The following is a 72,089-nucleotide window of genomic DNA, read 5'->3' on the forward strand; positions in this document are numbered from 1 at the left end:
TTTAGAATTTAGGAATTTAGAAATTTAGGAATTTGGGAACTTGGGAATTTGGGAATTTAAGAATTTGGGAATTTGGGAATTTGGGAATATGGAAATTTGGGAATTTGTGAATTTGGGATTTTGGGAATTCTGGGAATTTAAGAATTTGGAAATTTGGGAAGTTGGGAATTTGAGAATTTGAGAATTTGAGAATTTAAGAATTTGAGATTTGGGAATTTGGGAATTTGGAAATTTAGGAATCTGGGAATTTAGGAATTTAGGAATTTGGGAATTTGGGAATATGAGAATTTGGGAGTTTGGAAATTAAGAAATTTGAGAATTTGGAATTTAGGAATTAAGGAATTTAAGAATTTAGGAATTTGGGAATTTGGAAATTTAAGAATTTGTGAATAAAGGAATTTGGGAATTTAAGAATTTGTGAATTTGGGAATTTGGAAATTTGTGAATTTGTGAATTTGGGATTTTGGGAATTTGGGAAATTGAGAATTTGGGAATTTAGGAATTTAGGAATTTAGGAATTTAGGAATTAAGGAATTTGGGAATTTAGGAATTTGAGAATTTGGGAATTTAGGAATTTGGGAATTTGTGAATTTGGAAATTTGTGAATTTGGGATTTTGGGAATTTAAGAAATTGAAAATTTGGGAATTCGGGAATTTGGGAATTTGGGAATTAAGGAATTTAAGAATTTAGGAATTTAAGAATTTAGGAATTTGGGAATTAAAAAATTTGGGAATTTGAGAATTTAAAAATTTGGGAATTTAAGAATTTGGGAATTTAGGAATTTAAGAATTTAGGAATTTAAGAATTTAGGAATTTGGGAATTTGGGAATTAAAAAATTTGGGAATTTGAGAATTTAAAAATTTGGGAATTTAAGAATTTGGGAATTTGTGAATTTGGGATTTCGGGAATTTTAGAATTTGGGAAGTTCGGAATTTGAGAATTTGGAAATTTGGGAAATTAGGAATTTAGGAATTTAGAAATTTGAGAATTTAGGAATTTAGAAATTTATGAATTTGGGAATTTGGGAATTTAAGAATTTGGGAATTTGTGAATTTGGGAATATGGGATTTTGGGAAATTGGGAATTTGGGATTTTGGGAATTTTACAATTTGGGAATTTGGGAATTGGGGAAGTTGGGAATTTGAGAATTTGGGAATTTGGGAATTGAAGAATTTGGGGATTTGGGAATTTGGGAATTTGGAAATTTAAGAATTTAGGAATTTGGGAATTTGAGAATTTGGGAATTTGGGAATTTAGAAATTTAGAAATTTGGATTTTAGGAATTTAGGAATTTAGGAATTTTAAAATTTAGGAATTTGGGAATTTGGAAATTTAAGAATTTGTGAATTTGGGAAATAAGGAATTTGGGAATTTGGAAATTTGTGAATTTGGGAATTTGGGAAATTGAGAATTTGGGAATTTGGGAATTTGGAAATTTGGGAATTTTGGAATTTATGAATTTATGAATTTATGAATTTATGAATTTATGAATTCATAAAATGAATTTATGAATTTATGAATTTATGAATTTATGAATTTATGAATTTATGAATTTATGAATTTATGAATTTATGAATTTAGGAATTAAGGAATTAAGGAACTAAGGAATTTAGGAATTTAAAGAATTTATGAATTTAGGAATTTGGGAATTTAAGAATTTGGGAAGTTTGGAATTTAAGAATTTGGGAAGTTTGGAATTTGAGAATTTGGGAAATTAGGAATTTAAGAATTTAGGAATTTATGAATTTGAGAAATTAGGAATTTAGAAATTTAGGAATTTGGGAATTTGGGAATGTGGGAATTTTTGAATTTGTGAATTTGGGATTTTGGGAATTTTAGAATTTGGGAATTTGGGAAGTTGGGAATTTAAGAATTTGTGAATTTGGGAATTTGTGAATTTGGGAATTTAAGAATTTAGGAATTTGGGAATTTGGGAATTTAAGAATTTGGGAATTTGTTAATTTGGGAATTTAAGAATTTAGGAATTTGGGAATTAGTGAATTTGTTAATTTGGGAATTTGGGAATTTAAGAATTTGGGATTTTGGGAATTTAGGGAATTTGAGAATTACGAAATTTGTGAATTTGGGAATATGGGAATGTGGTAATTTAAGAATTTGGGAATTTGGGATTTTGGGAATTTGGGAATTTAAGAATTTGGGAATTTAGAAATATGGGAATTTAGGAATTTAGGAAATTGGGAATTTGGGAATTTGGGAATTTGGATTTTTAATGTTAGAATTTTAGAATTTTAGACTTTTAGAATTTTAGAATTTTAGAATTTTAGACTTTTAGAATTTTAGAATTTTAGAATTTTAGAATTTTAGAATTTTAGAATTTAAGAATTTAAGAATTTTAGAATTTTAGAATTTTAGAATTTTAGAATTTTTGAATTTTTGAATTTTAGAATTTGAGAATTTTAGAATTTTAGAGGGAAGGCAGCACTGGTTGCCTGACTCGGTCGGTCTTTTTGGTCGCGAATTAGAATTACCTTTCTGTAGTGTAAAACGGTAATTTTGTGCGTGAAAAGTGTTTCTATCGCCTCGTCAGTGCAGTGTTTTTACGAAAGAGATGGAGTTCATTCAATTTTCCACCGGAAAAGTGTGTTTTATTAAAAAATTAAAACGTTGTTTATAGGCGGCTTCATGACGTAAGCAGGCTCGAGCTACGCCCTCCGCCGGGTTTCTAAGCATGTGGTAGTGAGCTTTTCAGCTGCTTTAGTGTTAGTGTACTGGAGGAAAAAGTGTGTGTCGTTGCCACCTGAAATCATTGTTTTGGTTTGCCGATGACAAGCCGATTGAAAGAGTTGTTCCCACCGGCTACTCAGCGGCCGGCGGAAGTTATCCGAGGCAAGCGGCCACTTGTATTTTCGTGCTACTTCAAAGAGTTTTTCAACTCGGGTGAGTTTATTCCTTGTAGCAGGCCATGTTGCAGAGAGCCCAAGTTTCGATTGACGTAAGAGAGGTGAGTTCCTTTGACAGAAGACCCACTCAGTGAGTGTCTGGGTTAATGTATGCAGGCCTCTACTGTAAGATTTGTAGATGCAGGGCTGCCATAGTTTTGGATTACTTATCTTTGTTAAAATTTATTATTTCTTGGTTTTGTATTTGTTTGTATCGTAACTTGTTTGCATGCTTATTTAGGGGTCTATTGGTTTGTGTTGATAAAAAACAAAGGTGGTGGGTAATTTATTGAATGATCATTATTTCACTGTTATATTTCTGCAAGCAGGCTCGTGTGGCGATTCTAGTGCAAGCAGCAGTGGAGGAAAGTTGAATTTTATTTGTGTTCTTTTGTGCCCTATTCTTGTTCCAATCATGCATGTCCATCTGGACCATTACCTTTTGAATTATTTATATTTTTCTCCTGGAATCATCTTTTAATTAACTGCTTATATGTATTAATCTATGCACTTTATGATTTATTTATATTGTTATATTATTCCTTGTCCTGTTCCTAATCCTTTATCATACCATTTCCCCATATAATATATATTGAAATTGCATAAACTAACGATACTTAAAAAAAAAACAGCATCTGGAGCATTTGTTTTAAAATTATTGCTATTTTTTACAGCTTCCAGGAATTATTTTCAAATTTACTGTCGATATGTATATTTATGAATTCACCATATGATTTATTTAAATGTTCAAATTATTCCTTATCTTATTCCATTTTCTTTATCTTTTAATTTCCTCAAACCGTAAACGATTAGCATAAATTAACGACACTTACCAAAAAAGCATGGTTCCCTTTTGTATTTTAAATAATTGCTAATTTTTACAGCTTCCTGGAATCATCATGATTAAATAAATTATCATTAAATTTTTTATGCTTTTACAGCTTCCTGGAATCATTTTGATTATAGTTATTTTACTTATTATATTTATTATATTTATTATATTTATTATTTATTATTATTACAAAACTATATGCTTATTAAATAATACACTACAGACTCACATTTACACTTACAAACTCCCAATACATTTAATACACTACGAATTCAACCATTTTCATCGGCCCGATGAAATTCCCCTAACCCCCATTCCAATCCTCCCAAAAAATATTCCGTTCACTTTTAAAAGTCGCATGGGTTCCCTGCACTTTTGCCACTAGTGAACAACAAAAACATCCCCTCCCAAATCCCCACGGGACTGTATGGGCGTAGCCTTGGAGCACAGTGTGGAAATTTACGTTCTTAGATATTTTTGGTTGTACCGGGCAGCAATCAAATTGTCTAAGAATATTGAATTGACCATTGTGGCACCCCCTACAGCGTGGTGCAGACCCGTTATGCTATGCTATGCTATGCTTGAGAATTTTAGAATTTTAGAATTTTAGAATTTTGGAATTTTAGAATTTTAGAATTTTAGAATTTTAGAATTTTAGAATTTTAGAATTTTAGAATTTTAGAATTTGAGAATTTTAGAATTTTGGAATGTGGAATTTTTGAATTCAATAAATTTGAAATTTCAGAATTTTAGAATATAATAAGTTTAGAATTTAATTTTTTTTAAATTTCAAAATTTAAACATCTAAGAATTTTGAATTTTAGAATTGTAGAATTTTTGAATTTAATAAACTTAAAATTTTAGAATTTAATAATTTTGAAATTTAAGAATTTAAGAATCTTAGAATTTTGATTTTTTAAATTGCAGAATTTGGAATTTTAGAAATAAATAAATTTGAAATTTCAAAATTTTTGAATTTCAGAACCTTAAAATTTTAAAATTTTTGAATCCAGGAATTTTGAACTGTAGAATTATAAAATTTGGAATTTTAGAATTTAAGAAATTTGAAATTTTAGAATCTTAGAATATAAGAATTTTAGAATTTAATTATCTTCAAATTTTAGAATTGAAGATCTTTAGAATTTGGAATTTTAGAATTTCAAAATTTATTAAGAAATTTATAATTTTTGAATTTCAACTTTAACTTAAGAATCCTAGAATTTTAGAATTGAAGGTCTTGAGTGTTTTGAAAATTTAGTAATTTAGATTTTTAGAATTTTTTAAATTAGAATTGTAGAGTTAAAGAATGTTAGATTACAGTTTTGTGGTGGTAGAGTGTAATGTAGTGTGTGAGTGTGGGTATTCAGCGCCTTCTGCACGACCGAAGCTTGACCGCGATCGGCTCCAGGATGCCGACGGAGCTCGAGTTCGGTTGATGCGCCTTGTCCCGGGCTGCTTTTCTTGTCGTCGTGTTTAGATTTTAGGTGGCTGCAGATCTGGAAAAGGACGGCGTCGCAGCCTGTGAAGGGAGGAAGGTCGATTAGATCGATCGATTACGAGTTTTGGTGAAAATTGTTCATTAAAATCTTACCAAGTTTCTGAGCGTTTCAACGTTGATGATTTGCTCCCGCTGGACAATATCTTTCTCTCGGTGGCCCTGGAGGTGGAGGAGGAGGAGGAGGAGGAGGAGGAGGAGGAGGAGGAGGAGGAGGAGGAGGAGGAGGAGGAGGAGGAGGAGGAGGAGGAGGAGGAGGAGGAGGAGGAGGAGGAGGAGGAGGAGGAGGAGGAGGAGGAGGAGGATGAGGAGGAGGAGGAGGAGGAGGAGGAGGAGGAGGAGGAGGAGGAGGAGGAGGAGGAGGAGGAGGAGGAGGAGGAGGAGGAGGAGGAGGAGGAGGAGGAGGAGGAGGAGGAGGAGGAGGAGGAGGAGGAGGAGGAGGAGGAGGAGGAGGAGGAGGAGGAGGAGGAGGAGGAGGAGGAGGAGGAGGAGGAGGAGGAGGAGGAGGAGGAGGAGGAGGAGGAGGAGGAGGAGGAGGAGGAGGAGGAGGAGGAGGAGGAGGAGGGAGGAGGAGGAGGAGGAGGAGGAGGAGGAGGAGGAGGAGGAGGAGGAGGAGGAGGAGGAGGAGGAGGAGGAGGAGGAGGAGGAGGAGGAGGAGGAGGAGGAGGAGGAGGAGGAGGAGGAGGAGGAGGAGGAGGAGGAGGAGGAAGAGGAGGAGGAGGAGGAGGAGGAGGAGGAGGAGGAGGAGGAGGCCAACACCGCCAACAAAGTCGTTCCGGGTCCAGCTACAAAGTGCTTTCGGCAGTGGAGAAATCACCTGTCCGGGAGAAGTCAAAGGTCGATCCGCATCACCAGCGGCAGCTGATTATTTCTTCCCACTTGACAACATCTTCTTCCTCGCTGGCCGTGGAGCAGGTTCCGGCGATGCAATCATTCCGCTGTCCGCCTTCTCGAGTGTGGCCATTGCCAACGGTTCCGTCCAAAACTGAACCTTTACCGCTCCTTTCGATCACTGTTGTCAGAATCGACGCTGGCGGTGCGGGTCGACCTTTCACTTCTCCGGGACAGGTGATTTCTCCACTCCCGAAAGCACTTTTCAGCTCGACCCGGTTGGCCGGAACAACTTTGTTGGCGTTGTTGGCAGCTGGACACTCCTCCTCCTCCTCCTTTGTTAGCGGTGTTAGCAGCTGGACACTGGGCAGCAATTGTTGCTGCTTTTATTTAGCACAGTACTTCACATTTTAAAAACACCGTCGAAACGGAACCAGTTCAAATCTGGCCACCGGGAACTTCTCCGGCTCTCCAGTTACTTCACCCGAAAACTAAAAAAAAAAACATTGTATAAACAAACTGTCATGAGAGCTTGATTGACGTTTTGAATTAGGCTGCGTTTTGACAGTAGTTACGCTTCGCAAAAGTGAGACGGAAAAAGTTGCGTTTTCGAACACAAAAGTTTTCGAAATCGATGAAAATGTTTTCATTTTTGAAAACATTGTAAACGAAATCGAAAACAATCGATGTTATCGATTTTAAAACAATTTGTTGACGGTTTTTCGGACAGGATTTCTATCCGTGTACAGTAACAAGGCGTTTTGCCCCAGATTGCGGTACGATACACTCAACCCCCGGTGGATGGTCACTTTTTCGTTTGACACTTTTTTAAAAAGTGACGAACTGTCACTTTTTACACGGCGCTCACGCACACTATTAAAAGAAATGTTTGGTAGTGCGTGTGAACTCCGAGTAAAAGTACAGATTGTCAAGGCAAACAGATTGGCCAATGTTTCTGGACACCAAACGTGCTGGACACCAACCGCCCTTTACGCCCAGCAAAACTGACAGTGTTGCAAGCGCAAAACATACGTTGCCAGTGCCGATTTATTTTGCATCGGCCAATCTGTCTCCCTCGACAATCTGTAAGTAAAAGGGGTGTCAAACTTAATAGTGACCCCGTTCGTTTGACAACAGTTGGTGTAGGGGAGAGTCGGGAGACTTGATCCCCGGGGACACTTGATCCCAAGCCTGTATCTCGTCAGCATGTGGGTAAAACAATTAGCTTTGTTCTAGATAGTTGTGCGAAATTTACTAAAACTCATTGTAGAAAACATAGAAAAAAATTAAAAAATGTTTATATTGAGTAACACACATTTTTCTAAAACGAGCTGCAAAAAACTTCCAAGAGATCTTTTTTTCTTTGTTTTGATATGTATAGAAAACACTCAAAAATTATTCAAAAACATATTTTTTATACATGAATTGCTTGATAAACTTATCAACTCCAAAACCCTTACGCATTTGATGTTAAATTTATCGTCATACTATTTTTACAATCAATTGTTGAAAAAAGTGCGTTTAGGGAGACTTGATCCCTGCATTTTTACAGTCACTGGAATCAGCCTCAAGATTAATTAATTGGGCTGGGTTTTCATACATAGTTTCCTTTAGTATAGTTGTACATAACTTACTGCAGTTTGAACTTTTTTTCAAAAGTTTTGTAAACAAAAATTTCCAGCTTTTGTAAACATGCTTAATTTTGTTCTAAAAAATAATATTTTAAGTTTTCAAATATTTTACATACTAAACTTGTTATATTTTGAACACAAACGTACAGGTTTTATGTGAAATTGCTGTAGCTTATAGAAAATTAAAAGTTTGGATGAAAAAGAAACATTTTGCTTAAGATTTCTTCAAAATGTTGAAAGGGGGATCAAGTTACCCCTAACATTTTTAAAATGCCGGTTTAAAATATTTTTTAAAAACGCTTGGCATGATTCGAAGAGTTCATCTGATGAAATACCCTTATTAACCAAACATAGATGAATGTTTAAGCTTTCAATTCATGCAAAAAGTTTGTAGTTTTGTGAGAAATTGACCGAGTTATGTGCGATACAAAAAAAGGTGATCAAGTCTCCCCACTCTCCCCTACATTATTGTGAGATTTTGGTTGTTCAGAAAAGCAAAACAATCATCACATTAACTGTCAATTTAAAAAATCTGCTTGCATTATAATAATTTTGTTGTTGACATGTGTCAAGCTTGTTGACCTCCTAGCGAAACCAACAGCTTCTCTGGACCCGAAGGCATACACTTTCTTGATCATAAATAATTTCAACAACAGTTGACAATCCTATAATGAGAGTCGCACCCACTTTTTCGCAACACAATCGCCAACGAGACAGCGTAGCTGCACGAACAAGATCTGAACAAGCTTTCAGAGCTGTCTGGTCAAAAGTCACTTTCGCCATGTACTGGTTTACTAACTAGGCGATTTATTGATTAGAGGCGCTAGATTCAATTTCTACTCCTGCCCACTGCTGCTGTTGTTTCTGGTGGGACCAGTTTGCGCCGGGGGATCAGGAAGTCAAGCATTTTTGCGCCAAGGATTTCCAGTCGGGAAACTACAATGGGCGAAATGGGCTTGGTGTGTGGATTGCATATAAATTTATTGACCACTTACAACAAAAAGTTGTCTTTAGTACAGTGGACTCTCTGGCTGTCGATCTTCTCGATATCAATATTGCTCCAGCTGTCAATAAATTTTTCAGTCCCTTCAAATAGATTGCTTTGATTTTGCGTTCTATAATTTGATAACCCCCGCTCTCGACGGTCCCTTCAATATCGACAACGAGAGAGTCCACTGTAGTTGTTATAATATTTTCGTACGATTGTTATATATTTAACAGGTTTTGTCGTATCTAGAAAACTCAAATCATAACTGCCTGCCATTTGTACCAATCGAAATTTCATATGTTTTGTGTAACGAAGCAAAATATGTTTCTGTTTTCATTTCCATTAAAAAAAACACAACGTTAACCGAGTGTTTCGTCAGCAATTATCCTCAAGCTTAAGCAGACGAGCAAATCTCGTGAAATTCTTGAAAGGGTTACATCATCCAATGCAACAAAAAAGTGCTACGTAATTATTAAATAATAGAGCACACTTTTCGTCTCTAGAAAAGCGTATTTAATTTTAAGTTTTAAATTTTAATTAGGCGATTTAAAATAACTCGACAAAAATTACATGCAAAGATTAATATTCAATGAAAAATAATAATATTGTTTAGCTTTCGATATGTAAACAATTGTAAACAATTCTTAAGTATATTCCAACAACAACACTCAACCCCGATAATACGCGTAAACATTACGCTAACCGATTAACAGGTTTTCACAACATGAACAAATAGCATTTTTTTCTGTTTTAGAGATATCAGTTAAATGCAAAGCGTATAATCGAGTTTGGTTAAAAAAAATGCAATAAGGGTATTTTTATACTATTTATAGTACAATTTTATTTAATGTTTTTGTCCCCCAGATCTGGTCGAGTTCGAGGGGAGAGGACAAAAACAAATTTTAAACATAATATATGTCAATTTTTAAACAAAGGTTACCAAAAAAGCCTTATTAATTTTGACAGTTACGCTACTGTCACAAATTTGCAAAATATCATTGAATTTATGTTTTTTAAAGTCTTTTTTCCGAACTGTGGTCCCAATCCGAAATTTGTTTAACCAAAAATCATAAATGTTTTACAATGTATTGTGAATAATATACAATCCATCATTTGATAGGGTATTTTAACCATTAGTGGACCCCCTAGTAGAGCCGAAGCACATTTTTCACAAATTTTCAATATTTTAAACACTTTTTCATAACCCTTTGTACAAAACAATGAAAACTGAAGTCTTTCGAACAATTTTGACTATTTGTTTCATCAGTTATTTGTTTTTGAGCAGAAAAATAGCCAATTGAAAAAAAAGTTTTTTTTGCCTGTTGTGGACCCCCTTTTCCTATAGTGGACCCGGGTCCATAATCCGATTGTGGACCCGGGTCCACTATAGGCAAACTGTTATTTTTATACCAAATTTAACCGATATTTGATGTTTTGATGCATGGTGTAGGTCTAATGATAGATATAATGAATAAAAGATGGATTTTGCTCACTTTTCATCATAAACAAATATTTTTTGTTAACAAATTTGGCTTTAACCCTTTCGAGCCTGAATTTTCAAAAAAATATTTTTTAATCTACTGATGGGAAAATGATTCTTAAGACCATACGAAAATTATAGGCTGGTTTTGAAATTTTTTATTTTTGGGTCATATATGACCCATCAGGCTTGAAAGGATTAAACAACAAAAAACCAAACAGACATTTAAACACATTTATTTCCGAAAAAGATCAGAGAAAACGTCTCAAAAACCACTGTAAACATAAAAATAATTTAAAAAAAGTAATCTTGATGCAAATTTTTCCATATTAATTACATAAATGGTTGACCGATACTAAACAATAGAATTGTTTACAGTTGCTGATAAAACCACGCATGTTTATTGGAAAAAAAAAGTTTTGTTATTGATTTATTATTATAAAATATCATTTCAAACTGCAATTATGGTGCTTCAGTTAAGTACAATTAACTATAGTTTTGATTAATTATAAATTCTTACGGCTTCAGCATTATTGGTACTTTTAACATGAAAACAGCTATATTTATACTCATAATTGAAAAAATATGCGTTTAGGTTGATAACAACAAGCATTTATTGTATGTTTTAGAGAAACTTTTGCTTGAATACACAGTTTTCATCATTTTTGAAGGTTTAATTAACAGGGGTCCACTTTTGGAAAAGTTTGGATTTTCGTTGTCCTATATTGGACCCCCATAATTTTTGCTAGAAAATTGCATTTCTTCGCTTTATTTTAGTTAATATCCTTAAACTTACATTACTTCGACTTGCTGAAGTTAAATAATCAGTCAAAAAATGATTGGATGGTTTATTCAATCATAAAATATAAATGCAGTTTTGTTGTGAAAATGCTAGTGGCCATGGCTGATTTCAGATGTCGAACTCAAAACACTTATTTTGGTGAAAAGGACGATTCAATGTCAGTCAACATTGTTCTAAATGATGCTGAACATGCCAAATAAAAGATTTGTAGACAACAACACGCTTGAAATTGCGATTTTATTGAATTTTCCATTAAAAACCCTTCAGAGGGTCCACTATAGGAAAGGGGTCCACTAATGGATAACGTACCCTATGTTTTTTTTTGCAATGAAAATTAAATTAATTTATTTTTTTAGGTGAGAATTCCACCGCAAAAAACTGTTTTTTCGCAAAAAATAAAATTTTCGTCAATACTTAGATATTTTGGAAACTAATGATTGCAAATTAACTGGACAGGTGTATTATTAAAACACTTTTTGCATTCAAACGTTGAAACCATGGCTCGTAAATTCAATTTTTAAACTTTTTTATTTTTATTTAACAATTTCAAATACGTATTCCCGCATTGTTGTTAAAAAGTTGTCCTAGGGGTAACTTTTGTCCCTGATCACGAATCCGAGGTCCGTTTTTTGATATTTCGTGACGGCAATTTTTGAACATGCGAAAAAAGAGGTGTTTTTTAATAGTTTGCAGCCTGAAACGGTGATGAGATAGAAATTTGGTGTCAAAGGGACTGTTTATGTAAAATTAGACGCCCGATTTTATGGCGTGCACAGCATTACAAAAATATATTTTTTTAGTTGGTTTATAAAAAAAACTAACTTAATCCACCTATGTGGTTGGAGCCTTCCTCACTCATTACCAACAATAGCTGTACACAAATTTCATCTATTTTATAGATCCGGAATAAAAAGTACACCATATCTCAAGACAGGGTTGCCAGATCGTCATTGTTTTGGACTCGTTGGAAAGGTCTTTCGATAACCTAACCAACAATGGGTCGGATGGTGGATCCGGACATAGTTTACATACATTTAAGTGAGATCCGGCTTCCAAAAAGTACACCAATATCACTTAAGGGGCCATATCTCGAGACAGGGTTGCCAGATCTTCATTGTTTTGGACTCGTTGGAAAGGTCTTTCGATAACCTAACCAACGATGGGTCGGATGGTGGATCCGGACATAGTTTACATACATTTAAGTGAGATCCGGCTTCCAAAAAGTACACCAATATCACTTAAGGGGCCATATCTCGAGACAGGGTTGCCAGATCTTCAATGTTTTGGACTCGTTGGAAAGGTCTTTCGATAACCTAACCAACGATGGGTCGGATGGTGGATCAAGACATAGTTTACATACATTTAAGTGAGATCCGGCTTCCAAAAAGTACACTAATATCACTTAAGGGGCCATATCTCGAGACAGGGTTGCCAGATCTTCAATGTTTTAGACTCGTTGGAAAGGTCTTTCGATAACCTAACCAACGATGGGTCGGATGTTGGATCCGGACATAGTTTACATACATTTAAGTGAGATCCGGCTTCCAAAAAGTACACCAATATCACTTAAGGGGCCATATCTCGAGACAGGGTTGCCAGATCTTCAATGTTTTGGACTCGTTGGAAAGGTCTTTCGATAACCTAACCAACGATTGGTCGGATGGTGGATCCAGACATAGTTTACATACATTTAAGTGAGATCCGGCTTCCAAAAAGTACACCAATATCACTTAAGGGGCCATATCTCGAGACAGGGTTGCCAGATCTTCATTGTTTTGGACTCGTTGGAAAGGTCTTTTGATAACCTAACCAACAATGGGTCGGATGGTGGATCCGGACATAGTTTACATACATTTAAGTTAGATCCGGCTTCCAATAAGTACATCAATATCACTTAAGGGGCCATATCTCGAGACAGGGTTGCCAGATCTTCATTGTTTTGGACTCGTTGGAAAGGTCTTTCGATAACCTAACCAACGATGGGTCGGATGGTGGATCCGGACATAGTTTACATACATTTAAGTGAGATCCGGAAATATGTGAAAACACATTTTTATACATAACTTTTGAACTACTTATCGAAACTTCAATCTGTATAAAACTCGATCTATGGGACCCTAAACCAAGTCGAATGCAACAGGTTCGGGTCAAATCGGTTCATCCAGTGCCGAGAAACATGAGCTAGTTTGTTGGTCACATACATACATACACACACACATACACACACACATACACACACACATACACACACACATACACACACACATACACACACACACATACACACATACATTTGTTCAGTTTTCGATTCTGAGTCGATATGTATACATGAAGGTGGGTCAACGACGTTTTTTTACAAAGTTCATTTTTAGAGCAGGATTATAGCCTTACCTCAGTGAGGAAGGCAAAAATCGAGCGATGACTAATTTAAAAAAACGTTACTTAATCCTCCTTTAGGTTGTCGGTGCCTTCCTCGCATTCATAAAGTGAATACACTACACAACCTCAAAGAAGTGTAAAAATAACACTAATTTTTTATCAAAATATCTGAGATCAGGCCACAAAAAAAAAAATGCTTTAAAAACACTAAAGTACTTATAACTTTTGATGGGGTTGTCAGATCTGCAATCTTTTGGGCTTGTTGGAAAGGTCTTTTGATTACCTATTCAACGATGAGTTGCATGATAGATCCGAACAACTTTTTCATCAAAACAAAAAGTGTATAAATAACACTTAAGTGCTCATAACGTTTCATGGGGTTGTCAGATCTTCAATCTTTTGAACGCATTGGAAAGGTCTTTCAAATACCTTTCTAACAATATATAGTATGACGGGTTTTCTTACAAAAACCACCCTTTTTACAATCTTTCGAAGTTTAGCTAAAACCGTTTTTTTAACATAACTTTAGAAGTACTTTTCTAAACTTCATAATATTAACTAGGGTCTTGTAGGACCCCAAGACGGATCGAATTAGACCAAAACGGTCCAAATCGGTTCAGCCAGTCCGGAGATAATCGTGTGCATATTTTTCGGTGCACGGACTTACAGACATACACACGCACATACATTTGCTTAGAATTTGATTCTGAGTCGATATGTATACATGAAGGTGGGTCTACGAGGTCGAATAAAGAAGTTCATTTTTCGAGTGATTTTATAGCCTTTCCCCATTGAAGTGAGGAAGGCATAAAACTAACTTAATCCACCTATGTTTATTTCACACAACTAGCCCATAACGGGCCACAATAAATATTCGGTAAAACGTTCATCTGAATTTGATATTAACTCTTTGGAAACCAAGAGCGCAGAAAATTCCAGTATTAGTTTGGGTTTGACTTGATTTCTGACCACTTATCTAACATTATCTTATCTAACCAGATATTTTCGAAAACACATTTTCAAACACATTTTTTGAACTACTTATCGAAACTTCAAAAAGTTTGAAACCTCGATGTTTGGCACCCTAAATCAAATCAAAAGTGACCGGTTTGGCTTAAATCAGTTCAGTCAATGCTGAGAAAACTGTGTTACAATTTTGGTAACACACAGAAACACATACACACAATACATTTGTTCAGTTTTCGATGCTGAGTCGATAGTTATACATGAAGGTGAGACAACGAGTTTCTTGAATGAATAGTTCATTTTTATAGCAGGATTATTGTCTTACCTCAGCGAAGAAGTAAAAATCCTTTAACTATTTCATAACGGAATCGACGTAACACCTTATAATGTGGCCCTCTTAAACCTTGTGGTTTCGTCAACGGATCCACAGGCGTGTATCGTTCTTTTTGCGACAAGACTCCGCCTCCCGGGTCTCCTAAGTGTGAAGGTATGGCACGGGGAGAGGGCACCGAATACCTATATTAACACTTAGAATTTTTGCGTCTGCCTCGGGATTCGAACCGGCGACCTCTGGATTGTGAATCCAGTGCGCGGTCCGATTGATCCACACAGGCAGACATTTACTATTTCATGGTTTTAGATTAAAACGACATTTAGAAGCAATAATCTTGCTTTTCCCATACAAATTCCTAACCCGCGTTGCAGCAAGGTCAGCACTGCATCATCATCAGGCAGTGAACTCTAACCAAATATGTTGCTAGTTCCCATTCTTGAGGTCATTATCACTATGTTTTGCAAACCGTTTGTCAGCCAGTCGATGACTTGTTACGGTGAATACACGTTCGTTCATGACTCCAGTCTGGCGAGGTTCATTCCCTTTTCTTTTTGTCTGATAAAAATGATGTCTCCTACCTCGATTAACTTCCAAACAGAGCAGAGCAGGCGGCGCGTTGCACCTAGCAGGTCGCAAGGTGTGTGCGTGTACCTGTTCGGTTCACAGTTAGCATGTCTCGACAAAGAATGCACCACCGCCAACTAGATTTTGTCGTCGTCCTCGAGAACACACTTTGAGAAAGAGGAGGAGGGTGGATGATCATCAGCAGCAGGCGCAGACAGACTCCTCTTCTCCTTTCTTGTGTAAATAAATATTACACACTCTTTGTTCTCATTTTTGACTTTCGTTGTGTGTGCGCCGAGCGCGCCAAACATTCTCAACCATCAATACAAGCTCACTCTTCGTTACTACTTGCGCTGCGCTGCCCTGCTGGTGTGGCCAAGAAATGTGTGTAAACAAACGCTGATTTCTACATCGCAACCGTCATCGTCATCAAACATGGCTGGCTTTGGTTGGAGCTTCGTGTGGTGTTTCCAACTCAGTCAACGGAGCGACATCATAGTGGGCTGTGTGTGGTGGTGTTCGATAAAAGCAAAAACAATTTGGATTTCCACATTTACAGGGTAAAGTTGGTCGAAGTAAGTTGGACGAGCAGCAGCAGCAGTAGCAGATGAATGCGCTGAAAGTGCAACTGTTTACATCCTGACCAGGTTGGACACAAAGGAGAAACGGCGACAGCATCTCAAGGAAGAGTTCAAGTGTGCAATTTTGCAAAAGTGTGCTCTCGTGTAAAAACCCGTGAGATTTCGAAAATAGTAATAAAAAAACAAGGGAAAATTTTACCGTTGCTCGCGAGAAGACGATGCTACTCATTTGCGCGAGTGAGGTTCAGAAGCACAGAAGGATAAGCAAGAACTTGGCGACACGAACGACAACACAAATGTTAGTGACCGCAGAATCTACGCCGCCTTGGACATTGACCTCGGGTGAACATCATCTTCCATTAAAGCACAAGCAACAGCTAACGGAAGCAAATCAGAGGCCATCTCGACCGATGGCCAACTCATCAAAATCCACAAACGGCTGGAGCATGTCGTCGGTTAAACGATACGCCCAAAGTGCGCCAAACAACCGCCAAAACAGTGCTGACCCCGATAAAAGTGAACAACGAAAAGTGAGAATCAACAAAAGCAACAAAAAGAAGCAACCCAAACTCAGAGCCGAAATGATTTCATCGCCGCGGCCGCCATCGTCAACGGGAAAATTAGGTGAGTGTGTTTTACGTTTTCTTGCGATGATTTCGCAAACCTAAGCACGATTAACGCAGACGATTAAACGCAGTAGTGTTTTGAGAGATTGTAAGGCGACGCGGATACCGATTCTCAAGTTGCGTCACGGTCACTCGAAGCCCTGTAATGAGGGCATCCTCGCCATTGAAATAAGCTCAGCCAAACAAACAAGAACCTAGATCGTATTTCCGTCTCGCCAAGTCAAATTGAAACACAAGTCTAGTATAGCGCAGCGATACCGATTCGTGGACTCGATTTCTCGAAAGCGTTCAATGAGTCAGCGCTGCAAAAGCTATGACTGGCGGCCGTCAAATACTTGCGATGACGAAACGACGTGGATGCCCCACGAAATTCAACTTACCCAGACGTCATTAATGATGGCTAGCGTCGTATACGTCGAGCAATGCAATGGTTATACCAAAACACTGAGGAGTTCCATTCAAAACACACCACGACCAGCAAGACCTGTTTGCTATAAAAACAGAACAAGTATTGGTGAGGTAGCGGTTTCGCGCGATTTTGTGGAAGCAAAGCATGACTAATCAAATACACAGCGGAAGAAACTATAAAATTTATTATAGTTTCTTTTCCACGGAACACTTTTCCCTGGATATTCTGCATTCTTTATCAAAGATAATAACACTTAAGACTCAAATCTGCGATATAAATTACTGGTGAAGTCTGCAATTGACGTGATTGTTGTTATTCTGATAGTCTAGCTTAAAATAAAACCGGTGTTGTTGAGTTGTATTATTTTGGCAATTGGTTTGATGAATGCTGATTGGGCTTGTTTGACCTATATACTTGTAGGGTAAATTTACATGTAATTGTTCAAAATGGAGTTTGAATATCAAACTCAAAAAGCAGCAATAGTATATCCATCGAAAGAGTTTCAAAAAGCAGTGTTAACAAGGAACGTGGTTTACTGCGCACTGCGAATCATCGAGACCATGCCACCTGACCACTACTTCATCTTCACCGATAGCTTTAGCTCTGTTGAGGCTATCCGGACTCTGAAGCCGACCAGGGAGTCTACGTTTTTCCTCACGGAAATACGCAAGACTTTAAACAACCTGGCGGCTCAGTCCTTCAGCATCACGGTGGTATGGGTCCGCGCTCATTGCTCGATTCCGGGTAATGAGAAAGCGGACTTGCTCGCCAAGAAGGGTGCTGAGAGTGGAAACATTTTTGAAAGGCCAATTAGCCTACAAGAATGCTACGGTTTTCCGAGGCAGCGTGCGCTTCTGGATTGGCAAAATCAATGGGACGACGACACCAAAGGACGTTGGATGTATTCCATACGACCTAAGGTGCAAAGAAAAGCCTGGTTCAAGGGAATGGACTTGACGCGTGGATTCATCAGAACGATGTCCCGCCTTATGTCGAACCATTACTCGTCCAAGGCTCATCTGTACCGTATCAACATGAGTGATACGAACCTTTGCGACTGTGGGCAGGGTTATCAGGACATCGACCATCTCGTATGGGCGTGTCCAGATCACCACGCTCACAGAATTAAGTTGAAAGATACCCTCAGGGCCCGAGGAAGACCACCAGAAATCCCGATGCGAGACGCGCTATCTCAGCTAGACCTTGATGTTCTCTATCCTATCTATCAGTTCCTCTCAGATTCCAAAATATCTATTTAGTTTTCTTCCAGTTAGTTTCTCTTCAGTTAGTTTTCCTCTATTTAGTATAACTCGCCTTCACACAAAGCCGTCGTTTCTGGTTTGCACCGGAAGCAAAGCAAGATCGCCCCAGCAGCTGGACACCGAGTTGCGGCTGAGGACAAAACGCAAAGGCCAGAAGAGCCAACCAAGACCCCTACACAATCCCCCTTCCCATCCCACGCCTTGTCTTTAACATTAATCCCTTCCCTACTAACCCCGAGTAGGCCGCGGGTAATCGGCTCCCCTCCCACAAACATTTACACACAAGATCCTCTGTAATTATTAAGTTTTTTGTAATTACAAAAGCCGACTCGGTCCTAACCAGGTCCCAGTACCGAAAAGGACCTAATAAAAATAATTTTATGAAAAAAAAAAAAAAAAAACAAGGAACGTGATGCGATCAAAGTTGCGTGCTGTAGTAAATTCCAGTTATATTTGTTAGCATTGTGAAGTTAATATTGAAGTAATTTTGATTCGATAATCTCGAATCCCTGGGGCTTACCGAGGGATAAATTGAATTAGAATGAATCTTCCTCGTGGGATATCGGTGAGAAGAATAACCAGTTAAGAAGTTTTGTCTGCCAACAACGATCAAATATGTAACAAAAAAATAATCTATCTTGGTCATACCGATTTCAGCATTTTTGTATGACCCAATCTCACCCCGCAGAACCAATGTTACCCCTGATGACGGTAATCCGTTTTTTAACCGAGACACGTAGCTTAGTGGTAACGCTTCCACCTCGTAAGTGGTAGATCGGGGTTCAAATCCCTACTAGGATCAACACGACTAGTGATCATTTCTCTTCTAGATTCTAGCGACCTATGGAATGTTAACAATTCACCTTAACATGTTAACATTAGTTGGATAAAAAAACTGCCACTGAATCCGCTTTGTAAATGCCGGCCCCGATACTCTTCAAGGGTGGAACTGGAAAGATTTGCTTTTTGCCTTCCTCGCCTTACTGAGGAAAAAAACAAAATTCTTATTTTGACCTCCTAGACCCACCTTCATGTATACATATCGACTCAGAATCAAATTCTGAATAAATTTCTGTGTACTTAAGTGTTATTTATGCACTTTTTAGATACCGGATCTCATATATATCGATAAAAATGTTGTCCGGATCTATCATGCGACTTGTCGTTGGATAGGTTTTTGATTACCTATCCAACGACAGGTCGCATGATAGATCCGGACAACATTTTTATCGATATATATGGATCCGGGCATTTGCAACGAGTTCAATAGATTGCAGATTATTAAAAGTTATAAGCACATAAGTGTCTGATGGTGTGAATAATAAATCAAGTTGATAGAACACTGAAAGGTCCACCCTTTTGTAACTATTTTAGATAGCATTTCTTTCTAAATGTGAGGAAGGCACCAACCACCTAAGGGTGGATTAAGTAACGTTTTTATACTACTTTTGTTTTGTTTTATTTTCTTCTTTTCTAGTTTAAATTGTTTTGTATGCGTTTCCACTGATTTTTAAAATTAGTTTTCTAATAGTTTTTAGCCTACAGCACATCTTTACTTTTCTTTTATCTCTACATTTTTTGTCACTTCTCAAATTTATAGTATGTTTTGATAATTATTATTAATTTATAAAACTAAACTTTTTGTTTCAAGTTACAGACATAAATATAAGTCCAAGCTGCCTTACTTTGTAAGGCACTAGCAGTCAAAAATTCAACAAAAATTTAGACCAAGAAAGTAATTTGTCATGAAACAAGTCAGAAGAAGAGTTCGTCTATCCAATGCATCTTAATTTATTTGATTTAGTTGAAAAAAGACTTTTCCCGTCTCTTTTAGTAAAATATGAAATGGTGAATTACACACTTTGAAGTTCACTGTTTGATTTAACACTTTGCAAACAGCTATTAGGCTGGTACAAATATTTTTAAAAGTTTTTGTCACCCCCCCCTTCAAAATTGGCCCGAAAAATCAGGGGGCAAAAAAAAAATTACAATAAACTTCAAAATTTCAATGAAAATTCAAGTGCAACCAGCTGAAATCAAATTAAAATACATTCTTCTGCGTTTAAAATCATTTTTAGCACGTTTGGGTTTATTAAAAAATCTTATGATTTTTTGAAAATTTTCGATGCAAAATCTTTTTTTTCGATACAATTTTTGTTTTTGTCAGATCTTAGATTTTTTGAAAACTAATGATTGCAAAACAACTGAACTAGTGTAAAATGCATTTTAAAACACTTTTTTCATTTAAATGTGAAGGCTATGGCTTGTCATTTAAATTTTTATATTTTTTTATTTTTTTGCCCCCCCCCTTGACCTCGGCCAAGGCCGAGGGACAAAAACTTTTTTAAATATTTGCATCGGCCTTATAAAATTAAAAAAAAACTTTATTGTACTATTTATGTCCAATGTTGACAAGTGCACCAAAACTTTTAAAAGGTACTCACACGCGCTTTATCTTACCTCGGCAGTATCAAAGTCGTGCCCACTCTGCTGAAAAAAGAGCAAAATACCAGAGATCAAAACGGCGGCGCTCAGCAGCTTCGGTGATGTAATGGCAAATAGCTCGGTTGGGCCCACTATCAGCAGCATTCACGTGCAACTTTCACAAACACAAGTCATCGGTGGTGGGTTACTCAACAAATTCGAATCTGCTTAGTTGGTTGGGTTAGACGTTTACAAAGTGTTTGGCATCATTTATTTTGGTTGACATGATGTCATTTTTGATTATTTAAATAATAGGAAAATTTAAAAAAAGCTTTTCATGATTAATCATGATCTAATGCGATTATAGCATGTCATTTTTAAGGCACTAGAACGTTTAGTCAGCCAAAATTCAAGGTGAATTTTGAACCATTTAAAGTTTTTTATTTATCATCAGAGTCATTTCTTGAGCAGTGCTCCCAGTTTTATGATGAATGTGAAGGTAGTTCGGATGAGTTAAATTGTTTTGACAAGATTTTTATCATATTTACAATAAAGAGCGTTATAAACTGTAATGATCCAGAATATAAATAAATCTTAAGTTGCATATGAAACTTTTCAGGGCAAAATCCGTAGCTTGTTCCGTTACCAAAACTTAAATCAAGAGCAATTTTCAATTTCCCAGCAGAGCACACTGTCTGTGTTGTTTACCATCGTTTTTGATTTGGCTTTTTTGTTTATTGATACAGTAACTTGTTTGTGTTAATTTCAAGTCAACGAAGAAACCATGAGCATTAAAACAGTGTAAATGAGTTAGTAATTTTAGCTTATTGGCAATTTAAAGCGATTTCAAACTAAAGTCTGTTTGTCTGCGAAGAAGATTTGGAAAAGTAATAAATCGTCGCCATCGTGCTAACTTGTCGTACGTGCATTTTGGGCCAAATTGAGTTAAGAACGCCATTTTGTGAAGCTCACAATGCCTCACCTTTTGACCGTCACAGATCCCCAAAATTCGATTTCAATCCTGAGATATTCAACAAAAACCGACAAAAGTCCGTGCATTTTTGTCACTTTACATATGAAAGTAGTTTCAATCTTGTAGTGCTATCTTGTCACTCCATGAAAATTGATGTAAGTGCGACAAAAGGCCAAAGGGATTTCAGGCCAGGAAAGTCAGGATGCGTTTGTCGCACGTACAAGCTAGACTACCGTAAACATTTGTAATTATAACTCGGGACTCCAGCAACAAACTTCAACTAAACTTTGGGACAATGCACAGAACTGTCAGCCAAACAAAACGTGTTTGTTATTGTTTACATTGCGTGCTCTCGTTTTTGTATATTCAAGGTCAAACATTAAAACGCGTTTTTCTCGGAACGTCAAAATGGCGGGTGCGACAAGATAGCACGACGACGTCGAAATGAAAGCAGAGGTGCTTTCTATTCTTTTGAAGACCAATTTAAGGTGTAACTCATGCGCATAGATTATCAGGTCATAAAATTTCGCACAACGGTGTTGTGTTCTCCAGAAATGAGCGTTACGGTCTTGTTTCGAGCCGTTTCAGATGAGTTGCGGCGTGGATGAGTCATCCAGTACAGTACAGCTGCTGCCGTTGAACCGAGCAATGGCCGAATTAATTTGGTGAGACCGTTTTGGAACGACGACAACGACGTTCCTTGAACAAAATCCGCGTGGTGCGGCGCCATCGCGGATTGTTTCATGAGTTGTGTTCGCCACGTCATCGCTGTAAAGTGGACTTCTGAACCCGCGAGTGACCCGATCTACGATCGAAGGTTGCACCTGAGATGAATCAGTTGGAGAATTGCCGTTCGTGATGAGACTTTACTTCTATATTTAGATATAAAGTTGGTTGTTGCGAATGAGCAGTAGGTTACAGGGACATGCCACATGACCAACTGAAAGTGCAAGCTTATCTCCATTCCAGTGCCTGATGGTTGAGACATCTTGCTCAGGTCGCCACATCAATACGATACCCTTCTACGACTCTGGGCCAATATGGACGACAGCAATCTGATCCGATGCACCACACTGTCCGCGTGAAGTTATGTAACGCCGTGGTCGTGCATATGGAATGGTCTCTAAAACGTGGTGGCTCTCTGCACATTCACGGCGGCCCACCTTTCGATGGCAACCCCTGGCAATCGTTAAAAATTGCACAATTTAACCAGTTTTTTTGACCGCGACCAGCACCAGAGAGAAGGTGTCCAACGACAGGGATTTCGTAACGATCTTCAGCATGAATGCATCGCAGCCGGCCGAGTCGGGTCTTAAAGGGGAAGCGTTTCTATTGTCAACGTTGTCACTTTTCGTGCAATGCTCTTTAAACCGATCGCAGAACAGGTCCCTCCACTCTATTTTTACTGTCTGCATATACGAGTATTGAATACGTTACCCACGTGTGGAAGGCATGAATCTGTTGAGTCGCTGGAATAGAGCGACCCATCATGAATCTGTCGAACGGCGCTGCTGCTTACGGCAAAGACCCTCTAAGGTCCGGAGATGCTGCGCGAAAATTGAACCGAGACGACTCTGAAACGGTGGCGCGATCTCCGGCCATTTTCGGCTGTGTACGATCTCTCCTCGCGAGCCATGATTGAGTCAAGGTCGTATGCAATGTAAGTTTCATCACACCAGTAGTTTTGGACAACAGCAAACGTGTGAGAGGAGTTATATTTGAAAAGATTTGTGCCTTTTGGTATGGAAATTGCACACTTTGCCAGCGAATTGAATATTTGAAATATGCATAAAATTGTAGGTAATTACTCTAAAAATCCTCAGCTGACAAAATCAGGAAACCCCTTTAAAGTTTTGGGGTACGGCGTGCATTCAGAGGTTTGTTTCGGTTGGTAAACTGAGCCCAAATACCAAATATGAGCTTGATTGGACGAAACGGGAGCTGGAAGCTCTCATTAGTGGTCAAAGTGACTCGAAAATGGACACTTTTGAACAACAAATCGTGTTAAGTTTTAAATCTCATTTAAAATTCATATGCCAGTTCCTGTGTCGTCCAATCAAGTTCATATTTGGGTTTTGTGCTCAGTTCGCCCACCGGAACAAATCTCTGGATGCCTAATGAAGACCTTTCCAATGATCGTATCGTCGGTTAACTGAGACTTCGAATAATCCAGTCTGAACTGTACTTGATTTAAGTCAAAAACGCTTTTTCGAAGCTTGAATCGGACGTTGAAATACTGGAGAGTCAACATAAAGTTCTTGATGGAAATAAATGCACTTCCCCTCGATTTTGGTCCGTTGTGTGCTCCCAGATTACTTTAGAGTATTTATGCTCAGTGTTATAATTTGAAATCTAGTTATAATTTCAAATCTAGTTCTAGCTCAAGTTTACTGTGTTATTATACATAGGAACCTTATAGAACATAGGACCATTTTAAGAAATTATGGTTCTAATTTTTCGACCAGATTTGAATAAAGTTAATAATCATTTGCCACTCTCGTAAAAAAAGTCTGCCAATTAATTAGCACAAGGGCACAAGGCACATCAGCTGGTTTGTTCTGGAATGCTGCTAAAAATCTATGCAAACAATTTATAGAAATGAATTTGTGAAGGTTCCCAGAGTATCTCCTCGATTCGGACCAAGTTCCGATGGCGTCGTCGAGCAAGATTTGTTTGCCAGAGCAGAGCAAACTGTTTGTTTTTCCTTGGAGAGCAACCCAGCTGCGGCGGCGTTGTTCCACTTACTGAGTTGAAGAAGGTTAGCAGCACTTATTACGGTGTTTGTAAGCAGTGGCAATTCTTTCAAGAAAGGCTGACCCTCAAATCTACAAGTAGTGCCTACGTTGAGTTTAGTGCCGTTCTGTGACGACAATATAGCGGTCAACATTGAACAGAGCTTCAATGGAAATCGAAAATAGAAGGGTAATTTGCTAGAATTCGGCAGAATTATCTGTTACTGATGCGACATTACACCCGGAAACGACGGCACGTCGTCATGACAAATACGACTGAAACAGATAAGCGGGCGCATCTTATCAACGACGACGTAGTAGCAGCGTTTCATAATAAGACTTACAACAAAGATGGTCCGTGTATTAGCGATGACCTTCAAGCGCGGAAGTAGTTTGTGCCGTGCACACGTTGCGCGCTGATAGCAACTCAGCACATTTTTTGTTGTTTAGTATTGATTAACGATTAACCTGTTGGCATCCCGTCTTCTCGTCGTACCTGATAACGTTCAAAGTGGGTTTTCTAGAACAAGTGACGAAGTATTTTGCTGTTCTGATTGCATCAGACCGTACAAGCCACTCCATTTCCGATGTTCTATTCTTAATTTTACTTGTTTCAATTTTGTATGGTCATTCTTTGTTTCGGCCATGTTTGTTTTAGAGAAAAGCATTCAAATATTATTTCAGAGTGCTCATCAAGAATTTCATAAATCTCAAATGGAAAAGTGTGACAATGGGGAGGGGGTCCTTGAGGCCTTGACGTCATGCTAGGTTATTTTTTGAAAACTAAATTTCGCATGACAATTTAACCGATATAATTTTTATTTTTCCCCCAGCAATTTTTTTTCTTCTAATCCGGTAAATACACAATGAATCATTTGAAGCATTGCGAACCGCAACACTCGTCAAACAAGTCATCCGAAAATTCAGTAAATAGTTTCTTTATCTTTCCAAAAAAAAAGCGGAATTCAATGTTCTGACCAGCTAGCATAAATTCACCAAAAAGAAGTAAACATTTCTCAGTTGTAGGGATTTCTTAAAATAAACTAGTGTTTCCCATTACCCCTAATTCCCGAGCGGAACCACTTTCAACTAGGACGGTAGTCCTTTAATCGGGTTTTCCCGTCATATCCAAAGATTCCTTTTGTTCTCAAAATCTCGACCATCTGCGTCACCCAGCAACCACAGTCACTGCACCCTTAGTAGGCGTAGCGCGCTGGTTCAGGATTTCCCATCGCGACTACCTCAACAAACCGCTGCACAGCCTACCTCGGCCGTTGGGGTATCGAGTCTGCCCGGCTACCCTCCAAAACCATGCTGCTGCCTCTCTCGATTCTCTTCTATGCTGGTTTGTTCTCTCGTTCAGACACCGTTATACTCCGTGGGTTCGGCGTCGCGCTCTCCTCGTTTCTCGCGCCAACGCCATGTGTTTAGTTACTCAGCAGCATTAGTCGAGGACAGTCGAGTTCGTCTCTGCGATACGTGCGTGTTTAAGTTCGTGCCTAGTACCTTGCACTAAGGAACCCAGAAGCGAGCGAGCGCGGTTTTTGTGTAAAGTGGTGCGCTTCCGCCAGTTAGTCAGCCTGCTTTGATTTTCGTATTCTTTGTGGGCTTTCGTCTTCCGTTTGGACACCGGGGTTTGGCTTCCGCAGCCTACTTGATGGAGTTCCCACATGGTGACGCGAGGATCGATTTTTATCTTGTCACACGCTTATTGGCGCCACGCTGAGTTGAGTCCGGAAAAGGGGGGCACGATCGCGCGCTGCTGGAAAAAAGGTCGAGAAACTGTACGCGCTGTCACACGCCGACTGAGGAGTTAAATATAGATTTTCCACGGCACGGTTCGGCACGAGTGTTTCTGCACCAGCAAAGCCAACTAATCGATCGATTATTTTTTGTGAGCGAAAACTCGAAGAAGAGGAGAGAGTGGAGTGGTGTAGCAGATGGTGCAAAGAGGAAATGAAGCTGAATGAGCTGAACTAGTGGTGGGAAAAGCCTAATCGGGAAGCGATGGATGCACCTTCTGGGATCGTTCCAGTGATACGAAATAAAGCTATCGAGTGCTGTCTGCAAGAAGGGATTTTGAGATATCGTTTTAAATGAGTCATACGTTGAACGTTGCATTGTTCGTGATACACAGGAAGTGTGCCTAAAGAAGGACCCAGCCAACTGTGTTTGTGTTCTGAGAATTTTCGTTACTGCGCAAACGCGAACCTCGAGAGCCTGTCAAACTAGAACACGCCACCTTTGATGCAACAGTGTCGTCGGAAGGGGCAAGTTTAGTGAATGAAATAGTTTTTTTCCCTCTACTGCACGAGATTCGCCGAAACAGCATCCTAACCAGTCGTTTTGACGATTTTCCTGTACACACTTTGTTCCGCATGTGTGCAGGCTGTGTATTGCCCGCCTGAACAGCGCTGTAGTTGTAGAAGCGAGCAAAACCGAAGAATAAATAAAGCAAAAAAAAAATATATCGTCTGTATCGTGTGAGTCTCAAACAGAGAATAGGCAGATACACAGCAGTAGTAGAAAGACGAGAGTCGTCCGACGACGACACAGCGCGCCGAGAATCTCTTTAGTCATCTAAGAAGCATTGAGGAATACAGAACGGGCAGTGGAGCGGACGATACCACGTGGTCCGTACGAGCGTTCACCGTGGGTGTGCGTCGCGCGTTCTCTTTGTTCGCGGCGTGACGACAAAACCTGAGGGACGGACACGGGGGGCCTCCCGGAAGAAAGTGAAACCGAACGTGAAAGTGTGTCAACAATAGAGCTCTGGCCAATTGTCCGAAATCCGAACAAAAGCTCCTCGCGGATGAGTCGAAAATTAGTGAGTGATGATATAATCAAAAGCTTCTCTCTTCCCGCGAGCCGAGCCAAACTGGTGTCAATGAAGAAGCTTAGCGAATAAAAAAATACAAGTGCATACCCCTCGAAAAGTGTGAAAGTGTGGTGAAAGTGTATTTGGATACATAGAGAGCGCAGTTACATCAAATGCGCCAGATTTAGCACCGAATATCGTCAAACTCTCGATACTTACAAACCCCGGCAACAAAAATGTCCCTGGAGCTGATATTGGTGGCCGCCGCTGTTGTGGCCCTCTTTGGGTTCGTTCTGTTCGTTCGGACTCGAATGCGAGAAAAGAGTAAGTTTCGCCATGTGACGTAACAGCCGCAAATCGTCACGATCTTCGTCGCATCGTAGTATGCGGTGTTTTTTCACTCTCACAATCACAATAACACCTAGGACATCGAACTGAAAAGCACGACTATATTTAGGGTAGATGTGCTTACCCCTAATTTGTCAATGCTGGCATATTAATGTGTTTTAGCATCAATTTAGTCAAATATTACCAAAATCAGTTTTAGGAAAGCTTGACAGTCCAAGTGTTAAAACAGCTCACGAAGCAAACCATAACATAAAAAAAACAACAAGACTTTCGAAATCGCGGGCGTTTTGTCATCTTTCGTCGCAAAAATATTATTCGTGCCAACCCCCGAGGGCAGTTGCAGCAGCAGCAGCAGCCGCGATGCTGTTTCGCAATGTCACCCTCGAGACGGCCACCACCCGCTGGCCTTCGTTGACATCGACGACAAAATTTAATGGCCGCGCGAGCGAACACTGTTTGTGTCCGATGCTGTTTTGTGTTGTGGTGGCCCTAATTTGGGCCCCCATGATTCGTGTCATCGACCCGGCACGGGTGACAGTAGGCCGTGGGGTCACGCGAGTGAGTTTTTTTTTCTTCGAATAAGATGAATCGAAGTGTTGATGATCGGATCTGAGTAGGCTGATCGTCGGGAAAGATATTACAAACTGATCACTTCTTATGTAACCTGATCATCTGATGCTGGTTTTGTCAATTTACGCGCTGGCTCGGCCGTTTGCATCAGGGTTTGATTTACACGCCTTTGCGATGTTCCTCCAGATGCAATATTTACCATTTGGGGTGTGAAACGAGAGAAAAGATAGAAGTGATAATTACCTTTGGTTAACGGAACTAGAGAATCAATCCGCTACCGATTTGAAATGAGATAGGAGGCAACATTAACTGCGAAAGATCTTTTATGTCCTTTGCTATTAAAAATTGAGAAATACTAACTGTTAAGGTGTTTCTCAAAAATCAAACCATCCACATTAACGACCCCCGGGTCTTTTGTGGTCTCTATTGCAAGTTTCTGCTCGAACCTAGGAGTCCGAAGGCTTGAATGGGGAGAGCACCCAAACCTCTTTCTACTCCAAGGAACCTTCCACCCCAGTATTTGAACTGATGACCTTTGGATTGCGAGTCCAACCGCCGCCAGCGATTCCACCGGAGTAGGCTTGGTTTGGTGTGTTGTTTGTACTTATGGCATGGAGACGACTCCTACACCTGGAATGACTTAACGGCCTAACAACCAAGGCCGGGACCGACATTTTACTTCCTCATCCGATGGAAGGTTGGAGCAGATGGGAATCGAACCCAGAATCATCCGTTTACAAAGCGGACAGCGTAACCATTCGGCCACGCACTGCCACAGGTGTTTCTCAAGCAAATTGTTAAAAAATTGTAAAGCTTGTTTATTTACAGGAAGTTAAATTGGTAAGCTCGATTATTAAAAGAATCTATACAAACCGATTTAACGATTTAAATTAATGTTTTCTAACCATTTCCATGCCTAACATTTTAGCCAGCAAAAAAGGCAAATAGTGTCAAAATGGATGGAAAAAGCAAACAAAACGTTGGCAGGCAAACACATAACAACCTTCATGATCTCGCCGAATGCAGAGTTATGAAAACGAGCGTGACTTAGCATATTCGTCTCTTGGTTCAACCGTACAGGACACGACACACAGTTTCAGCATGATTGGCTACATGTTATGAATCAAAACTGGAACTTGTAAAGGTTTTTCAACAGTACGCACTTATCTCGTTACCATGGAAATAACCAGCTCAAATGTCTTCGAATGCCCATCTGAACCGGGTTTTGATTGCGTTTCGCAGTAGCAACACCAGCGTCATTGTCACTACGGCATTCGTACTACCAGCCAGCGTCGTCCTTCTTATCGGAAACGTGTGAAAATAAGCAAAAGCCTAAGATTAGAACACTGCTGCTGCTGGTTGACTAATCTTATCTGGCCGCGAGGGTGCACATGTGATTCTAAGAGACACATTGTAAATCAAATGGGCCTGGATTACGCTGGGAACGCGAATCCATAAATTGCGATATTTGCATGCTACTACGTAGTAGGCGAACCTTGCCGGATTTGAGGCAGTTTTCGAAACCGATCACTAGGAGCGCCGCGGGAAGCGAGGAGGAAACAAACTGGATTGTTCTGCCAGGTTCTGCCATAGCGGTTGAATCGCGTAAACCGATTCAACCGCCTTCTTTCGGAGTTATTAGCCGGCTGTGACATTAATTTAAACGCTTCGAGCGACTTATATGGATTGTCGTTCCATAACAAAAACGTGATTTATCGATCACTGGATGTTCGTGTTGCGTGCTCAAGGTGACAACATTCGGCTGTGCCACGTGACGACGTGTAGAGTTTGCGACGACACGTATCTCTGTACTCTTCGTTTATCTCATCATGTACGGGCAAGAGCGACATGCATTGTTTCACAGAGGTACACACACGTGGAAGTTGTGTCTCGCCTGCAATCGCGCTACGGTCATCTTCAAGTGGACGCTGCTTTTACGTGATAATGTGGCGTGCCTCGCCGGAACCACGTGTTAACCCCTAAACGTGTTGCTAAGGCTCTCGTTGAACCGTGTAATGGGCACGCGTGCGTCCGTGTGTGTGTGTGTGTGTATATTCTGTTAGATTGGCCGCAATTCCCCCATCAATGAAGTATATGTTCTTAGAGTTAATTGACCAGCGATACTGTCAATAACCCTGCCGAGTTGTACACGCCAAGTCAGTTTCTCAGATGGGTGTTGGTGCCTACACGCGCGGTGGCGCTCGGCAAGCGGGTTTTGCGCGCCAAGAAGCAGACGCTAAAAACGGAAGAATAAAAACTCCATTTCATTGAAAAGTGAGTCGAGGAGGTCCACGCGCGAAATGATCCCCACGTGAATGGTGGAAGGAGAGGCACAGAGAGAGAGAAAGAGAGGGTTGGGCAGGGTATGTTGAGTCGAGTTGAGGTTGAGATGCGCGCGCACATGGCCATGGAATGCTGTCATGCTGCCAGATTCCAGGAAACTGGTCGCCGGAGGAGGCTCGCCGTTTCAGACTCGTATGCTCCTTTATGGCGTATCTTTTGCGTGCTGATTCCGCGATCCGCGTGGTTTTTTGTGTAGGGATGTGTGCGTGTGGGATCGCATACCTTGTAAATAGTCCGATTTGAAGTTGGTATTGGTGGAATCTTTTTTCGCGAATAGATGAATTTGATTCGGTCTATCTGTGTCATGTGCACGTGCTGGAGATGTCCCATGGAAAGATTTTTTTGTTAATTTTCCCTAGATATTTTTCAGTATACATTATTATTGATATTCAGCTTTTTTTAGATGATCAAAAACATCAATTTGTACTATACTCAGCTAACTAAAGCTAGTAATTTTGCAACGAGCATGAATTAGGCTGCTTCAAACTTCGAGCGCTATCATGTTACCAACATTTTCATTATTCATTTAGTTGAACCTTGCAAATGGCTAGTATCACTTGAAAGTTACAGTTACAGTGATGAAAACTAGTTTGATTCATTCAAGAAAGATCTTTGATCTAGTATGCAGAGTACAGCATATCTGCTCAACCCAACCATGATCAGCTACACGATCAAGTGAAAAAAATGCGGCCCACGTGGGTCAGTTACATGGGCAATTGTGCGCGCGCTAGAAATCCTTAGTGTATGAGAAGGTCTACCCTCTGAATGCGGTGTTTCATCTATTCTGGTCAATGCCGACTGATGCATTGCTATACTGCTACCGATGCACTGAACTGTGTACAAAGTCTCGAGGATGTGACCGATGAGTAAGCACGCCCCGTTCCGATTATGAGATGCACCACTGTCAGACTGCACCAAGTTGTGGGTTTTGAGGTCACTGGCCGGCAGAGTTGGGGGACAGAAAAAAGCGGAATTCCGAAGGCTTGCGGTTGGTGGGAAGCAGCGCGCAAAATCGTAACGAGCTGGGGATCCACGAACCACTGTAGGGAACGGGGAGGAATTTCCACACACTGGAACAATAAATACATTATACCCACTTTCAACCGTTTCTCATCGTTCGTGCACTGTACAAAGGGGAGCATTCCAGAGAAGATGATAAATTCCAGAACCGGTTGTTTGAACGGAGTGAATCACGTTTTTTTCGGTATCGCAAATGACGCAGTCAAGGCTGGGGATGACGAAATCTTTCCAGGAAAGTTCGCAATCTTGGTTACTTCCAGAAGTGAACCTTTCCCCCGGAAGAACCAGAAACCAAAGACAAAGAATTAGCTCCGACTAACCGCAGCTCAACGATTCAATCAACTGCGTGGTTGTCGGTGGTACACTGAAAGAAAGGCACACAGCAATATCACATGTTTTACACGTGAATCTGCCCCATACGGCTTAACATGTGAATTTCATGTGCAAAGCACTTAAATCAAATCATGGCACGAACCTGTCATTCCAAATGAAAAACACGTTAATCTGACGTGAAATCTCACATGAATTTCCAATGCTTGGCTTATAAATATGTGATGAGATTGTAGTGCGATTCAAATGGATTTCCATTGGAATTCATGTGTGTTAAATATTTAGTATTTTCTTTTGGATTGAAATTTAATTATTTAAAAATTGCTTGCATAAATAAATTTATTTTTCAAAATAGTAAAAACACATACAATACATAAGATTTTTTCCACTGATTCTGAAGGTCACTGTTACGCAGCGTCGGAAAGTCTGATTGCGATTCCGCGCTGGGTCCGTAGGACTTGAGGGCACTTCCTGGCGGACGTCGGGAAGCACCGCCCGAAATAATTGGTTCTCGTAGTTCTCCATAGCCAGCTAGATGAAACTAGAGCGGATCTTCCGATTCGCCGCATCAGGTGTGGATTCCGGAGCCGAAGCTGGAACATGATTTCCTGAAAAAAAAAAAGTGAAACTTAGTTAGTATCAAATTTTCTGCACCTTCACTATGTATTCTTTTTTGTACTCACCGAAAACTTATTGAATGCTCAGTTTAAATTTGCAAACAAATCTTTAGAAAAGATAAAATTCGTTTACAAAATCAGCCAGAAGCAAATTTTTGACCATCATCCTCCGTGGCCATCTTAGTAATGAAAATTTTTCACCATCCGCAATTAAAAACCAAAACATTTGAGTCTCACGTGTTCTTCACTTCGCAATCAAAGGAAAAGTCAAATGGGGCAAATCAAAGTGCAATTCATTTCAATCTCACGTGACATTCTCTTCAAAACCAAAGGACAAGCGGATTGGGGCAAATCTAAGTGAAATTCATTTGAATCTCACGTGTAAATCATCCGAATAATGAGTGAATTCTTTTTTGTCAACGATCAGCTGGAGATGAATGATTTAAACATTAATTTGACATGTAAAGCACGTGAGATTCAAATGAAAAGCACGTGAAGTTATCGTGTTGGTTTTTGGAGTGACTCACGTGAAAAAACATTTGATTTTTCTATGTTGGATTTTTTCAGTGTATCTCAATCAAACCAATACCACTCCACAGTCACAGACAACCGCTTCCCACGTCGATAACGCGCGGTGGCGATTGGCTATGATGGATCCGGACAGATAGCAAAACTTGACCAACCAGAAGAATGGGCTCGTCGCCGCCACAACCGCACGCTCCGTTCATTCGCGCGTCGTTCACGGCCTCTGAGAAGTTTAATCAACTTTGTTTCCACGGCGCGTTCAAGTACACACACACACACACTACGGCGTTCATTGTTGTTGTTTTTCTTTATTGCTGCTGTTGCTGATAGTGGTTTTGGTTTCTGCGGCGGTGTAAATTCATTTCCGCATTTGAATATCAGCGCCGAGCCGCGGCCTGTTTATTTGCGTCTTCGCGAGCTGGACCGGTTGTACACAGAAAAAAAAAACAATTCCCGTAATCGTGAATTGTGTTCATGAATTTGGGAAACAACGAAGGAATTCATTCATGGTGCATTTGCACTATAAACGTGAAAATATTCCTTCGTGGTTCTCAAATTCATGAACACAATTCACGAATTCGGGAATGATTTTTTTTCCGTGTACGCAGGGTGCGAATTAGGCGGATTGGGATGGTTCCGTTAGGTTGGTGTTGATTGGAAGATTTTGAAAAAGAACACACTTTCAAATTTGTTTCCAGTAAAACGGGAAGTCATGGGAAGTACCATTGAGTTCGATACTAGAACAATAGAAATCATGGTGCACATTCTGGAATGCGCGCGTGCTCTCATTGCATAGGGTAAGATGCCTAATTGAGGACCTTTTTAGTACAGGCCCACAGGTCTTGCGGGCTCATTGCAAGTTTCTTTGCGTGATAAAGCTATTATTACAATTATAAAATAAAAAATTATCGTGATAAAAAAAGTGCATTCTGGTTGACAACAGTTAGATTTGCAAACAAAATTTTAAAATTGTAGTAGTAGATTCGGTAGTTTTATGTATAGTTCAAGTATACCGAAATGCTAGTAGAAGGCTGTTTTTAGGTTTGAATTCATAGCATTACTAAGTCCAATTCCTATGCCCTCCCCACTAAACAAATGAGAATGGACTTGAGGTTAAAAAATTTTGTAAGTCAGTTTAATAGATTTATTTGGGAAATCGTTGCTATAACATTTGTTTAATTTAGCATCATTCTCTCTAAATTTTGGCCAAAGCATACCTAAAAAGTCTGCCTGTGTAGATCAATCGGACCGCGCACTAAACTCACAATCCAGAGGTCGCCGGTGACTGACGCAAAAAAGCCCAAGTGTAAATATAGGTCACACTTAGGAGACACCCGGGAAGCGGAGTCTTGTCGCAAAAAGTACGATACACGCCTGTGGATCTGTTGACGAAACCGCAAGGTTTAAGAAGGTCACATTATAAAGTGTTACGTCGATTACGTTTCATAAACAATAGTCGAAAAATAACACAACAATATTCTTAAATCGATTGTTTTGAATTAGGAATTCAAACATAACATTGTTCGGTGTTAAAATGTTCATAATAAATAAGTAAAAATTTAAACAATAATCTTACTCATGAAAAAGAGTCAACAAATGGGTAACCTACCCTAATCCGCCGACAGGTACCAACCACCATGCCAAAACCACCTGCCTGCTCGGATGCTTTGCCCGCCGCCAACCCAGCACCTGTATACAGTTAGCCCGCGCGCGCAGCGAAACTGGTTTAACCATCGCGTCCGCGCGCCTCCTTCGATCGACAAAAAAAAGCGCGCGCGATCTTGTGAGAGAAAATAAACGCCAGAAACCGTACGGTACTTGAATTCACATATTAAATTTTTTCAATTTAATCTGTTTATGCATGCAAAAATGGATACGATGGCGCGATATCGTAAATCGGCGCGATGGTGGGAAGAGCGCGCGCCCGATGAAAAGTTGGTCACCTTTTAGAAAGTACACGCCAATCGCGATCGGCAAACAATAGAGCTTTATGACGTTTCGCGTACACACACTAGCGCACCATTTGATTTTGCTGGCCGGACAAAATTTAACCTCACTTTTTTTCGTGTACGTACACGCAATACATGCGCACGTAAATAACTCTATTGACGGCGAAGAAAAGCAAAAACAAAAAAATAGCTCAGCTGCATAATAAAAACATTCGCGCAGGAGCGCTCCAATGAAAACAACAACAGGCAAAAAATATATGCTAATGGGACGTGCAGGGGGTTGCAAAAAAATCGCAAAAAGCGAGAGCTAAATTGCACCCCGGCGTCAAGTTTCACCCCAACGAGACAGATTAATGTGGGAGAGTTTTAATAAGCGGTGTCGATCTTGAAACAATCGGAAGAGCGAACCCCCGTATCGGAAGCTCGCCCAACCACGACAATACCAAGCGGAGAATTCAACCCTGGGATGGTTCACGTGCCACAGCAGGTTGGTGGGTGGGAAGATGTCGAGGAATCGAAATACTTTCGCACGACCACGGCGACGAGCTTTCATTGATGATGATGATGACATAGAAAGGAATTTCATGATATTTTCTTTTTACTTTCTTTCCGTTTTAAATTCAAAGTCGCGCATCGCGCTGTTTACAGTTTCTTCATCGCGATCGTGTCATAGCGCGCAACACGATGGTGATGATACCGTGGGGGTGGGGTGGGGAAATGGGGGAAAATATCTATAAAATACTGCGCGAATGTGGCTCATCTGCTCTTCCGTTAGTCTTAGGGGAAATTGGTCATTTTTATAATCAGAAAACGAAGTTAATGCGGTACAACTATTTTGGTCCACTTGATAGCATCGCTACTCAGGAGGCACGTCGACGTTAATAATAAATTATTTTTACGAGTTCATTTATTGCGCGTATTCCCGAAAAAGACACGCGGCATACCAGTCTCGAAACGACGCGCCGCACTTTCGGCAAATTCGCGCTGTCAAATCCCATACTGCGCGTTTTGTTTTTGTTGATCTTCTGCTTCGAATTGCATGCCATTGTTGCCGGGTATGTTTTTATTGCACCAAAAGTGCAGAGAATCGCTGGCAACAGTGTCTGCGGCACATTCTGAAAAGCCGCGCGGCGTGTACCTTCGAGAGAAACGGACAATACTTTATTTTTATTCGACTTCATATTTATTTGATCTAATTGGTTCTTGAACACAATGTTTTCCCATTTCAACGCACCTTTTCAAGTGTGTGCAAAATTTAATTGTTCAAAGTTCATTGTTGTAGAAATTCGTATTCGCAACGCACGTGGTTCCAAAAAAAAGCGAAGGTCTACATTATTTCTGGCGCGGCTAAGTAAAAAAGATTATTTTTCCTTCCAACTCGACTGCATTGATAAATTCGGAACGACGAGCGAACACGTGTTACCCGAAGATATCGATGTCACTTTTTGTCGCTGTCGACGAAATCTAGGTTGGGCTTAAAATGTTTGATTTGATTTAAGCAGCAGGATTGAGTTTCATAAATATACCGATTATATGCGTGTTCATCAATGCTGTTAATCGTTGAATCAACGTCATCGATGTCGATGATCGTTGATTTAAACGTAATCATAATCGCAGCCATCGTTGATTTAATCGTCAACGTCAACGGACTCGTTGATTTAAACGGCGTTGATCAACGCGTTGATTATCGATAATCAACGAGTTGACAAACGGCGTTCTTTTATAGTTTTCTAGAGTTTTATGAGGAAAGAACGATTTTTTCATAAATGTTTTGATTGGGAAACATTATCAAATTGATGTGGCATGGTTGTTCGGGGATCCGGCTGTACCAAGAGGACCGAAGTGACCGGATTTTAAACGTAATTTAAGCCCTAGCTAATTGCTGGTCACTTCCATCTCCACTTTGGTTCCCAAGTCCAACCAGGATTTTCTTATGTAAATGACACCGAAAACGGACAATTGGGAACCGAGATATGGTCGGATTTTCACCGGAATTATTGTTCCGGCGGGTTCAGTAAGAGTCTCGCGTGGCTAAATATCGACACAATTTGTTTTTCTATGATACAATACTGAATTGACCACATGACCTATGTTCCAGAACCCAGATTAAGATTGGCCAAGATGTCAAACTTCGTGACAGACCAGAGTAGCCTACTGTTATTGAACAATGAGTAAACAAAATATTTATGACCTACTGCGATTGGGTTTCGACACCACGCGAAAGATTTATCTCTTGGGATTCGATGGAAACTCATTGATCACACACAGTAGGCTACTTCGGTCTGTCACGAAGTTTGACATCTTGGCCAATCTTAATCTGGGTTCTGGAACATGGGTCATGTGGTCAATTCAGTATTGTACCAGAGAAAAACAAATTGTGTCGATATTTAGCCTCGTGAGACTCTTACTGAACCCGCCGGAACAATAATTCCGGTGAAAATCCGACCATATCTCGGTTCCCAATTGTCCGTTTTCGGTGTCATTTACATAAGAAAATCCTGGTTGGACTTGGGAACCAAAGTGGAGATGGAAGTGACCAGCAATTAGCTAGGGCTTAAATTACGTTTAAAATCCGGTCACTTCGGTCCTCTTGGTACAGCCGGATCCCCGAACAACCATGCCACATCAATTTGAGAATGTTTCCCAATCAAAACATTTATGAAAAAATCGTTCTTTCCTCATAAAACTCTAGAAAACTATAAAAGAACGCCGTTTGTCAACTCGTTGATTATCGATAATCAACGCGTTGATCAACGCCGTTTAAATCAACGAGTCCGTTGACGTTGACGATTAAATCAACGATGGCTGCGATTACGATTACGTTTAAATCAACGATCATCGACATCGATGATATAAACGCCGTTGATTTCAACGATTAACAGCATTGGTGTTCATTTAATGTTTATTGAGTAAAGTAATGTTCAATCTCAACTCATTCATAAATCACCGGTTCAAATTGTTGCTCGGTACTTTCAAACAAACCACTTGGAATCTGTGCTCAAACAGACGACGCAGTAAATGTTTCTCCTCCAATTAGTTGAAAATATGTCAAAGCTGGCATATTAGCGTGCGCTCAAAGAAGAGACCGGTGACGCAAATTAACAAGAGTGACACCCAAATCTGGATGGGGTGAAGGGTTTGCAAAACGACGAAAAAGAACTTGACCTGTGCATTATTTTAAAGGGGTGGGCGGAACGGTAGATATACTGTGATAAATGAGTTAATTCCGGATCAGCTTTAAAAAAATATGATTTGTATGTTACGTTCGATGTCTGAGGTATTTTTTTGGGTGTGCTCCCAATTTTGCATGCTATCGACATTTATTAGCTTCTAGAATGTCACAATTTGGCTTGAATATCAATATTTAAACAGCAGCTTAGCCTTTTTCTTCAAAACAGCTAGAAATTATCTCAAAACAAAATGTTCTAATATTTGTTCTCTCTTCTCTCCACCTTTGCAGATGACGCATCCAACCGAAACGAAAAGAACGAAGACCGAAAGCAAAAGCACGGTACTCGGACCCCAACAGCAGGAAACGAAGCAGCTGCCTCCGGCGGGGCTCCAGCACCAGCTGGCAAAACCGGCGGTGGTGGAAGGAAAGTCGCTGTCTCGAGCATTTCGACGAATGTCAAAAAGCAACGTACGGCAGATGCCAACTACCAGCACCCATGGCTGTACACGACACTCAAAGGACACACCGGCCAGGTGTTCGACATGGACTTTTCCAGGAACGGGAAGTACCTGGCAACGTGTGCTGAAGGTAAGCTGAGTTTTTTTTTCGCTTTCTTCGCTATTTTGGTTCGTTCTTTCCGCAAAAAAAAAAAAACTTTGCGAATCAGGAAAAGTCCTTCCGGCTTGAATTATTTATGATATTTTTTATGAAGAACATCAACTAACACATGATCATTACTAATTAAACAACTTTATGAAGTTTTCCATAAAGTTATCTTGGGTAAATTTTGCCATTACTCACGAGCAAAAGCTGTAAATTGTGAATCCCGGAACGATCGTCGAGCGCGCGCTCTTTTATTTGGAACCAGAAATGAACACGTGTGAATTTGGGAAGAAAACCGCAACCGGTCTACTATGTTAGCACAGACCGGACACAATCACACTTTCAAAATCTGCGTGAACTTTGTTCGCGTTCTATTCGCAATTCAAAGTAAAGGTTACTTGGCAAGTTTGTAAACTTGTAGCGCTTTCTAAAACTTGCGTTATTTCAAGAAATCTTAAACCTTGTGATGCGTGATGCCTTTTTCGATCGCGGGTCACGATCTTGCATCAAAACGGAAGAAAGATTCTTTATCTACACCGCTGCAGCTGGAAAGGTGCCAAACAAAACTTTCAGCGCACACTGCGATGCGATTCGGTTGGTACAAAAAAAAACGCACACACAAAAAACCGCACCCCACGAAACGTGTGTTTTCAAGCTCAATTCAAGCCATTATCAAAGGTTACGGGCCCGACGTTACGGCGTAAGTTCGCCAAGAGACGCGTAATGTTTACTACACGCGGCACGGATCGCGTGGTGTTTGTGTAGCCGAAAATGTTGTATGCTCTCCTCCGGCGAGTGAGTGTGTCCGTTCGCCAGTTGGTTGGTTGGATCGTTGGAGCCGCAAGGTCACGTACCAAAACACACTGAAATGTTTGTAATTTAAACCATCCTTCTTTTTTTTGCGCGCACGCGGGCAAGTGAACCAGCGAGTTCGCACATAGAGTTTACATAACAATTACGTCAACGACAACACGCGCTCGTGCCAACCGATTCAAACACGTGGAGATGCCCATTTCGCGCCTCGCGCTAAACGGCGACGAAATTGTCAATTAGTTGGGTAGGAGGGAAGTTGAACGATATGTTACTTGCGACAGATCTCTTCTGTTAACATTAGAGGCATGAATTCAAGTTAAACAAAAGTTAATTTTGCAAACAGTTTTGAATTGTTCAGTTTTTGTAACATTTGATCTAATTGATGACGACAGTCATCCAGTTTTTAGAATCTAACAAACTTACTTATTTTAGAATGTTCTTTCTAGTGACTATTAAGTTAAATAGAAATATCAGGCCTTAAGATAACCCTTCAGATTCCCCTCAAGTTTCGATATGTGTTGTCTTTAAAATGTTCAGATTGTATTTAGAATAAATTTCAAATTTAAATTAGAAAGGATGTGAGAAACCACCATCTGACATCCGATGTGTTTTCGGTCCCACCAAAGTTTGCATTCGGTCTGTTTTTACCTTTAAGAGGTATCATTCCATGTCTGCCATTTTTGTTTTAGAAAAACATTAAAATCATGACTCAGAATACATCAATCAAAAAATGCTATTCTATATTGTATTGTATACTTTTCATTAGGCTTCAAAACAATAATAAAACAAAACTCGGCCCAGTTCTTTCAGTCTAGTCCAACTCTAGTGAAATCAAATTTTAAAGAACTTTGGGGACAAATATGTTCCATTAAGCTAGTTTTATCGTTACAATATTTTATATTTTCTAAAGTTAAAATCTTTATTTTCAATCAAAACTGAAAAAAAACTTAATCCAAAATTTGGAAAGCCAGCTTTGTTTTTCATTTTATTGCTGTTTTGGTTCAAATTCATGTGTTCATAGAATGAGAGAATTCCAAGAAGTTCCATTTCATCAAACTAGTGACTCACTCAATAACCAACCTACATTAAATCCACCGCCTACAAACTACCCAACTAACAAGTGCTTTTTGGGGGCATGGGGAAAAGATGAGTTAGTCACCCTTTTGGGGTGGTGACGCCGTTCGATGGAATCGAACTGAAGAGTTTAGTTTTTTGTTGTTGTTCTGTGAATAATACAGTTGGTTAACTCCTTTTAATGTGTTGCCTATGTGGTCATCGCGTGATGGTGTGGTGCGTCATGACTATTACTATTCGGCGTGTTTATAAAGAGTATCACGGGTGCTGCTGCTGTTGGTTGCTGCTGGCTGCTGGTGGTGTTTTAGGCTAAGTTCTAGGTGTTTGTCGTTGGTGTTGTATATATAAATAATACCTGCTCATGGTGGCGGCTCGCGTCACACTCTTCGGGTTTTCGGGTTTCCTTAGACAGTAAGATCTCGAGTGGAGTTACACAGCACAAATTGTCTGGTTGTGAGTACTTGCCTCTCTGATGACACCAGAACTTTGTTGAATTAAATTACAAATGAATTAATAAATCAAAAATCTAACCAGTAACCGCATTCGCATAGAGAGTGTTGATAGAATTGATTTTTCGCGAAAGGCTTCCCCAAATCAAGAACGAACCAAACGCTTAAGCTCGTGCTCATTTGAACAATATGGTTCTAAACTGTGTTTCTTCTTCTTTTTCTCTTCCTCTCTTTCTCTCAAACACACACGTAAAGATTCGCCTTCAGCACAATCGAGCAACGGCAATCATTTAATTAATGTGAATATTAATGCAAATGATGAGCGCAATACTTCTGCTGCTACTACAACCACATCTTCGGCCTTCGGCGATGTAAACGACGTGGTCTCCAGCAGCAGCAGCAGCAGCAACGCAAGTAGTGGCAGTACCAGCAGTGGCAGCAGCACTCGTGGTGAAGATTCGCCAAATGCCCCAGGCGCAGGCAAAAAGCAGCGGAAATATACGAAGAAGAAGCAGCAGTACAAAAAATCCAACGGCAACAACGGCAGTAGTAACAGCGGCAACGCCGGCAATTGTGCGACCAATTTGCGTGTCTGCGGTGGCGATGACGACCCTATCGGGACGGATCCAAAAGTGGTTACCTCACCGGTCAAAAGTACTCCAGTCGTCGCAACGGTTGTGGCTCAGTCGGCGTCATCTTCTTCGTTGTCGTCCTCGTCGTCGACCGGCTCTTCCTCTAGTGGGGGCAAGCAGCAGCAGCATCATCATCGTCAGCATGAAAAAAACTCGAGTTACCAAGGTCGCCTGGATTTCAACGGCGGTCGGACTTCGCCCCAGCGCGGCGACAACAGTAAGAGGTATCACCAAAGAAACGCAGGACTGTCGCCGTTGCGCCAGTACGTGAAGTTGAATCTAAGCGAGAACGAGCTCGTCAAGTACCTGAGCAAGTACGTGCTCGATAAGGACGTGATGAAGGAGCTGGGGTTCCCGGTGGAGTACGGGCTGGACTCGGACAAGGCGATAATCTACAAATTTGCGCACGATTTCTTCCGCCCGGCGGCGGCACAGTTTTATCCCCGATCGGTGGCGTCCAGCAAGAAACGAAGCCACGAGATAGTGGAGGCGGACAAAAGTGACGACACGGACAGCGGACACTCTTCGCCGACCAACGTGGACGACAGCGATTCGTTGCTGGTGTATCGTAGCTTGTCGCAGGGCAATTCTACCGCGCTCAAGTCACCGCTGAGCGATATTGATATCGAGCCGAGCGAGGAACGTGAATGCTGTCGCTGTAACAAAGGATTCTTCATCACACTGGACGGGGAATACTTGACTCAGGAGCACTGCATTTATCACTGGGGTAGGCTGACGCGGGTCTTCAGCGGGGCCGAGTTCAAGAAGGTGTACTCCTGCTGCAATGGAGACGCGGACGTGAAAGGATGCACCATTAACAAGCTGCACGTTTGGACGGGACTGCTGCCGGGCTTCAACGGACCGTTCGACGGATTTGTCAAAACGCAACCCTCGCCGAGGAAGCTGAAACTGTTTGAAAAACTGCTGTTGAACAAGTTTTACTACCAAAACATGAACGCAGATTGCATCGATCTGCTGCAGCAGGATGATCTGATCGTGGACGACAGCGAAAGCGACGGCGTCTACGCCCTCGACTGCGAAATGTCCTACACGGGTCGAGGCCTCGAGCTGACCAAGGTCACCGTGGTGTCCGTCGACGGTCAGCTGGTGTACGAGCGTCTCGTCAAACCCGACATCGAGATCGTCGACTACAACACGCGCTACTCGGGCGTCACGGAAGCGGACTTTGCCAACCCGCGCCAATTCGTCACGTTGCGGCAAGTACAAAGGGATCTCCTCAAATTTATCTACGATGACACCATCCTAATCGGACACGCCATCGAGAATGATCTGAAAGTATTAAAAATCATCCACAAAACTGTGATCGACACGTCCATCACGTTCCCGCACATGAACGGATTCCCGTTCCGGCAGTCGCTCAAGTCGCTCACCAAAAACATCCTCAAGCGGGACATTCAAATGCAGCAACAGCAGCAGGAACAACCCGTCTATGACAAGAGCAGTAGTAGAAGTAGTAGCACCATAAGTAGTAGCAATTCAATCGGCCACTGTTCCCTCGAGGACAGCCGCGCTAGCCTAGAACTTATGCTATGGCGGGTCCGCAAGGACAAGGCCGTGTACGACAACATCTGGAATAACAACAACTGTTATCGAATGCAGAATAACTAATAGAAGAGAGAAAAAAAGCTGTGATTATTTTTTTAATTTATTAATTTTTAAATCCCACGACCCTGCAAAAGCGCAGGGGGAAACCACTAGTTGTACATTACCTAAGCGACTAATAAAAGAAAGATACTGAATAGTCATTTTGTTGTCGTGTTTTTCGCACTGTGGGAACCTCGCGAGCGAGCAAGCTTTCTACAGTTGAGCTCATTGTTCTCTCGCGTGAAATCGGATTATTATGAAGCGTGCCAGTTCTTAGTTCGTTACCAAGAGATTACACAACCCCCTCCGCTACGCGGCGCACTCGTTACAAGCGGCAACATAATCCGTCCTTTTCAACCAAATTGACTATCACGTTATCACTCTAATTCTTTTGCAAGTCATGCTGATTTGGTTCGGTTCCTAGAAAACAAACAAACAAACATAGTTTTAGCATTAAATAGTCATGTTTAAATTGCAAACTCATGCAAAAAAAAAAAATCAAAGACTGTATTTTATTTACATTCTTAGTATTCTCACACACCTAGGTTATTTAATTTAACGCAAAGCTCAAACAATTCAGTTCAGCTTCAGATTCTTCAAACTGAGATGCTCTGCGCGATTGGCACATGCAGCAGCAGAATTGTGTTTTTCTCTTTTGATTAATTCGCCGCCAACTGCGATCGAACAGACATTACTCCACTACTGCTACTACTACTACTACTACTACTACTACTGCTAATATTGCTTTGAAGAGTTTTGTTACATCTGTTAGTCAGCGAGAGAGAGAGAGAGAGAGAGAGAGAGAGAGAGATAGAGAGAGAGAGAGAGAGAAAGAGATGTTGTAAGATCACGCATGCAAAGTGCAAATTACTTATACAAAACAGATCAACAAAAAAAGGTGAACAACAGTGCTAGAGTATTAAGCAGAGAAAATAAATCGAATTTAGGACATAATTGTTAGAATTGTAGGATTTTTTTTATACAAAAAATGAGCATAAAACAAACAAAATTATCAGGAACTGTATGTGGGCAGACGGTAAAACTAAAAACTGTGTTATTGCAAAAAAAACCTCCATAGGGTCAGTTTTGATGACGTAATGGTACTTATATTTTGAAACATTTTTTTATGTTCGACTGGCAAAGTCGCTGATACAAAATAGAAAACATTTTCAAATAAATGAGAATTCAATTCATATATTTAAACTAGTGTGTGCCTAGCTGTTTTCATTCAGAAAGAAACCCCCCTCCCCCTCCTCCCCTCCCAACTTTGCTTGAACTTGACTTAAATTCAAACGGCCAATTCGTCGTCGCTTAATTTGGTTGTCGTAATTCTACCGCGAGCAACTATTGCTAAACGGACGTCATCGAGACAAACGACGAATTCAGCGAGCGCAGCTCGACAGTGTTGCCTTCAAGTTCGGTCTATTTTTTTATTGAACGCCACAAAACAATCCGCAATTTAAGCGTACCTGGTTGGAATATTTATTTGATTTACTGCGTGATCGGAAGATTTGGTGCCTCGCACTGAATTTCGCGGGTGGTATTCTGAGAGTCACTCGGAACCGCATGGTTGCGGGTATGATATCTTATTTCGGTCTTTAATGGATTTGTTTTACAATTAGTAATATGTTTGTTTTATTTACACATTAGTATACTAACTCCCAATTGCTCGGAGAGTCAATTTAACCCTATCTTTTTTCCTTCCTCACTAACTTACTTACTTACTTACTTACTTACGGTTATCTCAGAACCGGCTGAATCGATTTTGGCCGGGTTAGCCTTATTCGGATTGTTTTGAGGTCCCTTAAGATCCTATTAAAAATTATGTAGTTTAGTGAAGTATTTTAAATGTTATGCTTTGAAAAAGATTTTTGTAGATGCAAAAAAGGGTGAAAATTGCAAAAGTTCCGACTGATGACGGCTTTATTTGGGCATTCACCGCTACCAACAAGCAAGAAAATTGGGGTTTTGTACAACAAAATACTCAGATCCAAACTTTACCTATAACTCAAAAAATTTAAATTCACATGAGACTTTTTTTAAATTTGGGTAGTAAACAGCAAAAAGCAGATGCAATGCATCAACTAACCTACTTAAAAACGTGCATTTGCATCAAAAAGATTTGGTTTGATAAAACAATAAGATTTTGCTTAAAAACCGTTCAAATGTTATTGGAAATTACTAAGGACATCTTTATAATATATTTTACATGAAGTTTGACCACCTTTACACAAATTTTAATTCAGTGATGAATTTCCCTGGACCGCTTCGATTCACAAATGTTGTTTTTCAAGATTTTTTTTTCAAAAACTCGAATTTTTATTTAGCCTATTAGTTTTAAATTGCTGGTTTTAAGTTTGTGCATCTGCTGGTTTCCATGTAGCTTTTTACACCAAAAAACCTGATAATGACTAGAATTTCCTTTATTTTTAATGCAAACGAGATTTTTTAATTGTTTATTTAGATCCATTTGACAGTGTTTATCTGAATAAAAAATAGCTCGAGTACGGCTGTGTGCTTTTGACACTGTTTGCTGTTTTCTTTGTTTTAATTAGTTTTGATTCAGCATTAGGTTCAGGTCATTTTTGCCTTCCTCACCTTACTGAGGAAAGGCTATAAAATCACTCAGAAAACGAACTTCTTAGTATTACCTCCTAGACCCACCTTCATGTATACATATCGACTCAGAATCAAATTCTGAGCAAATGTCTGTGTGTGTGGTGGGATGTTGATCAACAAAATTTGCACTGGATTATCTCGGCACTGCCTGAACCGATTTGGACCGTTTTGGTCTCATTCGATCCGTCTTGAGGTCCCATAAGTCGCTATTGAAAATCATAAAGTTTAGTTAAGTACTTCAAAAGTTATGCTAAAAAAACGATTTTAACAAAAGTCCAGAAGATTGTAAAAAGGGTGGTTTTTGTAAGAAAACCCGGCATGTTATACATTTTTAGGTATTTAAAAGTCCTTTCCGCTGAGCCCAAAAGGTTGAAGAAATGACAACACTATCGAAAGTTATAAGCACTTAAGTGTTATTTATGCACTTTTCAGAGGCCGGATCTCAGATAATTTGATGAAACGTTGTCCGGATCTATCATGCCTTTCCAACGAAAGAAAGACCTTTCCAACGAGTTCAAAAGATTGAAGATCTGTCAACCCTATCAAAAGTTATACGCACTTAAGTGTTAATTATGCACTTTTTGGAGGCTGGATGTGAGGATGGCACCAACCACCTAAGGGTGGATTAAGTAACGTTTTTCAAGAAGAGTTGCTGATTTTGAATTTTATGTCAGGTCAGATTCGATTATCCGAATCTATTTTAAATTTAATTTAAGTTCTGCAACTCAATTGAAGTCAAATTTGAGTGTTGCTTTTTTCATTACCAGATGCATTTTCTCATTTTTTATCACTGCCATTGGATTTTAAATTTCCAAACCACTTTACTATGGTTAAATTTCGACCCAATACAAGATAACGGAAAAAATAGTGATTCGATTATCCGATGTGAAATTCTTCCGAGGACATCGGATAAATCTAGTCTGGACTGTTTTTGCAACAATATCACAAAATTATATATTCACCATTACAGTGTTATTGTTACAAATTTAAAAATATATATGAATTTAAGAAAAAAATCCTTTATCGCTACGCGGTCCTCAAATTGGAAATTTGTATAAAGATCAAAAGGTCTTTATTTTCGGCAACTCAAATTTAAATTTTGAACAATATTAATTTGATTTTTTGAAGAAATTTTGAAACGGGGGAAGAACAAAAACTAAGAATTTAATTTTCATTGGTTTTTCTCAATTTTTTGACATAGGACTATGTCTCTAGTTACTATATTGGGGGGCCAGTTCAGAAATTCGATCCAAACCGTCACAAGCGTGCGAAAAAAAATGACATATTTCAAACGCTTATATCTTTTCCCCCAATCGATTAATCCAGAAGATTCAATCACCAGTCGAAAGGGGAAGACTTAAGCTATCGTTTTATTACATAATAACTTTGACTAAACATAGTTAAAGCGCTTAAAACATGCAATCAAAATGAGTCATTTTTCAGTACAAATCGGGCAGATGACCAATCAGAGCGAGCGTATGCATTCGAGGCCGCGCCCCTTTTGTGCCGTTCTCCGGCTGTGCCGCTATATAAGCAGAAAATTCCGCAAAAGCAAGTCACTTTGGAACGAGCACTCGAACCGGGTACATCGAGCCAGCGTGGAGCAGCAGGAGCAGCAGCAACCAGAAGGAAGAACCCCAGCAGCAGAAGGAGGAAATTCTTACAAAGGCGCACCAAGCGGACCGGTGGAAGTCACCATGATGTGGCGGTTCTCATGCAACATGGCCATTTCGACAGTGGTGGCCACAACCTGGAGTGGCCGGTGATCTCAAAGCAGGTTCCCCCGGGGCCCGGGGGAACATTTACAGAACCATACGAGTTGTGGCAATATGGGTATCAAAATTCATGGTTTTTGATACTGAACATAATAATGGCCATTTCGACAGTAGTGGCCACAACCTGGAGTGGCCGGTACCCTCAAAGAAAGTTCCCTCGGGGCCCGGAGGGCCTTTTACAGAACCATACGAGTTGTGGCAAAAATTCATGGTTTTTGATACTGAACATAATAATGGCCATTTCGACAGTAGTGGCCACAACCTGGAGTGGTCGGTGCCCTCGAAGCAGGTTCCCCCGAGGCCCGGAGGGCCTTTTACAGAACCATACGAGTTGTGGCAATATGGGTATCAAAATTCATGGTTTTTGATACTGAACATAATAATAAGTGGCCACAACCTGGAGTTGCCGGTGCCCTCAAAGCAATCCAGCAAAAACTCATTCAAATTGTTTGGTCCTATGTCTTTCGGTTATGTCTCTGACATACCATCTTGAACTTTTTTCTAAAAGAAACAAAAAGTTTTGTCAAAGATGCGCTTAAATGACCGATAATTATTTCAGTTCAACTGAATTTGAGCATGAGCATGAGCATGAGAGATCACCCATGGTTGCCCCTCCGTTGCTGAACAGAACCGTAATATCCTTTCAGCACTACTGATTATAGGCTTCGACGATCTAGTGGTGTTTCCCTTATCAACAGCATGTATGAATGCGCTGAAAAGATAAAACACCATGATTGCTAAAGCTAGATCAGTTGCGAATAGGTAACAGTCATTGGCCACCAACGGCGCCCGCCATGTCAGTTTGTAGACCTCGATTTTAAGGGACGGGAATGTTAGTTAGCGCAGGTTGCTACTAGGGCAGCTGATTTACTCTGTGCTTACACCCCACGAGCGCCAGGAACCTGAAAACTTGTTAGTAGGATAGGGTGTTTGGTCAGGATTCATCATAGAAGATGATGATGCGACCCAAAATCATAAAATCATAGTGTTTGTTTAACGGTATTTTGTATTATTCTCAAGGCAAGCAATCGGAGGCTGCGGATGAGACATTTCCCGTTTATCTGTTGTTAAATTTTAAATGAAATGGTCTAGTCTTAGACAGCCGGCTGTGGAAAGATAGAACCAAAATCATTTGTAATTAAAACTGAAGGGTTAAACAGTGTAATTTTTAACTTGAGATGATTTCACGAGTTTTGAATGATTGATGTTTAGTGAGGTACTGATTAACTTTGCGAACGACGAGTTACGATGTATCGAGATGAAATGGTATGATAGGGTTTTGTTGTTGTTGCACATCGACAACGGACGCGAAAAATTTACCGACCCGACGAAAAGGCATCGCAAATCGAACTGACTGTCATCGGGACAGTCAAAGCCAGCCGCACCTTCACACGCACACACGCACGCGAAAAAAACCGAAAAACACACTGCGACGGACGCGAAAAATTTTGCGACCCAACGAAAAGGCATCGCAAATCGAACTGGCTAACTGTCATCGGGACAGTCAAAGCCAGCCGCACCTTCACACGCACACACGCACGCGAAAAAAAACGAAAAACACACTGCGACGGACGCGAAAAATTTTGCGACCCAACGAAAAGGCATCGCAAATCGAACTGGCTAACTGTCATCGGGACAGCCAAAGCCAGCCGCACCTTCACACGCACACACGCACGCGAAAAAAAAACGAAAAACACACTGCGACGGACGCGAAAAATTTTGCGACCCAACGAAAAGGCATCGCAAATCGAACTCAATTATTTCAGTTCAACTGAATTTGTCATAAAACCATCATGTAATATTCCTTCACCCTCGCATTATCTGACCCTTACGCGACATCGCACAATGCAGTTGCTCACATTTGCACGCGGTTACGTTCACAATTTATGATGCATCCACAAAATTGCATCACACACAAGTTCAGAAGAGATCTCGGAGAACCTGCGCTCTGTTGCATAACTTGCAAACTTAAGCCCTAATTGACCAACCCCTTTCTGTCTGACTGGCTGTCTGAAATGCATTCTCCCTTAAGTTCATTTCACAGCCACCACAACCAGGCTGGTTGTTGCAGATACTGCGTGTTGCATCGCCTTCGTCTCCCGAGTGGCGCACTTTCACTGGCTTATTTTCACAAGAGTTGCTTTACTTTCACCTCTTTCGAGCCTTTTAAAAGATTGCAAAAAAAGCGAAAATCCAGACTTGTCTGGATCTGCTGTTGCATCATATGATGCAAGAGATTTTTGGCGGTTGGTATGGTTTACGCGGGTTCGCAGTTTGGAGCGGATCGATTTATCAGAAATGACATGCAAATAAATTACGTAACAATACCAGTTTCGCTAAAAATGGTATCTTGGTTGACCTGGTTTCTCCTTTTCATCTCTCCTTTTTTCCAGATCGCATAATCTTCCTGTGGAGCACGAAAGAGTTTGCCAGCACCAAAGATCGGCGCTCGTTTCGGATCAACGTTGATTATGACCATGCGGTTCGGGTCCGTTGGAGTCCAGATGGGCGCGCCCTGGTGGCCTACAAGTACAACGGCGGATGCATCGAGGTGTACAAGGTGGACAAAGTGGATGGATGGTTTCAGAACCCAACGAAGGGCAGCACCTTCCCACGGGCCCACATGGATGACATCATCGGATTTGGAATCGCCCCCGACGGGAAGTACCTGATGAGTTGCTCGAACCGGACAGAACTCACTGTCTGGGACGTCCGGGGCAATGTGCTGGAAAAGGTGGACACGTTCCTGATAAGCACGTACAGTGCCAAGATCTCTCCGTGCGGCAAGTTCATCGCAGCCTGTGGATTCGCGACCGATGTTCCGCTGTGGGAGGTGAAATTCAACAAGTCTGGCGAGTTTCAGGGGGTGCAAAAGGCGTTCGAACTGTCCGGACACAAGTCGGGTGTGTACGATGTGGCGTTCGACCAGGATACCTCAAAAACGGTCACCGTGTGCAAGGATGGTAGCTGGAAGATTTTCAACACCAAGAGTAAGTAATTAAGTAATTCCTCATCTTGGCCTAATTATTTTCCAAGCTTTGACATTTTTTTTTCAAACATTATTTTTGAGACAAAAAAAATGTTCAACAACCATTTTTTTATCAGGTTATGAAAGTAGTTAAGAGCGAATTTCCTAGAGTTTTAACATACTTAACCAGATTGGTAAAAAGTGAAAGTTATATGTGGGCAACAAGCCAATGCTGTTAACATTTGACAATTGGAGTTTTTTACACACAAAGGCGATTTTTCTGACACAAACTTTCATTTTTTGCCATGTAGACCAACCTAACGTCAGTTTTTGATCTTGGGGTTTTCTCATGCAGTTTCCTACATTTGTTTATAACACAAATGTTTTACAATACCGTCTACATTTCCAGTTGATTACCAGAAAGGTGAAATACCACGTTGCCTCATGACGGGAACTTACGAACTGAACAGCGCTGCCCCTCTCGTAGCCCTCAGCCCATCTGGAGAGGTAGTGGCCATTGCTACCGGTACATCGATTCAATTCTTCTCGGCCGTCTCCGGAAACAACGAAGGGACCATCAATCAACTTTGCTCAGGTGAATATCTCAACTTTGATTTGTTTCAAAGTACACAAATTCCACGTTCAAAATCCTGCATTTTAGGTCAAATCACCACGCTCCAGTTCGACTCAACCGGAAAGTATCTGTTGGTTTGTGCCGATCGCTACGTTCGCATCTTCCACAACGTTCCCGGGTACAAAGTGGCCTTAGAGGTTGCCCATGAGAAGCTCCGGCAGCCGAAGATTTCCGCTGCTACGCGTGAGCGGATTGAGTTCCAGATTGCGGAGAATGATGCGTTTCTCAAGAAGTTTGAATAATATACAGGCCCATCGATAAGAACAAAACAATTGACTGAGCTTTTGCTAGGAAAACAGTGTAATTTTAAATAAAATCGTAAATTTCTTTTTGTGTTAGTGTAGCATTCGAGATCATAACAAACTTTGAATTATCCCTGAAGATCCATAATTATAAAACAGTGCATTTGAATGTCCAATTAAAACTGCCATATGTTTAAAATACAAAATAAAGCATTTGAATTAAAAAAACTATTTTGCTTACATTGACTATTGTATGTTTTGAAATGATTTGCTCATTAAGGGTTATTTTTAACGACATGGGTTGAATAAAACCCATCTGTTTTCAATAATCGAAAAAAAAAATATTTGAAAATTATATTTGTGTTCTAAATTCATCAATTTAATCTGACCACCTATTCTTCAGTTCCATTTGGACCCATGGACAAAAGTATGGTAAAGCAACTTTTTACATTTTGATTTTTAAAATTGCAATTTTTAAATAACTAGATTGTTAAATATATATCGTAGAAGTGTAGCCCTGAATGTTCCTATAAACTTCTTTACAGAAGACACCAAAGCTCTTAAAGTTCAGGAGAACTTAGGGCCAAGTTGTCACTCTGCAAGTAGGGGAAATATAACCTTTCTAATCAAACACGTATCTTCGTCATATGGAGGGTTTGATGCTCGATTAAAGCTCCAAAAATACTATTTAGGCTATAAACTTACCAGCAACAGCACCGCCTCGAGTAAGCACGGAAATGTATGCCATTTACTGGCCAAAAAGATCAAATTTAATGCACTTTTGATCATAATTTCTATTTTGCGAGACCATTTCTCATCATTTTGTTGGCACACACATCCACACGCAATATGGGATTCCTGTCTCGGTGGAGTCGCTGGCAGGCATTTGGATTCACAATCCAAAGGTCGTCAGCTCGAATCCCAGGGCGGATGGAAGCCTAGGTGTAAAAAGCTTTCTGAATCGCAGGGTCAAATCACAACGCTGCCAAATTTTGGGAGGTTGTTTCGGGCCCCAAATGGAACCGAAAAATTGCTGTTTTGAAAACTCGATCAAGTCGGGAAACCCTAGTCCATACTGAACAGGTTGCTGTCAAATATTAAGGGTATTTATGGGAAAAAAGTTTGAACTCTGTTTGTTTATCATTGATATGGAAATGTCAATTTCATTTACTCATTGATTTACGTACTTTTTTACTTGTACTTGTAGAAGATCAAATTCTTTTCCATGGATTTCAATTCCTACGCTAAGTACAATTTTCTAAGTTTAGTGATTGTAGATACCGTCATCTTAGGTAAATCGGGAAACATTGGGAAAATTGGGACAGTTGTTTTAGCCTTGTTACAGCCTTGTAACGACCCCCGGATCTTTTGTGGTCTCTATTGCAAGTTTCTGCTCGAATCTAGGAGTCCGAAGGCTTGAATGGGGAAAGCACCCAAACCTCTTTCTACTCCAAGGAACCTTCCACCCCAGTGTTTGAACTGACGACCTTTGGATTGCGAGTCCAACCGCCGCCAGCGATTCCACCCGAGTAGGCTTGGTTTGGTGTTTTGTTTGTACTTATGGCATGGAGACGACTCCTACACCTGGAATGACTTAACGGCCTAACAACCAAGGCCGGGACCGACATTTTACTTCCTCATCCGATGGAAGGTTGGAGCAGATGAGAATCGAACCCAGAATCATCCGCTTACAAAGCGGACAGTGTAACCATTCGGCCACGCACTGCCACTATTCAATTGTAGTCCCGATTTGCCCCAGATGACTGTAGCCGGGTCCAGTGGTTTAGTGGTAGCCTCTAAATCCCAGTATGGCCTGGGTTCAATCCCAGACGGACCCGGTGGCATTTTTCGAGACGAGATTTGCCTGACCACGCCTTCTATCGGATGGGGAAGTAAAACGTCAGTCCATTTGCGTAAAAGAGGTTTTGGGTGACTCACCACAAATAACCTTCGGACGCCTAGAAATGAGCAGAAACTTGCAACAGAGACCACAAAAGACCCGGGGGTCGTTAAAGTGGATTACTTTGCTTTTTTGACTGTAGGTGAGTCAGATTTGCGATCCCTTTCCGTAGGGTCGTAGAATTTTCGCGTCCGCCGTCGGTGTGTTTTTCGTTTTTTTTTGGCGTGCGTGTGTGCGTGTGAAGGTCCCGATGACAGCTAGTCAGTTTGATTTGACCCTATCAACACCCTATCATACCATTTCAGCTCGATACACATCGAAACTCGTCGTTCGCACCGTTAATCAGTACCTCACTAAACATCAATCATTTAAAACTCGTAAAATCATCTCAAGTTAAAAGTTACATTGTTTAATCCTTCATTCTTTAATTACAAATGATTTTGGTTCTATCTTTCCACAGCCGGCTGTCTAAGACTAGACCATTTCATTTAAAATTTAACAACCGATAAACGGGAAATGTCTCATCCGCAGCATCCGATTGTTTGCCTTGAGAATAATATATAACATCTTTCAACAAACACTATGATTTTGGGTCGCATCATCATCTTCTATGATGAATCCTGACCAAACACCCTATCCTACTAACAAGTTTTCAGGTTCCTGGCGCTCGTGGGGTGTAAGCACAGAGTAAATCAGCTGCCCTAGTAGCAACCTGCGCTAACTAACATTCCCGTCCCTTAAAATCGAGGTCTACAAACTGACATGGCGGGCGCCGTTGGTGGCCAATGACTGTTACCTATTCGCAACTGATCTTGTTTTGGCAATCATGGTGTTTTATCTTTTCAGCGCATTCATACATGCTGTTGATAAGGGAAACACCACTAGATCGTCGAAGCCTATAATCAGTAGTGCTGAAAGGATATTACGGTTCTGTTCAGCAACGGAGGGGCAACCATGGGTGATCTCTCATGCTCATGCTCATGCTCATGCTCATGCTCATTACTTTGCTTTTTTGACTGTAGGTCATAGAAGAATTTTTTTTAGAGGGCTTTTGATAGCAAGGGAGCGTTCTTTTATTACGTAACGCAGTTAGGGGGGGAGGGGGTGTCGGTGTCTGTTACGAAATGTTACGAAAATTGGGGGAGGGGGGGGTGTGCTGAAAAATTCTGTTACGTAACGCAAAATTTTCATATAAGCACTCATAAAAATTTGCAAAAAGACCTTGCGTTACGCGTTACAGGGGGGGTAGGGGGATGGCTCATCTGTTACGATTTGTTACAAAGGGGGGGGAGGGGGGTCAAAAATCCCAAATTTTGCGTTACGTAATAAAAGAACGCTCCCCAAGCTGTTTTATTTGAACTCAAAACTATTATACCAGTGTAATGCAAACTTATATGCAATATTGCGTTCAATTTTTCTTGAATGCAATGTTGCAAGAAAACTACCGTCATCTGAGGCGAATCGGGATACATGCGCCGAATTGAAACCGGTTTAATCATATTTATGCAAAACAAGCCTTACCCGAAAAACTTCGTCTTGACTTTTTTTGTTTCTTGACGTTTTTAGTTTTTATACTTATTCAGCCTTCTGTGATCAAAAATTGATTTTACGTAAATTTTCCCATACAATCTGCAGATGCTCCGGAATCGTGGTGAATATTTCTGGAGCAACACGAGAAAAGGGCAACAGTTGACAGTTTGAACTATTTTGCTATTTCTCAAGCTTCAGAAAACATTTTCACAAAATTCGAAGTGTATAACAATAGCTTGCCTCCCAAAAAAAACGAAACTATTGGCACTACGCCCCCCGGGGCATGGCCTTCCTCTAACGTGGGATTTCTGCTCCAGCGCCTCTGACGAGACAGGAGAAAACACAGCTTGCCTCCCAAACTACCTCTTAATACTTTTGGGTTTTTTAAATAGTTACTTGTTGTCTCGGAACATGCAAAATAGTTACATCTGTACAAATGCTTCTGCGCCCTTTTCAAATGTTTCTACAGATTTTTTGACTGTATTTTGTTAGCACAGATAAACTGCAGATCTACTCATAATTGTCCTATGTAATTTTTGGACGATGCTGACTTTTTGCCATTTTTTTTTATGTTTAGTTTGATAGTTGTGCGCCAACCGAATCAAACAATCAATCCGGTAAGGGTTTGTTCAAATATTACGTCCTGAGATTTTAGGGATTTCAGACCCCCCCCCCTCCCCCCTGTCACGCACTTTTCCTATACCTTTAACATGGGCTGTCACAAACCTCAGACCCCCCCCCCCCTCCCCCTATTCATGGACGTAATTTTTGAACGAACCCTAAAGTTGGTGTTCAATTCAGAGCCGGTTGGAACGGGGCGGAAGGGGGTGCAACGTACAATGTGATTGAACCAAGTGGAGGAAGAGTGTGTGGTAAGTGTGGGGGTTCCGAGTCGGAATTGGAGAGAAGCAGCCCAGCAACGAGTTAGATAGCATCGCATCTGGAGACAGCTCATGGCCCGAAGGTTGACCGAGCAGTAAAAGTAAAGTAAGTTGATGTATACTTATCGAAAAAAACATTAAAATCTAGTACAGAGCGGATTCGTTATTTCGAATGAAACTGCATTCGGATTAGTGATTAGGATTGGCTGTCAAAAATCGAAACCACGCACTCGAAAAATGATAAACAAAGTGTCGAAATGTATGCATTAGTTCGACAACCCAACTTCGACGTTTGAGTACTGTGACCAACCACCTTGGTATGCCCACATCGTCTCATAAACCTTCCCTGAACACTCGGGTCATTTCAAGAGGTCGACCACTTAGAAAAGCTAGAGTTAGGGTAGTTTTTCAACCAAGAAACGCAAAATAAGCACAACATTTGCAAATATAATAAATCTGCACCAATTCGTCAAACAACAGTCGTTTTGAATTTAAATAGCTAGAAAAAAAAGTAATAGAATGGCACAAGAGATTTGCATCACACATCACATTAGGCATTGTTTTCAGTAGCGACAACTTGGCTACTCTTATCAACACCCACGAAACGCAGAGATGAACGCAACCTCGACTTCTGCGTGATCTTCGAGGGCTCTTCGGAGTCTGGACGGGATCGACTCGTCCACTTGCTTGAGCACCAGGAAGGAGTCCACACGCTCACGAAGATCCACACCAGTGAGTAGAACCGCGATTTAAGAACCTCCCACGAGGTCGAGGAAGCCCGAAAGCCACCGTCTACGGCTGAGGGATTGCGCGATCGTACGGCCATCCGTAACCTGGCCAAGTCCCGCGAGTTCTAGTGTTCGACCAGCACGTTAATTACCCTGGAGTGCCCCTTGGCAAGTGTTCCTGCTAGCCACGAGCTAAGCATCGGTGGGCTCCGTTACACATAGCCACCGCCACGAACCGCACCGAAGTGTGCCTGGACGTGCACGACAACCACGCACGGTCCATCGAACGTCCCGGATCGTCTACTACGGGTACGGAAGCGAGTACGAGAGACGCCGTGTCACGAGGTTCCGGACGGGAACGTGACTGCGGCGAAGGCTACGGTGTTCCACGCCGGAACGCTATAAGTCCGGCAACACGAGGAGGAGACGGCAGGCAACGAGAGGTCCCAGGTCGAGGACGGGGGACAGAGCGTGGACGAGATCCGACCACCCACGCGTCGGGGGATGCACCAGATCCCGATGTCCACGAGCGACGCCGAGAGTAGCTGATCAGCGGGCCCATACACTGACACCACACAAGTAAGTCCGGTTAGGTAGCGTATAGGGAGTAGGTTGTTAGGGCAGATTCTCAAATAAACGTGCCATGAAAACGTAGAAGTGGTCTTTTCCCTCTTTGCTTTCAAATGAAGATTAACTGAGTGAGCCGACCCTGGGTGTTCTTGGGGGGTTTTGTGCGACTGAGCGGGTTGTAACTAAGGGAAAGTTACATATTGGCGACCAACAAAAAAAAGTTAATAATTTAAATTATTCCCTTTATTTTGGAGGTTAACGAGGGGGGAGAATCTGGTTTGAATCGGCAAAATCGGTCTTCGGATTGGCGTCGGTGTTTCTGGTAAACCCACTTGCTTTTAAACTGTTCAATTTAAAGTAGATAATTGTAGTTCTGAAGTGAATTCTTCAATTGATATTATAAACCACCTAATTTGGGTGGCAATGATTGTTCAAAAGTAAATTAATCGCTCAATAACTTGCAATTTTGGCGTGATTCGATCAAAAACCGCATGTAAAAATATTTATTGGTTATAATTTGTCGCGAAATCGTTTGTCTCAATTAATTTATTAAATTTGGTGTCCATTTGTACATTTTAAGGTGTGAATCAATTTGCATGAGCTGTATTTTATTATATTTATTTTATTTATTATTTTAAACTGTTTAAGTGTGTTTTTTTTTTTCTATCCAAAATGGATCAATTTATTCGTCAATATTTTGATATGAACACTGCTCATTTGTTGGAAGACGAGCTGAACAACGAGCTGACCATTCGCAATATTGAGTTTGGTTCGGAGTCTCGATCAGCTTTAGAGAGAAGATTAAGAGGACAATTAAAAGAAGAAAGAGAGTCCAAAGTCTTAACATTTGAGTACGAAAAAGGATGGGATTTATTGATCGATGAACTGGAATTATGTGATGATAAAGTTCAGGAGATCAAAAGTATTTTAGAAAACAGAACAGCTAAAAGTGTCCCAGATCAAAAATTCAAAACACGATTACTTCATTTATTTATCCGCATGCTTAGAGCTAAAGTTCACACTACGGAGGACGCTGATATTAATACGATTAAGGAAATGGCAGGAGTTTGCGCTAAACTATTAACAAATTATTTTTCACCGACTTCACCGTTTGAGGAGATACGAGCGGCAGAAGCAGAAATTATCAATTCTAGCATACGCCAAGCGCGAGATGAACTCGACAAAGATAAGACTCCAACTGAGATCACTACTCAGAACAATGGTAACGTAACCCCTATTCCGTCCAAATCAAATTCAATATATTCGGGAGTGGGAACTGAACATGAAGAAGTAGAGGAAGAAGATGAAAAGGAAGGAGATGAAGTAGAAGAGGAAGGAAACATCGAAGAAGAGGGAGATGCGGGAAAAAGGAATGAACAACAAAACGAATTGAATAAGTTGCGAGAAATTAACGGTGAGCTTAGAACTATAGTTGATCAATTATTAGAGAGAATACACAAATTAGAAATTGAAAATTCCAAACCAGAGGATGTCTTGAAAAATAGCACCCAATTTAACAATCAGAATAAACCTAAGTTGGAAGGTCCATCAAAACCAAAATTTAGTTACAAAGATTTTTTGGATTGGCTGGTCAAAGATGAAAATTCAGGTGAACATAGCAACAAAAATTCAAACGGAAATGTCAAAGATAATAAAAAATTTCATAAACAACCAAAACCGAGTTCTTCAAGCCATAAGGGATCGGCAGGAGAAGTGACTGGAAAGCGGTTTCCTGTGCACAAGTGGAAAATCAGGTACGATGGCTCTGATGGAGGTCGTCGCCTGCACGATTTTTTGAAAGAAGTAGAATTTAATGCAAGATCCGAAGGTTTTAACAAACAAGAATTGTACAATTCAGCTCATCACTTGTTTGAAGGGAAAGCTAGGTCATGGTTTATGGAAATTAATGCAAATAATGAGTTAGAAACTTGGGAAAATGTTGTCAGTGAGTTGAAACTAGAATTTCTTCCACCTGATCTTGATTATTTTTATGAACGGCAGTTGCATTTGCGTAAGCAAGCTGCGAGGGAAAAGTTTCAAGATTATTATTTTGATATGATTCGACTCTTTAGAAATTTGTCTAGTCCGATGGAGGAGGACAGAAAGTTTAAAATTATTTTTCGTAATGCTCGAAGCGAGTACAAAAGCGCTATGCTAGCTGCAAACGTTAAAACTCTCCCAGCTATGAAGGAATTTGGGAAAAACTTTGACGCCATCAACTGGCAATGGTACACTAAGGGTGAGAAAGAAGGTCCCCGAGGAACACGAACAAATGATAGGCAGATAAACGAAATCAAAACAGAGAGAAGAAACCCAAACCCGATGAACAATGCTGGAAATAATCAAAACAATAATCGTCCATGGAATAAGGGAGAGAATTTCTCGAGAGAGTTTAGAAACACAAATCGTCCAAATCCAAATTACAGAAATGGTCAGAATAAGCAGAATCCACCAACTAAACCAGAAAATTCGTTGCAAAAAGAGCCCGAGCGGAAGCCATTGCAAAAAACTAGTCAACCTGATGATCAAAATCCAGGGCCTAGTACAAATCTAAATACTTTGGAAAAGATTTTAAAGTCGTATGTCCCGTTACGTAAAGGTACTTGTTTTAATTGCCATAATTTTGGGCACAACTTTTATCAATGTAAACAGGAAAAGCAAATATTTTGTGAAGAGTGTGGTTTTCCTGGATTTTTAAAATGTGATTGTCCGTTTTGTCCAACAAAAAACTCAGAGAAGGCTGCTCAATGAGGCAGAGTAGTCGAAAGGAATTACCTGAAAGCCCTCTTGAAGAAAATTCCACCAAAAGTATTCTTACGCAGCTCGGTTACGCGCACGTGGAGGCTGAATCTAACGATGATGGGGAGGTCAACACAATTTTTCTCCACCCACATGGTGATAACAGGCCATTTGTGCGAATCGACTTGCTAGGAATCCAAATAACTGCACTTTTAGACAGCGGGGCAAATAGAAACATTTTAGGGAAAAATTCACATAAACTCGTCACGAATTTGAATTTGAACTGTTCACCGTCGGACATGTCTTTGATTACTGCCGAAGGTCATCCAGTAGAAGTTGCAGGAGAGATTGATATTCCAGTTTCTTTTAACGGAACTACAAAGATCGTCTCTTTTGTAGTCGCGCCCTCTCTCAAGCGACAGTGCTATCTTGGAATGTCGTTTTGGGACCAATTCGGTATCTATCCTTCTCTCCGAGAGTCGTTTATCGAAACAATTGATGACTCTGAGGAGCAGATCGATGATGAAGTTCTGTTGACTCCCAAACAACAAGCCGAGTTAGAACAAATTAAATCTTTATTTCTGGTACCAAAGCCTGGTGATATCGGCTGTACAAAGTTGTTAACTCACACTATTGAACTTAGTGACGAATACCGTGACAAACCACCAATTAGACAAAACCCATACCCATGGAGTCCCGAAGTTCAACGAAAAATAGGAATTGCTTTAGATAATATGATTAGGGATGATATTGTAGAACCGTCTACTTCAGAATGGTCTCAACCAGTAGTACCTGTTTCAAAAAGAGACAGCGATGCTGTACGCCTCTGTCTCGATGCGAGAAAGCTGAATGAGCGCACTAAGCGTGACGCTTATCCGCTTCCGCATCAAAATCGCATTTTAAGCAGACTTGGTTCTTGCAAATATCTTACCACCATTGATCTTAGTCAAGCCTTTCTCCAAATACCGCTTAGCCCCGAATCTAGGCCATTTACAGCATTTTCCATACCTGGACGTGGATTGTTTCATTTTAAGAAACTACCGTTCGGGTTAGCAAACAGTCCAGCCAGTTTGAGCAAATTGATGGACAAAGTGCTAGGATTCGGTGTGCTTGAGCCAAATATATTTGTGTACTTGGATGACATAGTTGTCGCAAGTCACACGTTTGAAGAACACGTTGAACATTTGAAAGAGTTAGCTAGAAGGTTGAATGAAGCTGATTTGAGAATCAATTTACAAAAATCCAAATTTTGTGTCCCGGAATTGCCCTACTTAGGTTACATTTTATCAAAAGACGGTCTTAGGCCCAATCCTGATCGCGTTCACGCGATTGTTGTGTATGAGGTCCCTAAGTCTGTTCGTGCGTTGCGCAGATTTCTCGGTATGGCGAACTATTATCGACGATTTATCAATAATTTCAGCGAATTGACATCGCCACTCACAGATCTACTCAAAAACAAACCTAAAAAGGTTGAGTGGACTGCTGAGGCTGATCTGGCATTCCGGACCATTAAGGAGAAATTGATTAGCGCTCCTGTAATGTCAAACCCTGATTTCAAATTACCTTTTACGGTGCAAACCGATGCAAGCGATCACGCAATTGCGGGGGTGCTTACTCAAGTTCAGAACGGAGAGGAGAAGGTCATAGCGTATCATTCAGAAAAGTTAAAAGGCGCGGAACTTAACTATCACGCCGCGGAAAAGGAGGGATTAGCAGCTCTGAGGTGTATAGAAAAGTTTCGATGTTATATCGAGGGGAGTAAATTTACACTAGTGACCGACTCGTCAGCTTTAACATTCATTATGCGCTCCAAATGGAAGACTTCTTCAAGGTTGTCACGTTGGAGCATAATTTTACAACAATATCATATGATCATAAAACACCGAAAGGGAAAAGAAAACGTTGTTCCAGACGCTCTCTCCCGATCTTTAGAAATCGCGGAGATTGACGATGGTAGCGATTGGTATTCTAAACTTTACGCTTCTGTAAAACGAGATCCTGAAAATTATATTGACTTCAAAATAGAAAATAATGTCCTTTACAAACTAGTTTCTTCACAGTCCGATGTATTAGATTACGCGTTTGACTGGAAGCAATGTGTACCGACTTCTAAAAGAGCAGACATTTTAGTCAAAGAACATGATGAAGCATTCCATGTTGGCTACGAAAAGACTGTTGCGAAAATTAAAGAAAGGTTTTATTGGCCACGAATGGCAGCTGAAATTAAGAAATATGTAATGAACTGTGAAACTTGTAAGAGAATAAAACATTCAACAATTTCGGTTGTCCCAGAAATGGGCAATCAACGGATTACAACCAAACCATTTCAGATTCTAACAATCGACTACATACAATCTCTTCCGAGGAGTGCCAAGGGCAATGCACATCTGCTCGTCCTGATGGACGTGTTCTCTAAGTACTGTCTGTTGGTCCCTGTCCGGAAGATCTGTGCAAGTAGTGTTTGTGAGATTCTAGAACAGTTCTGGTTCCGTCGTTTATCTGTACCTCAGTACCTGATATCAGATAACGCAACAACATTCCAATCTAAAGAATTTCAACAACTATTGAACAAATATGAAATACAACATTGGGCTAGCGCAAGACACCGTAGTCAAGCGAACCCCACGGAAAGACTGAACAGGACGATAAATGCAATGATTAGAAGTTATGTTAGGGAGAATCAGAGACTTTGGGATACGCGAATCTCCGAGGTGGAATTTGTGCTGAACAACACCGTTCACGCGACTACCAAGTACACCCCGTACAGGGTGATCTTCGGGCATGAGATCGTTACCAAGGGCTCCGAGCATCGACTCCAATCCTCACTGGAATTGAGTGATGAAGAGAGGATGGAGCGGATGCAGATCGTCAGTAGATCGGTTCACCAGAGAGTTGTTGACCATCTACGAAAGGCGCACGAAGAGACGAAGAGACGTTACGATTTGAGGCACAAACGTTACGCCCCGACCTTTGACGTCGGGCAGAAAGTGTACAAACGTACGTTCCGTCAGTCTTCCGCCGGCGACCACTTTAACGCGAAGCTTGGAGAAGTGTACGAACCGGTGGTGATTCTCGCGAAGAAAGGTTCTTGTGCGTATGAAGTTGGTGATGACGCAGGGAAAAGTCTTGGTGTCTTTTCCGCTGGCGATTTAAAAGCATAATTTTTTGCATGTTTTATGCTAGAAGTGATAGAACGTTGGTGTAAACGATTTGTGATGGGAAAGTTGAGAGCCGATTTCTGTTATCAGCATGTAGAAAGTCGGTTCCTCACACCGTTTCAGCTATTGTTTCGACCCAGCCGTTCTTATCATGGAATTGTATCCCGGGATGATGAGCAAGAAAAGGAGAGGAATATGGATAACGATTGGAGATGGAATAATTGAAGGTCAGTTTGTCTATTGTTAAAGGGTACCAAAACAAAACAGTAAAGCTTTACAAATTTTATACTCTTCTGTGATATATTTATTTTCTTTTGTGTCTTTTAATCGCATTGTTCTTGATCGTAAACAGTTCTTTTGGTCATGAAACAGCGAGTTGTGGACGGACAAAATGAATTTATTTATTTATCTCTGAGTTTTTGTACAGAAAATGTTTGTGGGTAGCTTTTGAAGCACCAGTATTTATGTTTTTATGTTGTATTATTTTAACTTCGTCACAAGGACGCTTGTGAACGTTGTATCCATTGAAGGAGGAGCAATTTTAAACTGTTTCTTATTTATACACCACCAAATTAAGTACAAATACACCAAATTTGATTCCCTTCTGTTTAAGAATCCACGTACGAAGTCAACCCTATTTAACTGATCTTGGCCAATCTTTTAAAGTAAAAATCGATACATTACGACTTCGTATCTGCGCAAAAATTGTTCGTTTTCTTAAACTGGATCGAATCAAATACGCAACAAAAGTAAATTTTGCGATATGAATTGAAAATGTAAGGCTATAGTTTGCAGTGTCACTCTAGTTAGTGCTCACAAGTGCAACATAATACCACCCAAAACGAATCCGCGCGCTTAATTAATAAAAATTTAAATTTGTAGAAGTATTCCGGAATACAGTAAGAATTCATATTTTTTTTGTAATTTTAATGTGTAATTTATTGTTTGATGTTTATTGTTTGTTAATGATTGTTTCCCATCTTTTGATGCGAGTATAATATTTCAGTCGAAGATCATTTCGTTTCTTCACTTATGCACAGTTTGAACGGATTGATTGTAAGGGTACAGTTGCGGCATTTTGTTTGATTCTAATCTTATTCAAAAAACAAAAAAAATATCTAACAATATTTTTTTTCCCCGAGCGGTGCGGTAGTGTGACCAACCACCTTGGTATGCCCACATCGTCTCATAAACCTTCCCTGAACACTCGGGTCATTTCAAGAGGTCGACCACTTAGAAAAGCTAGAGTTAGGGTAGTTTTTCAACCAAGAAACGCAAAATAAGCACAACATTTGCAAATATAATAAATCTGCACCAATTCGTCAAACAACAGTCGTTTTGAATTTAAATAGCTAGAAAAAAAAGTAATAGAATGGCACAAGAGATTTGCATCACACATCACATTAGGCATTGTTTTCAGTAGCGACAACTTGGCTACTCTTATCAACACCCACGAAACGCAGAGATGAACGCAACCTCGACTTCTGCGTGATCTTCGAGGGCTCTTCGGAGTCTGGACGGGATCGACTCGTCCACTTGCTTGAGCACCAGGAAGGAGTCCACACGCTCACGAAGATCCACACCAGTGAGTAGAACCGCGATTTAAGAACCTCCCACGAGGTCGAGGAAGCCCGAAAGCCACCGTCTACGGCTGAGGGATTGCGCGATCGTACGGCCATCCGTAACCTGGCCAAGTCCCGCGAGTTCTAGTGTTCGACCAGCACGTTAATTACCCTGGAGTGCCCCTTGGCAAGTGTTCCTGCTAGCCACGAGCTAAGCATCGGTGGGCTCCGTTACACATAGCCACCGCCACGAACCGCACCGAAGTGTGCCTGGACGTGCACGACAACCACGCACGGTCCATCGAACGTCCCGGATCGTCTACTACGGGTACGGAAGCGAGTACGAGAGACGCCGTGTCACGAGGTTCCGGACGGGAACGTGACTGCGGCGAAGGCTACGGTGTTCCACGCCGGAACGCTATAAGTCCGGCAACACGAGGAGGAGACGGCAGGCAACGAGAGGTCCCAGGTCGAGGACGGGGGACAGAGCGTGGACGAGATCCGACCACCCACGCGTCGGGGGATGCACCAGATCCCGATGTCCACGAGCGACGCCGAGAGTAGCTGATCAGCGGGCCCATACACTGACACCACACAAGTAAGTCCGGTTAGGTAGCGTATAGGGAGTAGGTTGTTAGGGCAGATTCTCAAATAAACGTGCCATGAAAACGTAGAAGTGGTCTTTTCCCTCTTTGCTTTCAAATGAAGATTAACTGAGTGAGCCGACCCTGGGTGTTCTTGGGGGGTTTTGTGCGACTGAGCGGGTTGTAACTAAGGGAAAGTTACAGTACTATTTAATTCAAATACGTTCGAATTGGCGAGCAAACGAATTAGCGATCATTCGAACTACCAAGAATGGAATCAACGAATCCGCTCTGAACTTAATCAGCAACTCATTCAAAACAACACCAGTTCTGTTTGATTTTTCTTTCACGGAATACATTGTTTTACGAAGCATTGTATCTTTTTTACCTGTTGTACCTATAGCAAGACTGCCCATAATTGAAAATTCGGCTATTATGCCAAATCAAGTATTCCGAGAAAAACGCGTTTTAGTGTTTGCCACAAAATCTCCGTCAAGGCAATTTCCCATAAGAGTGGCACATTAACCGTTTTGTTTTTCGCATCGGCAGCCAAGTCTAAACACTATTTCAGTAAAATTCAAGGTCCAGAAGATGCGTTGGAACGTCCCTACCACCTGGTGCTAATATCACGTTTTTGCCAAAAGTGGATAATAGCCGTTTTTTCAATGGTGGACAGAAGAGGATTACAAGGAAGAGTGATAAACTGCTAACTGGAGCGATAATAGACAAATAGGGCGAACAGGAACCTCCGGGACAATCATGCGTAGAAACACAGAACTTGGTCGGCAAATTTTTTAATCGCATTTGTCTTATTCGCACTTTTTTGAACATGGGACAATTATGTGTAGAACGACAGAGAACAACAATATGAGTGCATCGGTTTCCAAATTTGGAGCTTTAGCTGCTCTAAAAAATTGCTGTCACTATTGAGACTGTAGTCTCGATTCCCCTCAGTTTTCGGTATTAAAATATTAAAATTTGGAATATGTTGTTCTCAGTTACCTTGTAAAGGAGAAAAGTATGTATTTCCAACTGGCATATGGTTTTGGTTCATTATGACTTTGAAGTTCTATTAAAGCTCCCCTGTAAAGCGTTTCGAACTTTTTCCAAGATGTAAAAAACAGCATTTTGAATTTTTTTGTTGTTGATTTTTTTTTTGTTAATTTCTGGGAGCTTTAACTTCTAATAACATTTTTAAACTTACAGGTTTTATGATGATTTTGGAAACCCGCATACAACCTAAATATGCTTTTATGGCCTACTTAAAAACCTAAAAAGTTACTAGGGTTCTTGATCTTTCGCTGCCTTACTGATTAAGCATAATTTAGTGCACTTGAAAACGAATAATGAACATGTTCAAAAGAACACCCCCCCCCCCCCCTTCCTCAAGTATCCACGTGGTTTATGGATGGTCCGAAAATTTGCAAAATATCAATGAATTTATAGATTATTTTCAAAAAAGTCTTTAGGTGATTAAAAAAGCGTTGTACATAGTAATCTGAATAGTTTATAATTGATTTTATGATTTTACAACTTAAAATAAAATTTGCAATGACCTTATCATCAATCCTTTTACAAGTTTCTAACATTTAGCCGTAATTGCCATAATTAAAACTTCATCTTGTGAAACCCATCCTTCCAGTACAGCTGATTGCGAGAATTTTTTCCGCGCACTCACCCCCTTTCTCACTCAATATCATCAAATGGATAAGCTTTTGCGATGAAGCTGTCGCGTGGCAGTCAAAATCGGAGTTGGATGAGAGATGTTCGCGTACCACATTTTGGCATAAGGAAGATTCAAACGCAAATACGACAAGTTATTGATTTTCTGTCATACATAGAAATTTCAACTCAATTTACATACATACATGTACATGTGCTCGACGACGACGACGTTTTCCCTCTGAGTTGGTATTATATGTGAGTCAGTTCGCATTCTCAATCTAAACTGGCGCGCGCACACACTCACGCAAGATAGAGCATTTGTCATTTAAATTGATTAATTAATTTAAAATCTAGCCCCAGTCAGTGTGTGTGCAGCAGCCCCGCGCGCGAATTTAGCAGCAATCTCACGAGCAAAACACACCATAAGAACGGATGAAATGGGTTACGATGGAAAAAAAAGGATGAAAGGCAGCATCAGATTCTTCAAAAGATGATGAGTGAGTTTCCCCCTATTCTGTCACGTGGTGGGAAGGAAAACGAAAGTGGGAAAAGCATTTCACTCAGTTGTGTTTGAGATGGAAATGATCGATGCCGGCGCGATAAGAACCATCCATGCTGGGGAAGAGTGGGCGAAGTAAATGAAATCTATCAATTAGTTTAATATTGAGTGAATGAGTGGAAATTTAAATTTAATGCTTGAAACTTAAAGTGATACAAAATACGGCATTCTGACCGAGATGAATGGCAATAGTACTAGTATTTAGTTTTTAGTTTTTAGTTTTTAGTATTTAGTATTTAGTTTTTAGTTTTTAGTTTTTAGTTTTTAGTTTTTAGTTTTTAGTATTTAGTTTTTAGTTTTTAGTTTTTAGTTTTTAGTTTTTAGTTTTTAGTTTTTAGTTTTTAGTTTTTAGTTTTTAGTTTTTAGTTTTTAGTTTTTAGTTTTTAGTTTTTAGTTTTTAGTTTTTAGTTTTTAGTTTTTAGTTTTTAGTTTTTAGTTTTTAGTTTTTAGTTTTTAGTTTTTAGTTTTTAGTTTTTAGTTTTTAGTTTTTAGTTTTTAGTTTTTAGTTTTTAGTTTTTAGTTTTTAGTTTTTAGTTTTAGTTTTTAGTTTTTAGTTTTTAGTTTTTAGTTTTTAGTTTTTAGTTTTTAGTTTTTAGTTTTTAGTTTTTAGTTTTTAGTTTTTAGTTTTTAGTTTTTAGTTTTTAGTTTTTAGTTTTTAGTTTTTAGTTTTTAGTTTTTAGTTTTTAGTTTTTAGTTTTTAGTTTTTAGTTTTTAGTTTTTAGTTTTTAGTTTTTAGTTTTTAGTTTTTAGTTTTTAGTTTTTAGTTTTTAGTTTTTAGTTTTTAGTTTTTAGTTTTTAGTTTTTAGTTTTTAGTTTTAGTTTTTAGTTTTTAGTTTTTAGTTTTTAGTTTTTAGTTTTTAGTTTTTAGTTTTTAGTTTTTAGTTTTTAGTTTTTAGTTTTTAGTTTTTAGTTTTTAGTTTTTAGTTTTTAGTTTTTAGTTTTTAGTTTTTAGTTTTTAGTTTTTAGTTTTTAGTTTTTAGTTTTTAGTTTTTAGTTTTTAGTTTTTAGTTTTTAGTTTTTAGTTTTTAGTTTTTAGTTTTTAGTTTTTAGTTTTTAGTTTTTAGTTTTTAGTTTTTAGTTTTTAGTTTTTAGTTTTTAGTTTTTAGTTTTTAGTTTTTAGTTTTTAGTTTTTAGTTTTTAGTTTTTAGTTAGCATAAAAAAAGGGATACCCGGCTTCAGTGTGCACAGGGTGGGGCAACTGCCCCACCATCCTCAGAAATTTGTTCCAAATTTGGTCAGGGGGTGTCCATAAATGACGTAATTTTCAAAACGTTCATATTATTGCCCCACCTTCCACAATGAGCTGGGCTCGCTAGTGGTACCCGGTACCTTCGCCCCATGCTTTCATACAGCACAGTCCTTGTAGATAAAAAAGAAAGGCACTACCCTCTATGACAGCGATTCTCAACGGGGGTACCGAGCCTACTTGATTTACACGGTAGGGGGTACCAGCCTAGAAGAAGGTTGAGAATGGCTGCTCTATGAAATATAACGCTCGATCAGTTTGATGGTTGAAAAAAAATGGGGCTGATGGAGGCCAATCGAGGCTTTAAATTTCTCAGGGGGTTGGTACAAGCAATAGTGGCTTGTAATAGTAATCTTGTTGGTTTGAGCCAAATATTTGAAAAAGCGAATTTCATAAACATGGTCCCACATTAAAAGTCTCTCGAAGCTTTAACTTTAAATCATCAAAGGTTTCCTTAACAACACTTTAATCAACTTCTCTTCTGTATTTGATTACTTCCTTATCAGCGGATTTTCTTTAAATACTTCCCTTCCTCCGATTCACCTCTTTCCGAATAGCGTTAGTTTCCTAGCTGTTGTGAAATAAATTTGTTGCTCGTTTATTTACATCCAGCCGAACATGTGTTCAACTCGAGCTAAATTTGTGGTGAGAGCATCTCAGCAGCCTAGATTTTGTTAGTTTTCTCACTCTCTCTCTATCTATCTCTCAGAGTAAATACTGTAACTTGAAGAAGTTGTTCGGTGGCTTCAGAAGGGAAAGGGCAGTTATACTAAAGAGGAGAAACATACTTTTACATAAAGATGATAGTAGACCACACTCAAACAGTTTTATACGATGACGGTGATGAAAGGTTTGGCGATGATGATGATGATGATGATGATGACGATAAATTAACTTTAGCATAAAATGGAATATGCAATAAAATTGAGCAAAACTTTTGTCGATTTGTTCATTGGAAGTCGGGGAGTCTTTTGACCTGTGTAAAGCTTTAACAAAGTTTACATTGAAAGATTAAATTTTTTATAGCTTCTTCATTAATTTATAATTTGCAATTCGAAATATTGGAATAATTAAAACAGTGACTGATTTAGATTGAATTATTTACGCCATATCAAGTAAAAATAACAGCACAATTTTGCAACGTACTCGACGAGAAACGTGCCTAATTTGATTCCTGACAATTAGTGCATTCAAGTAAACGTATCTCCTCGGAATTCGGGCAGCATAAATGTGTTCGTGTTGACCAAATCAAGTCAACGTGGAAAGAAGATGCGGAGCGAAGACGAGCGAATGAAATTATTATTATTACAGCTCAATTTAGCTTAATTAATATAATTATCATTATCAAACACGATTCATTATTCATGACTTGCTAGCGAGCGTACAAAGCCTTCACACAACAATGAAACAATATCGAACACACAGACACATAATACAAATACACGATCAGAAGTACACAATACACACAAGCACAATGAAAAAAATCGACCGAAATTAGAAATAAGAACAAATACAATGAAAGAGCGCCAGTTTCCAGCCATGGATTGACAAGATGCTTACTGCTCTTGGAATAGTTTGAATATGAAATTATATCATGTGTAATGAACTTATGTTCTGGTTTAATAGTGTTGTTGTATCAAAATTATGATATCAGGTAAATTTATTAATGATCCAAATCATTATTTGGCATATTTGAGTTGTTCAAAAAATCAATCTAAGAATTAACCTTGGAATTAACTTCAAGGCAAGGATAAAATTTAACGAAGCAAATACCAGACCAGAGAATAGGAATATCCTTTTGGATGACGAAGGCAAATGGTACACAGTAAAACACATATTTTATCACTATTCACTGGTGAAACAGTCCCATCGCGTTTTTTCTCAAGTTGTTTTAGCCGTTGAAACAATGTTCTAAGCGCTACGCTAAAATTCCAACAAAAGTCTTCGCGCGCGTCGTTCTTCGCGTAGGAGTGAATAATAAAATTTGCATTAAATACACTTTTCCTACAACTCACACACTCAGCAGCTGAGTTGAAAAGTAAATTCTTTCGCAAATCTCCGGATCCGTCGTTTGTTTCTGCTGGAGAAGCTGGCGAAGTTTGTTGTTGTTGTTGTCTGTTGAGCTGTATAATAGTGCCGTTTGAAGGCCACAGCAAAAAAAAGTACAAGGTGATTCGGTTGATTGGTATTTTACAGTCGACTCTATTTTCAAAACGGCAGCACAGAGCCTGCTTCGATCTTGTGGTACCTTTTGATTGCAGCAGCAGCAACAGCAGCATTAAAAACGTTACTTAATCCACCTTAAGGTGGTTGGTGCCTTCCTCACATTCATGTTGTATTTTAGGTTGTATTTACAAATTAATTGAAGAGTTTTTTTTCATTTAATTTTTTTATAATTATTTATTTTACCAGAACAGCAATTTTCCGTTCTTTTTTTACCAACTCTATAAAATAAAGGAGAAAAGGGGAGGCTGTAATTGAATTTAAAAGTGCTGATATGCCAACATTAGGTGCACGATGGAATTGCATGCTTTCCCCCTAGTCTTAGTAAACAATGTCTCATAAGTTTATATTTCAGTAAAAAGTTTGTGTAAATCTTTATCGAGATAAAATGATGTATTCAGCAACATAATTAATACAGACTTTTTCCAGTAGAGACGCAGACAATGCTTAAGCAATGTGGCAACCGGGCGATACGCATGCTGCGCGCCTCTCGCGCGTAAGCAAAAAGATCCGGCTTTTGAGGTTATGCAAAAATCACCCTTTTTTGTAGCTACAAAAACACTTTTTCTTGGCATAACTTTAAAAGTACTTCACTAAACAGAATAAAATTTAATAGGGTCTTAGGGGACCCCAAAACAAACAGAATAAGGCGGATCCGGCCAAAATCGGTTCAGCCAGTTCTGAGATAATCGTGTGGAAAAAAATCATGTCTACACACATCCACACAGACATTTGTTCAGAATTTGATTCTGAGTCGATAGGTATACGTGAAGGTATATCTAGGAGTCGTATTTAAGAAGTTCATTTTTCGAGTGATTTTATAGCCTTGCCTCAGTGAGGTGAGGAAGGCAAAACACATGCCATGCGGTACTAAATTGGAAACCGTTTAGTAGGCCATGAATCATTCCGTGATCTCTTCTTCACTAGCCCGCAGTTTAATTCAAAGTCACTCTATAGGTACCTACTACACGCCAAATAAATTATATTCATATTTTATTAGTTAATTATTTTGTCAAGTCAGATAGCGCAGCACGGCGTCAAATTTTGATAAATTGATTTATGTTTCCTCCATTAAGATTTATTATTCGTTTTGAATGTGTGCTAAAGCAGAGCACGACAAAATAATAGAATAATAGATAGAGCTCATCACAATATGATAGTGGCTGATCTGAGTGAAATCATCTCTGCCACTGTGAAAGCAGAATTCTGCTTCCAAAGTGGCAGAGATGAGTTCACTCTAATCAGTAGTGCTGAGCTCTATCTATATATCTTAAGAGGTTGCGTTTTCTTTCGATAAATTGATGGCATAATATATGTTAATTAAAACGACGTTCTCTGATGAATAGCGCAATATGTAGAGAATTTAGGTCACTTGTAAGAAAAATAAAAATAATAATACAATAACTCCCCACGAAAACATTGAATTT

The 72,089-nt window shown here is 40.1% G+C and overlaps 1 protein-coding gene and 1 long non-coding RNA gene across 3 annotated transcripts; one reads left to right on the forward strand and one right to left on the reverse strand.

The window, feature by feature from the left end:
- Positions 1 to 15,683: 15,683 nt before the first annotated feature.
- On the forward strand, positions 15,684 to 44,286 carry LOC120428458 (uncharacterized). Of its 2 annotated transcripts, none has more exons than XM_039593469.2 (3): positions 15,684 to 16,409; positions 38,192 to 38,491; positions 41,098 to 44,286. In XM_039593469.2, exons 1-3 carry the CDS (start codon positions 16,004 to 16,006, stop codon positions 43,101 to 43,103), a joined length of 2,712 nt encoding a protein of 903 aa, XP_039449403.1. In that variant the 5' UTR covers positions 15,684 to 16,003; the 3' UTR covers positions 43,104 to 44,286. The 2 variants fall into 2 exon arrangements, with proteins under 2 accessions (XP_039449403.1, XP_039449404.1); XM_039593470.2 differs by lacking the exon at positions 15,684 to 16,409 and adding an exon at positions 25,623 to 27,353.
- On the reverse strand, positions 31,676 to 35,440 carry LOC128092810 (uncharacterized). Its single transcript, XR_008212025.1, has 3 exons — positions 34,893 to 35,440; positions 32,324 to 34,768; positions 31,676 to 32,248 (listed from the first exon to the last, which is right to left on the reverse strand). It is a non-coding gene; the product is annotated as an uncharacterized LOC128092810 (long non-coding RNA).
- Positions 44,287 to 72,089: the final 27,803 nt, after the last annotated feature.

The sequence above is a fragment of the Culex pipiens genome, chromosome 1, assembly GCF_016801865.2.
Source record: "Culex pipiens pallens isolate TS chromosome 1, TS_CPP_V2, whole genome shotgun sequence".
NCBI classification, from domain to species: Eukaryota; Metazoa; Arthropoda; class Insecta; order Diptera; family Culicidae; genus Culex; species Culex pipiens.

Excerpts from the sequence above, each read along its gene's own strand:
- LOC120428458 (XM_039593469.2), top strand. The coding sequence starts at position 16,004 with ATGCTACTCATTTGCGCGAGTGAGGTTCAGAAGCACAGAAGGATAAGC. Across the intron at positions 16,410-38,191 it reads ATCGTCAACGGGAAAATTAG|ATGACGCATCCAACCGAAAC; the intron begins GTGAGTGTGTTT and ends CCACCTTTGCAG. Across the intron at positions 38,492-41,097 it reads CCTGGCAACGTGTGCTGAAG|ATTCGCCTTCAGCACAATCG; the intron begins GTAAGCTGAGTT and ends ACACACGTAAAG.